The 72,089-nt window shown below is 35.8% G+C and overlaps 1 long non-coding RNA gene across 1 annotated transcript; it reads right to left on the reverse strand.

Annotated features, from left to right (window-relative positions):
- Positions 1-18,358: 18,358 nt before the first annotated feature.
- On the reverse strand, positions 18,359-46,911 carry LOC144579646 (uncharacterized). Its single transcript, XR_013527781.1, has 3 exons — positions 46,715-46,911; positions 42,529-42,605; positions 18,359-20,050 (listed from the first exon to the last, which is right to left on the reverse strand). It is a non-coding gene; the product is annotated as an uncharacterized LOC144579646 (long non-coding RNA).
- Between the last annotated feature and the right edge of the window lie 25,178 nt (positions 46,912-72,089).

A 72,089-nucleotide genomic window follows, 5' to 3' on the forward strand; every position in this document is an offset into this window, starting at 1 on the left:
TCAAAACAAACAAATAAACTGACTTTAATACTGAAAGAAATTTCAAAGATATGCTCTTCTCTTTATGTGTAGTCTCCACTCCATTCCCTCTCTTCTTATTCTTAGACTGTGAATAGTTGAAATCTCACAATGAGCTGTAAGCATCTCTGAGTTTCAGGATGGGGAAAACAGTATGCAACGATATTTATTAAGGTATCACACTATGTCTTAACATGAATAATCAACAAATTATAGTAATAAATAGATACCCATAGCTCTCATCAACCTCTAAAATCATGTTTTATATTATCTACCTTACTGAACATTTTTTATGGATTAATCATGTTATACTAGGTATTGAACTCTCAAAAATATGCTCTTGCTCAATAAATATGAACTAAGAAAATTTCTATGTTGATTTAAAAACCAACCTCTGAAACAGCACCGTGATATACCTTTCTAAAAGAACAAAATAAAACCTAAAATGAGGCAATCATGCCGGATGAGTAACATAATTTGAAGCATGGAAAACGCTAATAAAGGTGAAATTATGCCTAGAATCTGACAAATATCCCCTTATCTGCAGCATCAACCCGACTCAGTAGGAGAAATAATTTTTTAGAAGGCTTCACATCTGAGATTGAATGTTTCCATCCAGCTTCCATTAACATAGGCCTCTTAAGTATTTGAAATCTTAAAATGATAACGCTACAAAGAGCTTCTGAGTTTATCTAGAGGAATGTTCACTTTATAGATGAACAAAAATATTAAGTTCCAGAAGAGAGTATGTCTTTGAAAAGGCCATATAGTGATTTGTAGGAGAACTGGAAGTGATACCTCTTTAGAAGACTTCCAAATTATTGTACAGCAATTACTCGGTCAAGACAAATGGAAATGGCGTTGTTCTGGGTCCTACAGTTACCCATTCTTTCTTACTTACTTTGCTACTTACTATTCACGTAAGTGAAGTACCTTGAGCCCTAAGCCCAGGAGGTTTAGATTCTTCTATAACTTTTCAATTTAGTTGAAGCTTTACCTTATTTATTACAGCAGGAGCTAAAAAGGGAACTTCTTTTAGTAACAAAAACATCATGAAAATTATTGTTCAGTTTGGAATGCTAAAGAAAGTGGATACATTTTGTATCTATAAAAAGCTGTTTCCTATTGGTTTAACACAAAAAGTGAACTTTGCAGAAGTCTATAATTAAACTTATTTAGTTTTATATTAGGGGGCCAGAATTCTTGCTTTTAAAATGATTAATTTTTAAAGCAATGACTAAACTTACTTTGTTCAGTCCAACTTATTTTTATTCCTTTTTCCATGCCACTGACATCATATTCTTAAGTTACTGACTCAAACCTTGGGACTTTGCCATAATGTGGAGCAAAGGATAGGGAAGAGACCAACAGTAATCTAAATGTTAACACCTGAGTTCACAGAAAAATGCACGCCGCCAATAGCTAAGGAAATGTATTTCTTTAATTGATAAAACACCAGAACTATTCATTTTAGAAAGGTAAAGACAAATTCATGTGTGATTCTTTATTATCAACATCACAATGAAAAATTAGAAAATAGAGGAGGAAGTTAAAGACTTGGAGTGTGAAAATCAGGAATAAGATGATCAGTCTCGTGGGAGGGGGAGGTGGGGAGGGATAGCCTGGGGAGAAATGCCAAATGTGGGTGAAGGGGAGAAAGGAAGCAAAACACACTGCCATGTGTGTACCTATGCAACTGTCTTGCATGTTCTGCACATGTACCCCAAAACCTAAAAAGCAATAAAAAATTTAAAAAAAAAAGAAAAGAAAAATGAAACTAGTATTTATTAGTCATCTAATAAATGCTAAGTGTTTTGGTGTAAAAAAAAATGATCAGTCTCTTCCCTTCAGGATGACTTAATTAAGTCATTAGACTTTCCTGAACTTTAGTGTACTCAATCAAAAAATAGACATAACGATATTTTCCTTACCTACTCCACCATGGACATGTACATGATTATTAATGTTACTATGATTATTAATGTTGATAAAAAATTTGAAAATGTCTACAATTTAATGTGATATGTTGTTAAGAATGTACTTAGAATTCAATAGACTGAACATATGAATGATATAAACCCATATCTAACTATTACAGATCAAGTAATTCTAAATATCTCAATTCTGTAATCTGAATATCTGTTTTAACTCATTGAGAAATTTGAGATTATGATCAAGTAGTATACACTGTTTGATCGGATAAAAAATATTTCTTTCAGAAATTGATATAGGTGCTTTACAAAAAAAGATCTATCTTAAAAAGAAAGGGTATAAAGAAAATATTATTTTTATCATTTTCTCTTTGGCTTCTACTACCAATTTTTAAAATGTGTACCCAAGGTGGAAAAACGGTTCTGGGCTCTAATAAAAAAATCAGACAAAGGGAAAAGGCATTGTGAAAGAGACATGCAATTTACTCTCCTTTGCAATGAGTTGCACCAGTACTATGCCAGACAGTATTCTCAGTTTGAGAGAAGAGAGAGGCCCTGTGACTGACTCCTATAGCATCCTTTTCCACAGCTGGATCACTAGGAGCCACGTGCAGGTAATGATGTCATCCTGGGATTGGAACTTTTTTCTGTGGGCATACTACAGGCTTGTGATTTCATAACAAATGAGGGAGGGAGATGAGAAAGGTTGATTCTGTTCATTTTGACACTAATAGTTAAACAATGTCAAGACACAACAGATAGAGAGTGAGTGTCATGTGTATCTAGAAGATTCTGCTCTGTCTGCAAAAGTACCCATTGTTACTGTGAATATGAATCTTCAAAAAACATTTCTCCTCCAATTTTCTCTTGTTATGATAGTCAGATTTATAGTAAGTATAGAATCTCAGGCCCTTTACAGAAATTATGTTACTGTAAGTCAGAGACTGCCCTGGAATCCATACATTTTTCCAAATAGAGTGTGGCTTGGAAACTGCTTGTCTAAGATGAGCTGAATCGCTTATAAACCTTCAATGAGTACGGGTCTGAGGGACGTATGCTTATTGTTAACATACAAGAAAATATAAACAAGAACATATAACAGAGTGATAATTAAATTCAAGCATTATCAATAAAAGTTATAGAATGCATTCTCAGCAAACTGACTTAAGAACAGAAAGCCAAACTCTGTATGTTCTCACTCATAGGTGGGTGTTGAATAATGAGAACACGTGGACTCAGGAAGAGGAGCATGACACCCTGGGGGCAGTTGAGGGGGGTAGGGGAGAAGAGATGGCAGGGGGTGGGAGGGAGGGGAGGGTGGGGAGGGATAACATGGGGAGAAATGCCAGATATAGTAGGCACCTAAAATAAATAAATGTTTTTAAAAGTTATAGAATGTCATATGAATGAATGCTAAGAAGTTTCAAAATTAAACACTTTTAGATACTCAATTTAAATCAACTATATTATGGAGAATTCATAATTATTTTTGCCTTTGTAGCCTTTTGTACTTAGAGCTTCACTTAGAGCTAAATGAGGAATTCAGTACTCATACTTCAGCCTGTAGCAGAACAAGAATTTTAGTTTGTTACTTTTCCCTGAGATCTTTAATAGGTAATCCTGTGCTATTATAAAATTCAACTTCAATTTGGAAGTTGACATCAAAATTTTAAGAGGCCATTCTATCTTTTTCATTTATAAATGCACTTATCAAGCATGTATTGAGTACCTACTATGTACTAGTCACTAGACAAATGAACATTATCGTAAATATAGGTATTTGAAATATAGGCACTGAAGTTCTCACTGAGGTCTAAGTGAAACTGTAAATACAAATGGGTGCAAGGGTAATAAATAAGGATGACACTCATTTTCTCATGTAAGACGATACAGAATCAGCTCACCTTAATGGAAAAATAAGCGATTACTTTAAAAGGAAATGATATTTTAATTACTTGACACAGCACAATTAATTAAAAGTGAGGAAATGAGAGAATAGAATAAAAGGGAATTTCAAAATAAAAAAATCACTTACTTAAAAATATTAACAGATTAAGGGCAAACTATACCTGAAACAAGTCTTTAAATTACAAAATCCAGAATTTGAATTACAGGTTAGATAAAACTGATGAATGGATGCAGGCTTCACACACATTTTCATTAATTTATAATTAACTGTGTTGTTTTGAAAGCGACTAACGGGCAGATTAGGCTTGGATGTGAATGAATAAAAAAGAACAGATTATTGACTAGAGAAAGGTTAGCAAGCAAAGTAAATTAGGCGGAACGTGGCATCGTCGTAGATGAAGATCCAAAGAAAAATGCTACATTCTTATTCTGAGGCTTAAAAATCCATATGAAAACATTTCTTAAGAAAACCTAAAGCGAATCACAGGCAGTCTATCATCAATTCAGAATGCAGATTAAGTTTGTTTATTTAACCCCGAGGCTTTGTTTCGTCATTTATTAAATTGCAATAACACATTCTACAATTCCAAAAAATCTAAATAATCTAAATAGAAAGGTTTCTCATTAGTTTGGCACAAAAACTCACTTGGCAGCAAAACTGGATCTCTAGCAATAAGAAGCAATACATGCTTTTTTTATCCCATTTATCCCAGTAATATTCCTAGAAATGTTTTTGCAGCAGAAATACTGAAGTATTTATTATTCCTGAATCGTTGTCTATATATAATGGAACTTCAGTAAGAATCACAAAAAGATTGTCTTAGAACTTGATAGGTTGACTATAAATTATGAATGTAAACATTTATAATTCATACAAATTATAAATTTATATGAAAGCAAAAGACAAAATACTTTTGGAGACAAAGACACATTAGAGCATAGTAATGACAATGTTGGACTCAATGAGCCAGACTGAACGGTTTACAGTCCTAGCTACATGACTTACTGTATTACTCTGGAAATGTCACTTAACCTCTCTGTGACAGTTTCTTCTTCTGTAAAATTAGAAAGATAAAAGTACCTACTGTAAAATTGTTTACAGCATTCAATGAGTCAGTATTTGAAAAGAGCTTAGAATAATACCTGGGGCAAAATAGGTTCCTATGTGCTAATTAAAATAAGGTGAGAAAAAGTTCCCTACATAGCACATTTTGAGACAATAGAATATTTTTGTAGGGAGAGGACAAAATCAACTATAGGAACAGAATGCAAAGGCAAGAAAATACTCATGCTTAGACAGAATGTTGACATGTAACGAAGGCAACTTGACCAATCACTGAAAAAAGGAAAAAAATATTTAAGGTCATTATTTAAAAAATAAGAATGAGATTGTACCTCACATGATATGTAAAAATAAGATTTCTATGGATTAAGAACTTTAAAAAGAAAACTTAAGAACTTTGAAAAGTAAACATAAGAACTTTCAAAAGCAAAAGCTACTTTTAGAAGAAAATATAAATACATGTCTTTCAGACCTTGAGTCAGAGAAGAATATTTTGTAAAAGATGTTAAAAGCACAACTTAAAAAAAAATTTAAAAATCAGATGATGTAAAAATTAAGAACATTTTTCCCATAAGCACTTTAAAGAGAGTGAAGAGTATGTGAGAAATTATTTGCAATTCTTCCAGCCAGCAAAACACCGGAATCAAGTATACATACAAAGAGCCTATACATTAAAATTACATTGAAAATTAACAATAAAACTGTACAAAAATATGAAGACATATAACAAAGATATATGTATATATAACTAATAAGCTTATGAAAAATAAGTCAACTTCATTTAGTAATTGTGAAAATACCATTAAAGAACACAATGAAATACCATCTCCACTACTCACCGATACATTTAAGAAGTATTCTGATAAAAATAAGTTTTGGATAGGAAATGAATCTTTTACTCGTTGCTTATAAAAGTGGAAGATGATGCAATCACCTCTGGAAATAATTTGGCATTGTTTTCTAAAGTAGAACATTCCCAGATACATAATATTCTTAGATATAAGTCCAAGAGAAATTCTTGTACATGTATACTGGAAGGCAAAACAAAAAAAGTCCACTGGGCACCGTTACTGTTCATAATAGCAAGAAACTGGAAACAACAAAAACGTCTATTAAACAGTAGAAAAATAAATATATTGTGGAATTTTCATAGAATGGAATATCATACACTAATAAAAATAATCTATAATTAAATATTACATTATAGATGAATCTTATAAACATAATATGTGGTGAATAATGTAAGTCTTAGAAGACCACATAAAATATGTTACCCTTAAAAAGATTCATAAATAAGAAAAGTCAAGCAGTATATTTTATATGTACCCATATGTGTCATAAAACTGTTAAAACATGTACCAACAACAAAAAATTCATATAATGGTCACAGTTCTCTTTTTCCATTTTATTTATCAAACATAGTAGTTCTCTTAACCCTGCTTCAGGTCTCTCCTTGTTTTTCTCCTGTAGTAATAACTTCAGTTGTTACTTTTATGAAGATATTATCAACAAGAACATCTTGGATTTGTTGACTTTTATGAATTGTGAAATCTTTCACCAGTGTTTTTTTTAACCGCAGGAACAACCCTGACAGAAAAGATATCTATTCTGAACATATCCAGAATCTACAACAAACTTAAACAAATCAGAAAAAAAAATCCCATCAAAAAGTGGGCTAAGGACATGAGTAGACAATTTTCAAAAGAAGATACACAAATGGCCAAGACACATATGAAAAAATACTCAACATCACTAGTGATCAGGGAAATGCAAATCAAAACCACAGTGCGATACCACCTTACCCTTGCAAGAATGTCAGTAATCAAAAAAATAGTAGATGTTGGCATGGATGCAGTGGACAGGGAACACTTCTACACTGCTGGTGAGAAGATAAACTAGCACAACACTGTGGAAAACAGTGTGGAGATTCCTTTAAGGATGAAAAGTAGAACTTGTTCTTTCTTCTTTTTGATAATAGCCAATCTAACAGGTGTGAGCTAATATGTTATTGTGGTTTTAATTTGCATTCTCTGATGATTAGAAATGTTGAACCTCTTTATATATATCTATTGGTCATTTGTGTGTCTTTTGAGAATGGCTGTTCAAGCCCTTTGTGTACATTTTATAGGGTCATTTTCTTGTGACTAAGTAGTTTGAGTTTTTTGCATATTTTCAATATTAGTCCCTGATCCAAAGAATTATTTGTAAATATTTTCTCCCAATCTGTAGACTGTCTTTTCACTCTATTAATTGTTACCTTTGCTGTACAGAAGCATTTTAGTTTGACGAAATTCCACTTGGTATTGTCAACTAGTAGCCATATAGGAAAACAGTATGGGAGTTCTTTGAAAAGCTAAACGTGGAATTAACAGATGATCCAGCAATCCGACGATTGGGTATATACCCAAAAGAGTTGAAATAAGTATGCCAAGGAGATATCTACACTCCCATGTTGACTGCAGCGTTATTCACTGGGACAAAGATAGGAAAAAACTGAAATGTCCATCAATGGATGAATTGATTTTTAAAATGTTGTATAGACACAGTAGAATACTACTCAGCTTTTAAATACAGCACTCTAACATTTGCAAAAATGTTGATGAACTTAGAGGACATAATTTTAAGTGAAGTAAGCCAGAGAGAGACACAGAGAGACAAATACTGTTTACCGTGAGGGAAATAAGTCATTATACAAAAAAGACACTTGCAATGTGCATGTTTATAGCAGCACAATTTGTAATTGCAAAAATGGGGAACCAATCCAAACGCCCATGAACCAACAAGTGGATAAATAAACTGTGGTATTTATATACATATATATATAAATAAACCATGGTGTGTGTGTATATATATATGTGTGTGTGTGTATATATGTATATATATGTATGTATACATATATATGATGTGTGTATATACGTATATATACATATATATGATGTGTGTATATGTATGTATGTATGTGTGTATGTATTTATTTATTTATTTACACCCCACATGTTTATTTATATGTATATATATGATGGAATACTACTTGGCCATAAAAAAGATTAAATTAATGACATTCTCAGCTACCTGGATGAGATTGGAGACTATTATCCTAAGTGAAGTAACTCAGGAATGGAAACCCAAAGATTGTATGTTCTCATTCATAAGTGGGAGCTAGGCTAAGAGGATGCAAATGCATAAGAATGACACAATAGATTTTGGGGACTAGGGGGGAAAGAGAAATTTTGGGGACAAATAGGGTCCGTGTATATGCTCAGGTGGTGGGTGCACCAGAATCTCACAGATCACCACTGAAGAACTTACTCGTAACCAAACAGCACCTGTTCCCCAATAACCTATGGAAATAAAAAATTAAAAAACAAAACAAAAAACAGTGAATAAAATGCTATTCAGAGTTTGTGGCAAACCTAAGGTCATACATCTTAGGAGAAGATCCAGGATTTAAAATCAAACCTTTTAACTCTAATTTTTGTACTCTTCTCTGCTCTTTTTTAAGGTCTAAATCATAACTCAAACGCCTGAATGTTCGAGTGGGTACTTTTACCTCAGCATTTTAAGAAAAGCATATATTATTTTTCTGCTCCTAAAATCAGTGCATTCTTCTCTCTTCTTTCATTAAATAATGTGAACAATATTTTCATTTGAAACCATAAATTATCTTTAATTTCTCTTCTACACTGCCAGCTATCAAGTCCTATAGAATCAATGTAACTTCATCACATACGGCTTCTATGTACCCCACACTGCAAAGGACCTGGACGTTCTGAACACCCTCACTTTTTTCCTTCCCTTCCTGCTCTCTAGAATGCTTGCTTTTCATTCTTTCTTCCTTGCCCAAACCCCTGAAAATCTATCGTGCACACCTCTTCATTCAGGAAGCTACTTATTGCTCCTCCAATTTTATTTTTTCTCTCTCTCTGTCTCTGCCAGTCTCTCTCTTTCTCTTTCTTTATATCTAGATTGTTCTTTCTGTGTATTTATCTTAAGCCACTTGCCTATTTGCTTTGTAATTTGTGAACCTATCTTCTTATTTATCACCATTACCAGATTGTAAAGTTTGTGTTGGCAGATACTGTATGTCACTTATTTATTACTGCATATCAAAATCATGGAGTAGGTAATAAATAAATGTGCAATGACTTAGATACAAATGTGAAGGAAACCTATAGGCTTAATGTAGCCATACAGCAGAACATTGGAGCAATGTTCTATTGATTTAGATTTTAGAGTTGACATGAGCTACAAAGAAGTATAGTGATCATTTTTAACTATGATAACTATTCTTATTGTAGTTTTAAGTCAATTTATTTCTCCTTAAGTTTTTTTTTATTTTTAGATAGGATCTCACTCTGTCACTCAGATTGACGTGCAGTGGCATGATCATGGCTCACTGCATCCTTATCCTCCTGGGCTCAAGCAGTCCCTCCCACCTCAGCCTCCTCAGTAGCTGCGACTACAGGTGAACACCACCAGGACCAGATAATTTTTGTATTTTTTTTTAAGTGCTGAGATTACAGGTGTGAGTCACTGCCCCTGGCTCTCTTAACTTTTTTAAAGAGAAGTTTTGTTATTATTATTTTTAAGAGAGAGTCTCATTCTTGTTGCCTAGTCTGGAGTGCAGTGGTGTGATCTCAGCTCACCGCAAACTCTGCCTCCTGGGTTCAAGCGATTTTCATGTCTGAGCCTCCCAAGTATCTAAGATTACAGTCCTATGCCACCATGCCTGGCTAATTTTTGTATTTCTAGTGAAGAAGGGGATTTGCCATGTTGCCCAAACTAGTCCCGAACTCGTGGCCTCAAGTGATCTGCCCCCTTGGCCTCCCAAAGTGCTGGGATTAAAGGTATGAGCCATAACTCACAGCCAAGTTTTTTAAAAGAAAGTTTTAATGGGCCCAGAATATTGGATAATTTCAATGGATTCCTAGAAAAATAGTTTTTGTAAATGTAAAGCCCTTTCAACTTTCAGGACCAAGTAAAAAGCCTGGGGTTTAAATGTGCCATGAATCCTAAATTATTTTTTCAAAGCAGCTGTTCGTCTACTTTGGAGAAGTTAAAGCTGTGCCTTTTCCACTAACACAGGTGAGGTATGCAAATAATGGAAACGCATCTCCAAATGAGACGGAATAAGAAGCCCCTGCACTCAACTTTGAGCCCAGCAATGACAGCAAATTACACTGAGCATGTGTTAATTTATACCCTTGGGTTCTGGGCAAGAGAAGATTTTAAGATAGTACTAAAGTATATGACTAAGAACACAGTGTAAATTCATGTTTTTAGATGCAAATCATATACAAATGCCAAAACTCAATGTTTCTCCATTTATTATCATGAAAGCTAGTGATTTTTTCTGATCTCTTCCTAAGATTGCAGATACCAATCCTGACCAGCCTGTTTTTGAAAATTTAAATAATGGAAAGTTGGTCAAAAACACTAAAGAGAGGTTTTGGCTCTTGAATTCCCTAATACATATTTATTTCTCCTCTTTATTTCTTACAAATTATTGTCCTCATTTATTTCATTGCTTCTTACCACTTTTTCCTGGAGACCCCTATGAAAATGCTTGATTGTGTGTGTGTGTTTTTTTCTCTACCACCTCTCAAAATAAAACATTATGATCTGGTTTACTCAGAAACTCATGAGACTGGGTACTAACGATTGCACTTATCGTAAGTACACTTGCCTTCCTGGTGAATAAAAAGTGTCTATACCAGTTTATGACTGGTAAACGGATGGTCTTTGGAGTCTGTCTGCACTCAACTATCAGCTCTGACACTCCCAGTTACAATTTCCCAGTTACACTTTCCCAGAGGCAAAATAAATTTCCCATGTGAGTTGCGCAGCTCTGGGAAATTTACTCTGCCTCTCTAGATAAAATACTTTATTAAAAATATGACAATAATAATGATCTTCAATTCAATACTTATTGTAAGAATTATGTGAAATATACGTGTCTCAGTTTCATCATGTCACATAGCATTAAAATAGAAAACTGTCAATACTATTAATAAGCAGGCAATTCACTTTTTTTTTTTTGACTGTCTTGTTCTGTCACCTAGGCTGGAGTGTAGTGACACGATCTGGGCTCACTGCAACCTCTCCCTCCCAGGTTCAAGCAATTCTCCTGCATCAGCCTCCCGAGAAGCTGGGATTAGAGGCACACACCACCACACCCAGCTAATTTTTTGTATTTTTAGTAGAGACAGGGTTTCACCATGTTGGCGAGGCTGGTCTTGAACTTCTGGTCTCCAGTGATCTACCCCCCTCAGCCTCCCAAAGTGTTGGAATTACAGGCGTGAGCCATCGCATCTGGCCGCAATTAACTTGTATAAAGCCAGGATAAATGTAGTTTTTAATCTGGTTGTGTAATCAGATTACTTTGGGACTTCTCAATAACACATATGCAGCACAGGTAAAGATTGGCTGTAAGACTTTTTGCTGTAATCAGTCCTGAATACAGATGCTGAAAGTTTGCCACGCCCAAAAGAGTTAGCCTTATTCTATGAGTTTCAATGAAGTATTCCATAAAAGAGATTCCTAATCCCTGTTATAGCTCCTGTCCCCTTAATATTCCAGCAGTGATGGTCAGTTCAAGGTTTCAAAACAATTATAGTGCAAAAAGTTCAATTGTATAGGTAAGCAGAAACCACTATGAGAACCTTTTTAAAACTTTTTGCACTATAATTGTTTTGAAATATTGCTTTAAATACTACTGGAAAGAAGAGAGAAAGGAAAGAATGCAATGAGGATGGCATGAACACATAGCTCAGAAATAGCTCACAGTTTCCCGGAATCTTTTGCAGGTGTTTGGAACTCTCCTTCACTCAAAACACAATATTTATCCTCTTAAATTAAAACACAGATGTTTGAGGATTCTTGGATTTCTACTAGGACTTTCATATATTCCAAAAGTAATTATAGGCTTTACTAATAACTTGTAAAAACTACTGCATGTTCAATCCTTGTTAGATATTGATAACTCTTGACTAATGAAACACTAGAATATGGATATATATCTTTAAAAAATTTTTAATTTCTATTTATTTTTAGTTTTTGTGGGCACTTAGTAGGTGTATACATTTATGGGTTACATGAGATATTTTAATACAAGTGGAATGTGAAATAAGCACATCATGGAATATTTGTCCCCTCAAGCATTTATCTTTTGAGTTACAAACAATCCAATTACAGTCTTAGTTATTTTAAAATGTAGAGTTAAATTGTGTATTGATTACAGTCACCCCACTGTGCTATCAAATAGAAGGTCCTATTTATTCTATTTTTTTTTTTTTGTATCTGTTAACCATCCTTACCTCTTCCTCGTCTGCTTACTACCCTTCCCAGACTCTCGTAACTATTCTACTCCCTATGTCCAGGAGTTCAATTGTTTTGATTTTCAGTTATTTGATGAGATAAATAGTAGATAATCATTTCAAATATGCTGAATTAAGTGATTTAAAACCAAATTGACAATAGCCAAGAAATCCATATAAAAATGAAAATAGTTGTACACAGCAAATTTTCAGAAGAAACCTATCAATTATAGGAGTCTGTTGAAAGAGGAGAGATACATAATCAAACTATGGTTTAGATGAAATTAGCTGACTTTATTTTATGGCATGACTCCTGAAATTTCTGGATTTGTTTCTTAAAAGTTGATTTAAAAAAAATCAATTTATATTTCTTGCCAGAAAACACTGCCTGTGGTGTTGAGCGCAGCAGTGAAATAATAAGGTATTGTTTCCACTCCAAGGAAGTGTTAAAATGTGTCTTTCTTTTAACGTCATTTTCTGTTAGAGAGACCTATTTTAACAACAGACGAATAAAAGCAAAGTAGAAAACAATAATAGAAAGTATATAAGAAATCTTTATTTCAATTTACTTTGTTTTCACAGTGAAATAAATGTTACTCAAGGTGTTCCACAGACAAATTGATTGCCAGATTAATTTGGTATCTGTCAGGTTATTTCACTGTACTGTTATCTTTCTATTTGTAACAAGCACAATTTTCTGGGGAGGATTCTTTGAGACTACACAAATATTTTGTTTCTTCTTAGTTTATGCCAGGAATATTAGCCTATATCAGTAGATTCTGCCTGCTGCAGTTATTACTATGGATTATTATTGATACCTAACTTTTTGTCTTAACACTTACTGTGTGATATGACAGGCTAAGAACTTTATGTACATTATCCCATTTAATCATTACAAAAACATGTTGAAATCAATATAGTTATGATGGCCATTTTTTAAATGAGCGATTTTACTTAGAGAGGATAAATTTTCCAGATTTGCACAGAAAATTAGTGCAGAGCTGATACTTGAGTGACTAATGTGACTCCAGAGACTGTAATCTATAGACATCAAAAGAGCTTATACCATTTCTATAAGACTTTTTTGGCCAAAAATATTCATAGCCTGATTTTAATTATGAGAAAACATTCGAAAAACCCAACTAGAGAGACACTGTAGAAAATAACTGATGAGTACTCTTCAAAAATGTCAAAGTCATGAAACAAAAGGAGAGAACAAAATCACACATGGGAGGAGTGACAAAAAGAGTGACACTAGATGTTATATAGCATCCAAGATATGATTCTTGAGCAGAAAAGAAAAACACATGGAAAAACATACTAATTAAAAATAGTGAAAACAACCCATAAAATTTGAATAAACTCTGCAGTGTAGTTGATAATATTGTGCCAATATTAATTTTCTGGCTTTCATAATTGTGTTATGGTTATATATGATGGTTACATTAGGAAAAGTTGACTGATGGGTATACAGGAACTCTCTGTACTATTTTTGCAACATTTTAGTAAGCATAAACTTAATTTAAAATAAAAAGTTAAAGCAAAAACCAATTTAATAACTCCCCCCCCCCCGAGAGGGAGTTTCGCTCTTGTTACCCAGGCTGGAGTGCAATGGCACAATCTCGGCTCACCGCAACCTCCGCCTCCTGGGTTCAGGCGATTCTCCTGCCTCAGCCTCCTGAGTAGCTGGGATTACAGGCACGCGCCAGCATGCCCAGCTCATTTTTTGTATTTTTAGTAGAGACGGGGTTTCACCTTGTTGACCAGGATGGTCTCGATCTCTTGACCTCGTGATCCACCCGCCTCAGCCTCCCAACGTGCTGGGATTACAGCTGTGAGCCACCGCGCCCGGCCAATAACTTTTAAGATGATTAGTGGTAAAGTTTTTACTGGAACTGATGTATCTGTTTTTCTATTCCCCTATAGCATATTACATTGGGATCAAACTGTATATTCTCTGGTTTAGTAAACAAAGCAATTTGTTCGTACTTGCTAGTATTAATTTTGTATTATTTTGAAATATTGACAAACTTTTTAAGTAAATGCTTTAATCTTGATATTTTAAAGATGCAAAGTAATCCTAAGTAGGAAAAAAATCTCACAACAAGTAATGGATTGAATTTAATCAATCAATTGATTGTTCTTTAGATATGCTACCAGTCAAATCTACCTAATCAACAATAAAACCACATACAAATTTACATTAATGGTTTTCAATAAAAACAAGCCTTTGACTATATGCTCTCAAAAGAACAAGGCCCTTTGGTATAAAAATATAATTTTTTTAAATGTCACATTCAATCCATTATGACCTAGCAATCCTAAGTTGCAACAACTAGATGGGAGAAATTGTAGGAAAATGTCCAATTCCATTAAATCTATATAAATCCATGGATTAAGATGAAAGTATACATAGAAGAAAGGCTTTTTAAAAGAAAAGTCTATATGATACATAGCCTGAGGCTTAGAAACTTCTACATTGAGGTTTCGATGACATCCAGGAAATAAAATCCTTCCTAAGAAAGAGTCAGATGAATTAACAGCAACAAAAAGTCCATTAGGACAAGAATTTGGGCTCAAGTAAGTTCAAAACTAATCTAGGCAATAAATATTTTTGAAATCTCTTATGAGCAAGGAATTCGTTTTTACCTTAATATTGTCAATGATTCATTTCTGCAATCTTGCACAATTAATTACCTTTGGCCCCTAATGCCAAAGATAAACTCTTCTATTAATATTAGTGCATTATTACTTCTATCATTTTTATTACTTTACATTCTAGGTCTTTGATAAATTATTGATATGTAGAAATTTTTAACTTATTGGAAGGAAGGTATAAGCACTTTTTAAGTCACTATTCTAAGTAGAAAGAAGCCTTTTGGTCTGTAGGAAAAAGGAAGAAAGATAACATATGCACTACTTTTGAGCTATGAGAAATAACCTTTACTAGGTAAGAGGGAAATCTGAAAATACTCTTCAGCATAACAAATTGAAGGGTAGGATTTCTTCATAGTCCTTGTAGAAATATATATATATATATATATTTCTTTTTTTTTTTTCCTTACTAAAAGGCTGATTTCACCCAGGATCTCTAGTGTTGTCATGTTTTTCTCCCTAAGGGTGAATCTGGTCATGTCAGAGTAAGGCAGAAACAAAACAGGAATCTCTTGTGAAATTATGTTTTAAACCACATTAATTTTCCACCATGAAGGCACTACTTGAGTAACAGCCAGAGCAGAGTATACTTATGACTTCTGAAATAAAATGGATTATCAAATCCAAGGAATATACAGTTTATATTTCAGTTCAGCAGATGACACTTACCGATCTCGGACAGAGAAACTGACCCCATATAACTTCATAAAAACAAAATACTCTGAGTTCGCTTAGAGTTAAATGCTCGTCAACCTCACCAGTAGTCTATTTTCCTCTGTTGCAGTAATACGTATCCTGTCCTACATTGTCACAATTGTCACAGGAGATCTGGCATTCAACAAGGATCTCTTAACAAAACCCCTTTAGTGGGAAAGCTGCATGTCAGCATGCACGAACTTGTGAGAAAAATGACCGTTCCCAACATTCAGTGAGAACTACCATAGCTCAGGTTGCTTGATACGTGAGTGAGATTTCCGGGTCTTGAGTGCCGACCCACATTTCTGCATCAAAATGGAAATTGAAGTCGAAGACCTACAGGGAAATCACTCAAATAATTCACAAGGTGAAGTTTTCAAAATAATTTATTTTCTGGTTATAAACTTATGGCCATTTGCCTCATAATAAAAAGGAGCTCTCTCCTTAACAGTGGACCCACCCATTCATTCATTTTGTATTTTCATCTTTCTTAACACATTTTCAGTATGATTTATCAATTTCTTAATCCATATCAGCAAAAAGGAAAAATATCACCATGTAAATTCCCAGTTGTAAAATCAGAGTCAGTAACCCAAATATCATGCCCTGGCATGATCCTGGACAGCAGAATGCAGCGTATTTGACCTTGTAAGAAATTCAGAATCTTATGCCCCACTTCATACCTATTGAGTCTGCATTCTAATAAGATCCCTAGGTGATGTGTTGTACATTAAAACTTTAAAAGTAGTATCTTCCTTTATTAGGTTGAAATAAGATGTCTCCCTTTTACTTTGCAATTGGTACATGATTGTCCTTTGATTCTAATTGAAAATTATTTATTTATAAGACATATGCATATGTATATGTTCACCTGTCCTACTGAGTTTTATAATTTAAGACAATACCAGGAAGACTTGTATAAAAATTTAGGCTCCAACTAGATGTGTACAAATCTTACTTTAATCTTGCAATATGTAAATATGTAAAAATTTATCAGAGATTTACTTTTGTCTGAAATAAGCCTGTCTATTGACAGGTTACATAGTCTCTTCTGTACAGATTGTAACATAAGTAAAATTACATCCTTTACTTTATGCCATCACTATAATTAGCTAAAAATTGAGCAAAAGAAAATGCGGACTGTAAACAACTCACTGTATTCCTTCTGGGCAGGAACCATGACTCATAGCATGAGCTAATACAAGGGGTATAATAATAAATAAGACATGGATTCTAAGTAAATATTTTTTGAATAAATTATTATACTCAAGTATAACTCTTACTTCCTTAGATCACAAGGTGATGAGATGCCTTTTCCTGTAATTCCGCATTTAGTGCATTATTATAAACTCTTGGGCCTATCTTTCACTGGTAGGATTCTGGTTGTTCATGATTTCTCCTGAAAGGTGGTTACCTTTGACCTCTTCCACCGTATGTAGCACTCTATATTCACATGGTCACATGGTAGTATTTCTCATTTTTTTCTTTTTTTTCTCACATGATAGTATTTCAAGATGCAGTTGCCACTGTCTTTGTTACCTTTCACCTCTTCCATCATAGGTAGCATTCCATATTCCATCATATGTAGCACTCTATATTCACATGGTAGTATTTCAAGATGCAGTTGCCACTGTCTTTGCATATTTCAGTTCTACAGATGACAGTTATTGATCCTGGACAGAGAAGCTAACCCCCCATAATTTCAATCAAAAATGAACAAGATATAGTTACTGGGGTTAGGCATGGTTTCATCTCTTTTTACACTAACCCAAGTATTGCTCATATTGAAGAGGCAAAGACTGCTCTTCTCAGCAGGTTTATGCCCTTCGATTAGTCTCCTAAATGAACCACAGTATTTTGGTCTTCTAAATGTCCCTCAAAGAATTCAAGAATTTAAAACACTCAGCAAAAACATTTAGACAACAAATACATATTTAATATCTATCAGTCATATCTAGAATTGTGTTTAGGTCACTTTTGGAACATGATATGAACAAGAAAAGAGTTTCTGCTTTCAGGGAGAAAAACAACAAGCATATAAAGTGACAAGCTGCTGGAAGATGGCCATTAAAAATCAGAAGGAAACACATAAACAAAGAGATACGATGAAAGAAACAGAGTGGGAGGCTATTTCAGGCTGGGGTGATGATTAAAAGTTCCTTGAGATGGTGGTGATGTTTGAAGTCAGACTTGAAGGTTCAGCTAGTGAAATAGTGAAATAGTTCAGCTAGTGAAAATGTCCATTTGAGATTGGAAACATAGCCATGATACAGATCATGCATAAATCTTAAAGGCCAAAGAATATGTTCTAAAGCAGCACATGGACAAATTGTTTAAAGGGGAAAGGGATATAGCCTAATTTATGTTTTAGATTCTGTTTCCTGCAGAACAATCAGAGTGGTTATTTTAGAAGGAGGCAAGAAAACTCGTGAAGAGGATACTGTAGTGCTACAGGTAAGATATGGTGAGGTTTGGATAATACCAGTGGGAATGGGAATGGGAAAACACAGACAGAATTTTATATGTATGGTAGATACGGAAATTGGGAAATTTAATTTAGGGGAGGACAGAAAGGAAGGGAGAAATAAGCAATGACACCCAGGTTTTTAACTTGAGTAACTATATGATTTGTTTTGTAACTTAATCAATGAGCTCACAGTAAAAATGGATGAATGAATAAATAAATGAATATAATTATTAAAGAAAATGTTAATGTTTATACCTGAGAATGAGCGTCTATGAATAATGCCTTCACATCACAGAGCCCCACTCAATATTATTTTTCTTAAATTCTACCAAGATGAACCCAAAGCACCTGATTCTTTCCTACTTCTGAAAGTTACCTCAATTCCACAGCCACACTACCATCTGAGGCATATACCAAGAGGTTGGCAATGTCCTTATCATCTTCCTTCATTTATTAATTCCAATATCCTAGCATTTTTCTCCAAGTAGTCACAACTAGTTCTGATAGTCCCTGAAGGTAGATATACTGAGACATTTTCTGGGATACTTATTTCACAAGATACTACCTGAAAAGTTACTTTAAAATGTATGAGAAATATCTCCCAAACTCAAAACAGCAATACATTTTTGGTTCTACGAGCACACACAGAGGTACAATGCTGTCAATCCCTTCCATCTCTCATGCTGAGTGCCCCATATATCCTGAAGAGTATTGATTTCAGAAAAAAGGAAATGCTGTGTGCTTATGACCTGTGGTCTGTAAATAGAATACAAAGGGTTAGTCTTTCTTGTGGAGAACTTGTAGGAGAAGTGTGGTGGAAAAGCAGTGTGAGATTATGTGAAGTATGGCTTTTGAAACACCAAAAAAAAAAAGTTACAATGCTTTTCTCTAAGTACAGGTGTATTTGGCTATCTTTTACTCTTATGATATTTCAGCCTAGGAATAATTCCATCTATTTTTGCCTATTTGATATTAAAGATTGTTTTCTCAATTATGCTGACAGTTCTTAAAGTTGAGCCCATACAGACAACCATATATATAATTAACTAATGATAACTTACTGCACAGGACAATTTAATTGCTCTTTGATTAGGACATAGATAAATCAGTCACAGAGTTGTCAGAGATTGGAATCAATAACTTAATTTAAACAAAACCAAAATATACTACCTGATACTTATGGTTTCTGGTATACATGTGACCTTCCTAACTCTCTTTTACAATTGATTGATTGCTTTATGGTTATTATTTCCTGAAGGAATAATAAGATCCTGGCAGGTTTCTGCCTCAGAGGGAAGAAGCCTATCTAGGGATTTATCACACAGACTGGGCCTTGATTTATTGCCGCGTTTCTTTTGGTCTATGACTCTTAAAAAAAAAAAGTTTCAGATCTCTTGAAACAGGTTCTAGATCTACTGAAGATTCATCATGGCTAAGAATTATATTTCCCAACTTTATGTTTTAAAACTGCAACTATCATAGAATGTTATTTAATAGGTTATCATTAATAATTTTTATTCTAAGTGACAGATATGAGATACATGTCTTATCGGAAGCACATTTGCATGGGGACTGAGGTATCTGTTAGGCTGGTAGAAAATATACTGTAAGAGAAGAGAGCCACTATGACCACTATGGAATCTTAGTTTTTACTAAAGCCATGGTCACTCAGAATTGTTGCCAAGCCCAAATATCTATGAGCTTTTGTTTTACCCTTAAATGCTCGAAGAAAAGTTTCACTAAAAAAATGCTCGATGGCAATATAAAGGCCTGAGTGACACTGTTTGGGTATCCATTTGGAGAAGTAAAGTAATAAAATGAAGAGGAACATTTCTTAGTCGCAGTTCAAACATACCTGATCTTTAACACCTGGAAGGTTTCAAGAGTGTGTCAATCTCTGACACATGGAGTTTCCAAGTCTCAATTTTCTGGCAGCAGTAATGCCTGGAAAAGGAGGTCCCGGGAATGTTCAACAGGAACACCAGCAAGGGAGGCTCTGTTGGGAACAGAAATACCCAGGCCAAATGGATTCAGACCAAATTCTTTCTAGTGATAATGATAGGAGAGTGATGAAGTGAGATGAATGAACTTTGACCTGTGTTTCAATTCTATTTTATCCACTTATTACATATACTTGTACATGTATGAATATACACACAAAAGGACACGTAACTTGGATGAATTAACTTTTTGCAGCTCAATTTTCTCAGTCCATGAAATGGGAACTAGACTGTATACTCCATATATTTGTTAAATAAATCAAATTATATAATGAACAATTAAAAAAAAAAGCAAGGATAGCACCTCGACAGTTAAATAAGTTAAAAAAAAATTAGTTCTCTTTCTCTCCTTCCATTCTTCTCTGTGAAAACTTAGAACCAGAGACAAGAAACATAAGGCAAGAGAATTTAAACTTTAAAAATGAACAAGAGAACAAGCTCTGCATGAAAAACATGGGATGAGAGATGATCAGGAAATAGAGATGAGCACACACTATGCTTTCCATACATAGATTGGGGGCAAAAAGGGTTAGAGAAGAGGTTAGCTGCCCATGGAGGAAAACAATTTAAATAAGAAAAAATTGCTAAACTTAGAAAGGCAAGAAAATAGATGTTATGAGAAATTACAATGCACTAAGAAATCTTGCTTATTATTTAGTTAAGGACATTTAGAAACAATGCATAGGATATTGTCAAGGGAGTTAAGTCACTTGACAATTATGTTTTCTTCTCTTTTTTGAGTAAGTCTTCCCTTATTCTAACATGCTTAAGACGTTCACTGAAGTTAGACATTGCATTAGACACTGTCTGTGAAAGAAGAAAATCAGAAGATTATCTAAATGAATAAATATGAACATTTATGGTAATTGAGGCCAATCCAAGAAATGATAAGTTATGTGTTCCTATAAGATTTATAGTGAAGAGTTCTAATCCACATTTGAGAATCCACATAGAAATATGCACACACAGAGACACACGATTTACACACACAATTCCTGGATTATCACAGAGGCATGAATTGATGTAGTACATTGAATTAATGGCAAATTTCTCCAAATGGCAGAAATAGACATTAGCATTTACATGAAATTATTATAATTCTTCAAATTACAGATAAGGTTAATTCAGACACTTTATTCCTCCTTGATTGTGGCTTAACCAAAGAAGTATCAGTATAGATGTGTAAAAACACATTTTTTGAAAGGTCATCGATGATTTATAGGTAAATGTAAGTGGTTTTCTCCTTTTGACTCAACTCATATGGTGTAAAATTTCTTTTAATCTTTACCTGAACCTCCATTTTTATATATATTACCTATTTGAACTTGAAAAAACTACCAATAATGTAAAGCTAAAGATAAGTAATGGGCCAATATAAGTCAAGATCTACTTTCCTTTTCATTAATAATTACACATTGAATACTTAATTATATTTATGATCAATCACATACATCTATGTGCAATGATTAAGCTAAAAACCTGGTTAAAAATGAACACTGATGTAATTAGAGTACTTCCCATTAGACCAGTCATCTAAGAATATGCAAATATATGGAGGGATTATAATAGAGAGGGACTTAACGGATAAATTTGACTTCTTTATAGCTGTCAGTGGTGAAGATGCATATTATTTCTCTCTTTAAACCCATTTCTTAGCAGATCATGGAACACAATAGTGCTCTGCAGTGGGTATTGGGCCAGTATTGGGCCATTTTTAAGGAAGACAATAATCTTCCTTAAAAAATCTTGAAGAAAATTAGAAAAAGAAAGAACACACAAGTGGTCATCTTTCAGTTTTTCCCTTAATGCAAACGCTGTTTTGAAACCCAGAAACATATTTATTTTTCTTAAACTGAGGAAGATTATTTCCACTATTACTTTAAAGTACCCAATAACATGGCATCTTTACAGAAACAAGGCAAAACTAATTTTCATTTAATTCATTTCAGAGGAAATAGTGCTATATTTGTTTCTGAAACGTATTTGAATGTCTATCTGTAGCATCACTTCCTGAGCGATACTAAAATAGAATCGTTTTCTGTTGGTTAATGCAGTTATTTCTGGGGTCAGAAGAGTTAAATTCTATGCTGTTGATAGTGTAAATCAATGAAGCAGCATAGGGTCTGTCTCAGGTTATGTTATTTTGGTACTTCTGCCAACTTAACCAACCCTGGGAAAACAGAGAGAGAGAAGGACTTTTTTTGAAGAGGCACGTCCTGTTGAGCAACACTGCCTCCTCAATGTTGTTTTTCTGCCTTCTTTGTTCTGTTCACCCTGAACAATTATTGCCAAGCACCCCAGTGTTCACTCACTGTTGAAGTTGCTACTGTTGAAAAGAATGCAGAGTCAGAAATTTAAGAGAGTTTCCTGATGTTTATGGCTGAATTCCAACATTGCTGTGGCTTCTCTGTGGCTGCAGTTCCCAATGAGGATATTTACTACCAGAACAGCAAATGCATTTAATTCATTTAGGAAGATTTTGAAAGGGATTTTAACTGGAGTGAATGAGAAAAAACAACATATCTAGCAATAAACTTAGTGCATAACTGGAGTAGGGATAATAGTAAAACCAAAAACATCGCTTTATTCACTGAGGTCGACTACTTCTCTTCCTGTCAGGTATGTCCTTGCTTTCCACCTTGTTGAGAAAATTCAAGAGATGCTATGCCCACTGCAGCATCTACCCTCCTGCCAGCATCTGTACATACAAACTCTGGCTTTCTTCCTGTTATCAACTGTGCCTATTATTCTAGATAAACTTTCCACTTAGATATTCTCTCATACTCAAAACTGTTTACCATGGATTCCTCTGTCTTTATTTTATTTATTTATTTATTTATTTTTAAATTACATTTTAGGCTTTGTGGTACATGTGAAGAACATGCAAGATAGTTGCATAGGTACACATGTGGCAGTGTGATTTGCTGCCTTCCTCCCCTTCACCTATATCTGGCATTTCTCCCCATGCTATCTCTCCCCAATTCCCCACCACCTGCTGCCCCTCCCCTATTTCCCCCCGACAGACCCCAGTGTGTAGTGCTCCCCTCTCTGTGTCCATGTGTTCTCATGTTCAACACCCACCTATGAGTGAGAACATGCAGTGTTTGATTTTCTGTTCTTGTGTCAGTTTGCTGAGAATGTTGGTTTCCAGGTTCATCCATGTCCCTACAAAGGACACAAACTCATCGTTTTTGATGGCTGTGTAATATTCCATGGTGTATATGTGCCACATTTTCCCTGTCCAGTCAATCATCAATGGGCATTTGGGTTGGTTCCAGGTTTTGCTATTGTAAACTGTACCGCAATGAACATTCGTGTGCATGTGTCCTTATAATAGAACTATTTATAATCCTTTGGATATATACTCAGTAATGGGATTGCTGGGTCAAATGGAATTTCTATTTCTAGGTCCTTGAGGAATCGCCACACTGTCTTCCACAATGGTTGAACTAATTTACACTCCCACCAGCAGTGTAAAAGTGTTCCTATTTCTCCACATCCTCTCCAGCATCTGTTGTCTCCAGATATTTTAATGATCGCCATTCTAACTGGCATGAGACGGTATCTCAATGTAGATTTGATTTGCATTTGTCTAATGACCAGTGATGATGACCATCTTTTCATGTGTTAGTTGGCCTCATGTATGTCTTCTTTTGTAAAGTGTCTGTTCATGTCCTTTGCCCATTTTTGAATGGGCTTTTTTGTTTGTTTTCTTGTAAATCTGTTTGAGTTCTTTGTAAATTCTGGATGTCAGCCCTTTGTCAGATGGGTAAACTGCAAAAATTGTTTCCCATTCTGTTGGTTGCCGATTCACTCTAATGACTGTTTCTTTTGCCATGCAGAAGCTGTGGAGTTTGACTAAGACCCATTTGTCTATTTTGGCTTTTGTTGACAATGCTATTGGTGTTTTCATCATGAAGTCCTTGCCTTTGCCTATGTCCTGAATGGTTTTGCCTAGATTTTCTACTAGGGTTTTTATGGTGTTAGGTCTTATGTTTAAGTCCTTAATCCATCTGGAGTCAATTTTAATGCGAGGTGTCAGGAAGGGGTCCAGTTTCTGCTTTCTGCACATGGCTAGCCAGTTTTCCCAACACCATTTATTAAACAGGGAATCCTTTCCCCATTGCTTGTTTTTGTCAGGTTTGTCCAAGATTGTATCGTTGTAGATATGCTGTGTTGCCTCTGAGGCCTCTGTTCTGTTCCATTGCTCTATATCTCTGTTTTGGTACCAGTACCATGCTGTTTTGATTACTGTAGCCTTGTAGTATAGTTTTAAGTCCAGTAGTGTGATGCCTCCCGCTTTGTTCTTTTTGCTTAGAATTGACTTGGCTAGGCAGGCTCTCTTTTGGTTCCATATGATGTTTAAGGTGGTTTTCTCCAGTTCTGTGAAGAAGGTCATTGGTAGCTTGATAGGGATAGCATTAAATCTGTAAATTACTTTGGGCAGTATGACCATTTTCATGATATTGATTCTTCCTAAACATGAACATGGAATGTTTCTCTGTCTCTTTGTGTCCTCTCTTATTTTGTTGAGCAGTGGTTTGTAGTTCTCCTTGAATAGGTCCTTTATGCTCCTTGTTAGTTGTATTCCTAGGTATTTTATTCTCTTTGTAGCAATTGTGAATGGCAGTTTGTTCTTGATGTGGCTCTCTTTAAGTCTGTTATTGGTGTATAGGAAGGCTTGTGATTTTTGCACATTGATTTTATATCCTGAGACTTTGCTGAAGTTGCTTATCAGTTTCAGGAGATATTAGACTGAGACGATGGGGCCTTCTAGATATACTATCATGTCGTCTGCAAATAGAGACAATTTGGCTTCCTCCTTTCCTATTTGAATACCCTTTATTTCTTTTTCTTGCCTGATTGTTCTGGCTAGAACTTCCAGTACTGTATTGAATAGGAGTGGTGAGAGAGGGCATCCTTGTCTAGTGCCAGATTTCAAATGGAATGCATCCAGTTTTTGCCCATTCAGTATGATATTGGCTATTGGTTTGTCATAAATAGCTTTTATTATTTTGAGATACATTCCATCAATACCTAGTTTATTGAGGGTTTTTAACATAAAGGCTGTTGAATTTTGTCAAATGCCTTCTCTGCATCAATTGAGATAATCATGTGGTTTTTGTCTTTGGTTCTGTTTATGTGGTGAATTACATTTATAGACTTGCGTATGTTGAACCAGCCTTGCATCCCCAGGATGGATCCTACTTGATCATGGTGGATGAGCTTTTTGATGTGCTGTTGCAATCAGCTTGCCAGTATTTTATTGAAGATTTTTGCATCTATGTTCATCATGGGTATTGGCCTGGAGTTTTCTTTTCTTGTTGAGTCTCTGCCAGGTTTTGGTATCAGGATGATGTTGGTCTTATAAAGTGATTTGGGAAGGATTCCCTCTTTTTGGATTATTTGGAATAGTTTCCAAAGGAATGGTACCAGCTCCTGTTTGTATGTCTGGTAGAATTCAGCTGTGAACCCCTCTGGACCTGGGCTTTTTTTGTGTGGTAGGCTCTTAATTGGTGCCTCAACTTCAGCCCTTGTTATTGGTCTATTCAGGGTTTCAACCTCTTCCTTGTTTAGGCTTGGGAGGAGGCAAGTGCCCAGGAATTTATCCATTTCTTCCAGGTTTACTAGTTTATGTGCATAGAGTTGTTTGTAATAATCTCTGATGATGGTTTGAATTTCTGTGGAATCTGTGGTGATTTCCCCTTTATCGTTTTTTATTGCATCTATTTTGTTATTCTTTCATTTATTTTTTATTAACTGGCTAGTTGTCTGTCTATTATGTCGATCTTTTTGAAAAAGCAGCTCCTGGATTTATTGATTCTTTGAAGGGTTATTTGTGTCTCTTTCTCCTTCGATTCTGCTCTGATCTTAGTTATTTCTTGTCTTCTGCTAGGTTTTGAGTTTTTTTGATCTTGCTCCTCTAGCTCTTTCAATTTTGATGATAGGGTGTTGATTTTAGATCTCTCTGTGATTCTCATGTGGGCACTTACTACTATGTATTTTCCTCTAGAGACTGCTTTAAATGTGTCCCAGAGATTCTGGTATGTTGTGTCTTCTCGTTGGTTTCGAAGAACATTTTATTTCTGCCTTCATTTCATTGTTTATCCAGTCAACATTCATGAGCCAGTTGTTCAGTTTCCATGAAGCTGTGCGGTTCTGAGTTAGTTTCTAAATTCTGAGTTCTAACTTGATTGCACTATGGTCTGAGAGACTGTTTGTTATGATTTCAGTTGTTTTGCATTTGCTGAGGAGTGCTTTACTTCCAATTATGTGGTCAATTTTAGAGTAGTTGTGATGTGGTGCTGAGAAGAATGTATATTCTGTGGATTTGGGGTGGAGAGTTCTGTAAATGTCTATTAGGTTTGCTTGTTCCAGGTCTGAGTTCAAATCCTTGCTAATTTTTTGTCTCGTTGATCTTTCTAATATTGACAGTGGAGTGTTAAAGTCTCCCACTATTATTGTGTGGGAGTCTAAGTTTCTTTGTAAGTCATTAAGAACTTGCCTTATGTATTTGAGTGCTCCTGTATTGGGTGCATATATATTTAGGATTGCCAGCTCTTCTTGTTGCATTGATTCTTTTACCATTATATCCTTTTAGGATGTAATGTCCTTCTTTGTCTCTTTTGATCTTTGTTGCTTTAAAGTCTATTTTATCAGAGATGAGAATTGCAACTCCTGCTTTTTTTTGCTCTCCATCTGCTTGGTAAATCTTCCTCCATCCCTTTATTTTGAGCCTTTGTGTATCCTTGCATGTGAGATGGGTTTCCTGGTTACAGCACGCCAATGGGTTTTGGCTTTTTATCCAATTTGTCAGTCTGTGTCTTTTGATTGGGGCATTTGGTTCATTTACATTTAGGGTTAATATTGTTATGTGTGAATTTGATACTGCCATTTTGATGCTAGCTGGCTATTTTGCCCATGAGTTGATGCAGATTCTTCATTGTGTTCATGCTCTTTACCATTTGGTATATTTTTGGAGTGGCTGGTACTGGTTGTTACTATCTATGTATAGTGGCTCTTTCAGGAGCTCTTGTAAAGCAGTCCTGGTGGTAATGAAATCTCTGAGTACTTGCTTGTTCACAAAGGATTTTATTTTTCCTTCATGTATGAAGCTCAGTTTGGCTGGATATGAAACTCTGGGTTGAAAGTTCTTTTCTTTAAGGATGTTGAATATTGGCCCTCACTCTCTTCTGGCTTGTAGGGTTTCTGTCAACAGATCTGCTGTGAGTCTGATGGGCTTCTCTTTGTGGGTGACCCGACCTTTCTCTCTGGCTGCCCTTAGCATTTTCTCCTTCATTTCAACCCTGCTGAATCTGACGATTATGTGCCTTGGGGTTGCTATTCTTGTGGAATATCTTTGTGGTGTTCTCTGTATTTCCTGAACTTGAATATTGGCCTGCCTTGCTAGGTTGGGGAAGTTTTCCTGGATAATATCTTAAGAGTATTTTCCAGCTTGGATTCATTGTGTTCATAACATTCAGGTACACCTATCCATCGTAGATTATGTCTTTTCACATAGTCCTATATTTCTTGGAGACTTTGTTCATTCCCTTTTTTCTCTAATCTTGCCTTCTCATTTTATTTCATTGAGTTGATTTTCGAATTCTGATATCCTTTCTTCTGCTTGGTTAGTACAGCTGTTGAAACTTGTGCATGCTTCGCGAAGTTCTGATGTTGTGTTTTTCAGCTCCATCCATTCACTTATATTCCTCTCTAAGTTGTCCATTCTTGTTAGCATTTGGCCCAATCTTTTTTCAAGGGTCTTAGTTTCTTTGCATTGGGTTAGAACATGTCCTTTTAACTCACAGTAGTTTCTCATTGCCCACCTTCTGAAGCCTGATTCTGTCATTTCATCACACTAATTCTCCATCCAGCCTTGTTCCCTTGCTGGTGAGGAGTTGTGATCCTTGTAGGAAGAGAGGTGTTCTTGTTTCGGGTGTTTTCAACTTTTTTGTGCCGGTTTCTTCCCATCTTCTTTGATTTATCCACCTGTCATCTGTGTAGTTGCTGACTTTCAGATTGGGTCTCTGAGTGGACATCCAATTTCTTGATTATTAAGTTATTTCTGTTTCTTAGTTTTCCTTCTAACAGTCTGGCCACTCTGCTGTAGGACTGCTGAGGTCCACTCCAGGCCCTGCTTGCCTGGGGATCACCTGCAGTAGCTGCAGAACAGTAAGGGTTACTACTGGTTTCTTCTGCTGCTATGTTTGTCCCAGAAGGATACCCACCAAATGTCAGTCTGATCTCTCCTTTATGAGGTGACTCTTTGGATATACAGGGGTCAGGAAGCTGCTTGAGGAGACAGTCTGTCCTTTATAGAAGGTCAAGTGCTGAGCTGTGAGCTTCATTGTTCATTCAGAGCTGCTGGGCAGGTACATTTAAGTCTGCTACAGGAGAACTCATAAACCCCTTTTTTCCCCCAGGTGTTCTGTCCCGGGGAGTTAGGGCTTTATTTATGAGTTTCTGTTGTGCTGCTGCCTTTTTTTCAGGGGTGCCCTGCCCCCTAAGGAGACATCCTCATCACTGTCTGCCTGCAGAGGCTTTGCTGAGCTGCTGTGGGCCCCACCCAGCTGCCGTGTGAATTTCCCTGCAGTCCTGTTTATATGGGTGCAGTTAGAATGGCCTCGGCAATGGTGGCCCACCTCTGTAATGGCAGACTCTCTCTGTAACGGCTGGTTGCCTTGGCAATGGCAGGCTGCCTCTGCAATGGAGGACTACCTCTGTAGTGGTGGAGTGCCTCGGTAATGGTGGATGCCCCTCCCCCACAGAGCTTGACCATCCCAGGTTCAGCTGTGCTTGCTGTGAAACTCTCAACACAGAGCATTTCCAATTGCTGTTCTTTTTGTGGGGGTGGGACCAGCCGAGCCTGATCACCTGGCTTTCTGCCTCAGAACCTTTTTTTTTTTTGGTTGAACAGTCGACTCTCTCCCAGGTGTTCCAGTCTCCTGTTGAATAGGTGCCGGGATCTGTGTGATTTCCCATGCAGGGACCTACTGCACCAGCTGAAACAGCGATGCTGAGATTCATGGCACTTTTTTGCCTGGGGATCTCCTGGCCTGGCTCCCTGTTTCAGTTCCCTTTTTAATCAGATATATGGGCGATTCTTCTTTCTCAGAGCTCCAATCACCAGCTAAAAGGGCACCCCGACCAGTGTATTTTGTATGGAGAACCACCATGCCAGGGCATTGGCAAAACAGCTGCCCCGGCCATAACAGCCACACTGCGACCCATGGGGCTCCTCCACCTGGGAATCTCCTGGTCTGTATGCAATAAAAATCCATCTGGAAATGTAGCATCCACTAACTCTCTGCGCTTTCACTGGGAGGTGCAATCCTGAGCTGCTCCTGATCAGCCATCTTGGATCTACTCTCCTCCTGTCTTATTCAAAGATATCACTCCAACAGTTTTCCTCAATCTCTCTTATATTAGTCTCTCCTTTTTCTTGGATTGTGTTCATCACCATTCTAACATGCCCATATTTATGTCTTAACAGTTGTCTTGGTCTCAAGCCCATTGTAGCTACTACCCTCATTTCATTGTTTAACCTTATAGCAAAACCATCAAAAAGTAATCAGTACTATCACCAATTCCTTTCTTACCAGAGTTTCTTAAATTCACTACAATAAAGATAACATTCCCACAACTCCACTAAATGTAACTAAACACCTCCATGTTGCTAAATCTGATAGTTAATGCTCAGTCATAATCTTACTTAAATTTTTAATAACACTTATTCCCCCCCTGGTAGTTCACACTCTCGTGGTTTTCTACTACTAACTTATTCTTTCTTTATGCTATCTTTTACTGATCCCTTACCTTATGTCTAACATTTAAACTTCAGAGTGTCCCAGAATTCAGTCCCTGGCCTTTTTCATTTCTCGGTTTGTAGTTAGCTATTCAGCCCCACAACTTTAAATAATGACCATGTGCTTATGATTCCATGTCTTGGAAGCTCATTTTGTTTTAGCTCTGAATAATATCCCATTGTCTAGAAGTACTATAGTTTATCCATTCATGTACTGAAAGGCATGTTCGTTGCTTCTATAGTTTGAAATCGTGAATAAAATTGCTATAAACATCTGTGTGCAGGTTTTCATGGGAATATAAATTTAATTTTATTTATTTATTTTACTTTAGATTCTTGGGTACATGTGCAAGTCATGCAGGGTTGTTGCATAGGTGCATACTATATCTGGCATTTCTCCCCATGTTATCCCTCCCCACCCTTCCCACCCCCGCTGTCCATCCCTAGTCCCCCTCCCCACCAACTGCCCCCAGTGTGTGCTGATCCTCTCCCTGAGTCCATGTGTTCTCATCGTTCAACACATGCCTATGAGTGAGAACATGTGGTGTTTGGTTGTCTGTTCTTGTCTCAGTTTGCTGAGAATGAGGGGATATAAATTTTAAAATTCTTTGGATAAACAAACACCAAGGAGTACATTTGCTGGATCTTATGTCAAGAGTATGTTTCATTTTATAAAAAATGCTGAACTGTCTTCCAAATGTCTGTACCACTTTTGTATTTCCACCAGCAATGAATGATAATTTTTCCTGCTCCACATTTTCGTTAGAATTTGGTATTATCAGTGTTCTGGATTTGGACCATTCTAATTGGTATGTAGTGGTATCTAAGTGTTGTTTTAATTTCCATTTCCCCATGACAAAAGATATGGAGCATCTTTGCATATACTTATTTGCCATCTGTGTATCTTCTTTGCTGAACTGTTTGTTAAGATGTTTGGACCATGTTTCAATCTTGTTGTCCATTTTCTTAATGTTGAGTTGTAAGAGTTCTTTGTATGTTTTAAATGAGCTCTTTATCAGATAGGTCTTTTGCAATGCAACCATTGTCTCCCAGTCTGTGACTTTTTTTAATTCCCTTGACAGTGTCTTTTGCAGATCAGAATTTTTTTTAACTTTATTACAGTTCAGTTTATGAAATTTTCCTTTAGTGTTATATCTGAAAAGTCATTCCCAAACCCATGACCATCTAGATTTTCTCTTATGCTATCTTCTAGGAGTTTTGTGGTTTCACATTTTACGTTAGAAGTATGGTCTGTTTTGGGTTAATTTTTGTGTAAGATCTGTGTGTAGATTCATTTTTGTTGCATGTGGATGTCCAGTTCTTCCAAGACCATTTGTTTAAAAGACTATTTTTGTTCTAGAGGTTCTGCTTCACTAGTTCTGCTTCTTTGTTAAAGATCAGTTGTCTTATTTACATTGTCTGTTTCTGGGCTCTCTATTCTGTTTTATTGATTTATTCATCTGTTCTTTCATTATTGCAGCTTTGCAGTAATCTTGAAGTTAGATAATGTCAATCTTCCAATTGAGAATGTTGCCTATTCTGGGTCTTTTCCTTTCTGTATGAAATTAAAAATCAATTTGTTAATGTCTAAAAAATAACTTGCCATGATTTTCATTGGAATTGGATTGACTCCATAGAACAAATTAGGAAGAAATGATATCTTGACAATACTGAATTTTCTCATACATAAACATGAAATGTCTCTTCATTTATTTAGTAATTTCTTGATTTTTAAGATCAGAGTTTTGTAATGTTTCTCATATAGAGCTTGTATATATTGTTAGAATCATATGTAAGTACTACAATTTTTAGTGTGCTAATGTAAATGGTATTGTTTTTTTAATTTCACATTTTACTTCTTAATTGCTGATATATAGGAAAGCAATTGAATTTTGTATATTAACCTCATACGCTGCAACTACTGTAATCATTTATTTGTTCCAGGAGATTTTTTGATGTTGTTGTTAATTCTTTGGATTTTCTACATAGACAATTGTGTCAACTATGAATAAGGATATTTATATGTTTTCCTTCCCAGTCAGTATAACTTTTATTTCCTTTTCGTTTCTTATTGTATTAGGTAGGACTGTATTAGGTGCTTTCTGCTTTAGAAGTTTATTAATCATTAAGCCAATTTCTTTAATACATTTAGACCTATTCAGATTGTGTGTTTTTTGTTGTATATTTTTGGTAGATTGTTTCTTTCAAGGAATCGGTATATTTTATCAAAGTTATCAAGTTTGTGGACATAGTGTTATCTATAGTATTCCATTATTACTCTTTTAGTGACTATGAGACTTAAAGAGATATTTCTCTTTTACTTCTAATATTAGTAATATATACCTGCTCTCTTTTATTCTTGGCCTAGCTGCAAACTTTTAAATTTTATTGATCTCTTCAAAGAATAAGATTTTAGTTTCTTGATTTTGTGTTTTTTAAATTTCATTCATTTATGCTCTATGTTTTTTTCTGTCCCTCTAAGTTTGATCTACTCTTGGTTTCATAAGATAAATACTTATATTACGGATTCCATAGCTTTTATCTTTTCTAATATATGCATTCAATTCTAAAAGTTTCTCCATAGGAAATGCCACTGCTGCATCCCACAAATTTTGATAAGCTGTGTTTTCATTTTTATTTAGTTCAAATATTTTCTTTTTTAAAATTATTATTATACTTTAAATTCTGGGATACATGTGCAGAATATACATGTTTGTTACACAGGTATACATGTGTCGTGTTGGTTTGCTGCACCCATCAACCTGTTGTCTAGGTTTTAAGCCCCGTATGTATTAGGTATTTATCCTAATGCTATCCCTCCCCTGGCCCTCCATCACCAGACAGGCCCCAGTGGGTGATGTACCCCTCCCTGTGTCCTTGTGTTCTTGTTGTTCAATTCTCACTTATTAGTGAGAACTTACAAGGGATGTGAAGAACCTCTTTAAGGAGAACTCTACTGCTCAAGGATAAGAGAGGACACAAACAAATGGAAAAATATTCCATGCTTATTATCAATATCATGAAAATGGCCATATCACCCAAAGTAATTCATAGATTAAATGCTATTCTCATCAAGCTACCCTTGACTTTATTCTCAGAACTAGAAAAAACTACTTTAAATTTTACATAGAACCAAAAATGAGCCTGTATAGCCAAGACAATCCCAAGCAAAAAGAACAAAGCTGGAAGCATCACACTGCCTGAATTAAAACTATACTACAAGACTATAGTAACCAAAACAACATGATACTGGTACCAAAACAGATTTATAGGCCAATGGAATAGAACAGAGCCCTCAGAAATAACACCATACATTTACAACCATCTGATTTTCAACAAAGGAATCTAGTTTCAACTTTCTGCATACGGCTAGCCAGTTTTCCCAACAGCATTTATTAAATAGGGATCCTTTCCCCATTGCTTGTTTTTTGTCAGGTTTGTTAAAAATCAGATGGTTGTAGATGTGTGGTATTATTCCTTTAACATTTATTTTCTGCAATTTAACTATGATACACCTACTTATACTTTGTATGTGTGCGCATTTATTCTGCTTAGTGTTTTCTGAGCTTTCTAAATCTGTTTGTTATCTGACATTAATTTGGAAAAATTCTTATTCATTATTGTTTCAAATATTTCTGTTCGTTTTCATCTTTCTTCTCCTAGTATCCTCATTGTAGACATTTTTAATTTCTGTTACAGTGTTTTTAATCACTGGCATTTCCTTTTGGTTCTTTATTAGGTTTTCTATAGTTCTGTTCTCTTTCTTGCCCATCTGTTCTTGCCTGCTGTCTACTTTATTCATTAGAGCCCGTAGCATATTAATCATAGTTGTTTTAAATTTCTGGTCTGATATTTCCAACATCTCTACCATACCTGAGTCTAGTTTGATAATTGCTCTGTCTCTTCAAATAATGTAATAATGTTTGTTGTTGTTCTTTTGCCTTTTTGTATTCCCTCTAAAATTATTTTTAATAGCTAAACATAATGTACTAGATGAAAAGAACTGCAATAAATGGGACTGGAATAATTTGGTGGCAACGTGTAGGGGGAGGGAATATGTTCTTTATTTCTATGATTAGGCCTCAGTCTTTTTTTATTTTATAGGAAGGGAGGAAGGGAGGAAGGCAGGAAGGGAGGAAAGGAGGAAGGGAGGGAGGAAGGAAGGGAGGGAGGGAGGAAAGGAGGAAGGGAGGGAGGAAAGAAGGGAGGGAGGGGGGAGGGAGGGAGGGAGGGGGGAGGTAGGGAGGGAGGGAGGAGGGAGGGAGGGAGAGAAGGGAAGGAAGGTAATCAGTCAATGAGAGAGATATTGCCGACCTGGATCTAGAGGTCTACAAGTTGATTTATTTTTTTCTTTTTTTGAGAGAAGGAAAGAAAAAAAAAGGAGTGAAGGAGAGGAAGAAAGAGGAAGAAGAAGAAGAGGGAGAGAGAATGGAAATGTTACTTTATTCTTAACAAAATGCGTATTAATAATGGCCAATCAAAATTTCATTTAAATCTATGAGTAGGTATGATGTGGTATTGACAAGAATGTATATTTTGTGTATTTAAAGTGGAGAGCTCGATAAATATTTATTAAGTTTACTTGTTCCAGATCTGAGTTAGAGTCCTGGATATCCTTATTAATTTTCTGTCTCATTGAGTCTAAGTCTCTATGTATCTGGGTGTTAGGATCATTAGCTCTTGTTGTTGCATTGATCCTTTTACCACTGTATCTTTGTTGCTTTAAAATCTATTTTATCCGCTATGAGAATTGCAACTCCTGCTTTTTATTTGTTTGCTTATTTTTGCTCTCCATTTGGTTGGTAAATCTTTCTCTATCCTTTTGTTTTGAGTCTTTGTGTATCCTTGCATGTGAAGTGGGTCTGGATGTAGCATACCGTTGGGTTTTGGCTGTTTTGATTGGGGGATTTAGTCGATTTAAATTTAGGATTACTGCCATTTGATGTTAACTGGCTGTTTTATCCATTCGTTGATGTAAATACTTCTTTGTGTTGATGCTCTTTACTTTTTGGTATGTTTTTAGAAAGGCTAATACTGGTTGTTTTTTTCTATGTATAATGCTTCTTTCAGAAGCTCTTGTAAAGCAGGCCTGGTGGTAATAAAATCTCTGAGTACTTGCTTGTTCATAAAAGATTTTATTTTTCCTTTGGTTGTGAAGCTTAGTTTGGCAGGATATGAAATTCTGGGCTGAAAGTTCTGTTCTTTATGGATGTTGAATATCGGCCCCCACTCTCTTCTGGCTTGTAGAGTTTCTGCTGAGAGATCTGCTGTAAGTCTGATAGGCTTGCCTTTGTGGGTAACCTGACCTGTCTCTCTGGCAGCCCTTAGTATTTTCTCCTTTGTTTCAACCCTTGTGAATCTAATGATTATGTGCCTTGGGGTTGCTCTTCTTGAGGAATATCTTTGTGGTGTTCTCTGTCTTACCTGGGGTTGAATACTGTCCTGCTTTGCTAGTTTAGGAAAATTTTCCTGAATAATATTCTGAAGAATATTTTCCAGCTTGGATTCATTCTCTCTGTTGCATTCAGGTACACCTATCAAACGTAGATTTGGTCTTTTCACATAGTCCCACATTTCTTGGAGACTTTGCTCATTCCTTTTTATCCTTTTATCTCTAATCTTGTCTTCTTGTTTTCTTTCATTAAGTTGGACTTTGACCTCTGATATCCTTTCTTCTGCTTGAACAATTCGAGTGTTTAAACCTGTGCATACTTCTCGGAGTTCCCATATTGTATTCTTCAGTTCCATTAATTCACTTATATTCCTCTCTAAGTTATCTATTCTCATTAGGATTTTGTCAAACCTTTTTTCAAAGTTCTTAGTTTCTTTACATTGGGCTGCAACATGTTTTTTTAACTCACAGAAGTTTCTTATTATCCATCTTCTGAAGCCTGATTCTGTTAATGGGATGCGCTCCTTCTCCATCAAGCCTTGTTCCCTTGTTGATGAGGAACTGTGATCCTCTTTAGAGGGAGAGGCGTTCTGATTTTGAGTATTCTCAGCCTTTTTACACTGGTTTCTTCCCATTATTGTAAATTTATACACCTGTCATCTTTTTAATTACCAACTTTCAAATTAGGTCTCTGAGTGGACGTCCGAGTTGTTAATTCCCAGAGCCGAAATATGAGCAACCCGCTGTGCCGGCCAAAACAGCGGCGTTAAGACTGATGGTGCTTTTCTGCCTGGGAATCTCCAGTCTGGCTTCCTTCTTGAGTCCGTAATAGGCGACTCTGCCTTCCTGGAGCTCCAAACCTCGGTCAGAAGGGGAACCAGTTCCATTTACTCTGTATCAAGAGCTGCCGCGCCGAGTTGCTGATAAAACTGCTCTGCCAGCCACAAGAGTCATGCTGGCGACCTGTGCACTCCTCCACTGGGAATCTTCTGCTTTGTGAGTGACAAAAATTTGTCTGAAAGTGTGGCGTCCTCTCGTTTTCTGCACTTTCACTGGGAGCTTCAATCCCGGGATGTTAGCAATCAGCCATCTTGGATCATTCTCAGTCTTTTTTTATTTCATTTTTTTGAGACAGAGTCTCATTCTCTTGCCCAGGCTGGAGTACAATGATGCCATCTCGACTCATTGCAACTTCTATCTCCCAGATTCAAGTGAATTTTCCACCTCAGCCTCCCAAGTAGCTGGGATTACGGGCACTCACCATCATACCTATTTATTTATTTATTTTGTATTTTTAGTAGAGACAGGATTTCACCATTTTAGCTAAGTTGGTCTTGAACTCCTGACTTCAGGTGATGCACCGACCTTGGCCTCCCAAAGTGCTGGGATTATAGGCATGAGCCACCATGCCCAGCCAAGCCTCAGTCTTTTAATGACCCTGTGCCTCTGGACTGTGAGCTTCACAAGTGGTTCTCAATTTCCCATCCTCACCCCATAAGTGGGACAGAATATCTAGAGTGGGCTGGATTTAAGTAGTTTCCTATTACATGTGGAAAGTTAGACGGGGCTAGAGAAAAGAAATTGGGTATATTCTTTTCTCCACATGGAAGGCTAGAGTTACCTGGAGTTGAATATTTTTCTTCCCCAGGTTAGTTAGACCCTCATGAAACCTCAGTAGGTTCAGGTTTTCCTACTCCAGCATGGGTTCCCACAGAGGTTTCTACTTCCATAACATGTTATTTTCTGTATTTGCCTGTCCATCCCTTGAATTTTAGGGGCAATGCCTTGCCATGTATCCTCACTTCTATTATAGATCTAAAGAGTTGTTGATCTTTTTGTTTGTTAAGCATTTTGCTTGTTGTCAGAAGGGAGTGGTGACTTCTAAACTCCATGCATGTTAGACAAGAATCCTGAAGTCCACAAGTTATTTTTTTTCCTTGAGAAGGAATCTTTTTGAATTTCTTTTAGGATTCCAGAGTGCATCACATGATTAAGAGGGTCAAACACGACTTTGATAAATCATTTATTTATTTATTTATTTACTTTAATTTTTAAAATTTATTTATTTAACTTCAGGTGCATACTATATCTGGCATTTTCCCCCATGTTATCCCTCCCCGCCCTCTTCTCCCTCCCCATCCCCCACTGTCTCTCCCCTACTCCCCCAACTGCCCCCAGTGGGTGATGCTCCTCTCCCTGAGTCCACATGTTCTCATTGTTCCATACCCACCTATGAGTGAGAATATATGGTGTTTGGCTTTCTGTTCTTGTGTCAGTTTGCTAAGAATGATGGTTTCCAGATTCATCTAATTTAATAACTAATTGTGATATTTTCAAATGAGTACTGTGGTTTGGTATAAATTTTGAGTCACAGTTTCAGAAATAGATCTTAGCTTATCAACTTTCTAGTTACAGGATCTTGGGCAAGTCTTTGAATCTTTCTACATTTGATATACTCTTCTGTTAAATGAGGTATTAAGTAATAAACCATTTACATTCTTTGTTATATTTATCCTTTTAAACAATAATATGGTTTGTATCTTAGGCCTATTACATAAAATTAGGTTGTTAAAGTTAGTATTATTGCTTCTGTCATTGCTCAAGTTATTTCTTCTCATTCTCCCTGGCTCCCTATTGCCTTAAGTCCTGCTTGAATAAAAGTACTTAGTAGATAAACTAGAGGAAATTTGGAGGTGGGGGGACTAGTGGGAATGAAGGAGAGCAAGGACCCATGACAGTCCATCAGGTTACAAAATGGAGAACACTATTCTAGAGTGTAGTGATTCCCTGATTGTTTAATAAGCACAGGTTTAGATATAGCAGTAGTCAACTGGAATTTACACAGCCAAAATTTGTTTCTAAACTGACACAGATTACAGAGTTATTTTTCTATGACCTTTTTCCTATTTGATAAAATACTGCAAACTTTTCTAGCTTCTCTGAAGGCAGAGTTTTTATAGATGTATAAACTTGATTTTTAATACTGATTCCAAATTAGTATGATGAACATTACAAATTAGAAATATTTGTACTGTTATTCAGAAATAACCAGAAAACTTTGTTATATAGAAATAAACAGAAAACTTGTATTAAACTTCTGGTTATTTAGAAATAACCAGAAAACTTGTATTAAACTTCTGGTTATTTAGAAATAACCAGAAAACTTGTATTATCACTTGTTTCATACTTTAGCACTTAGTTATAACACTATTATTTTACCTGAGTCTTGATTCTAGAATACCATCATATTCTTCAGGTGCATTTATTTCTTGATGATGAAGAAAATGAAAATGGTAGCTTTCTTTTCTCAAAGCAGAAATTCACAATTGTCTTATAGGAAAGGTAATTAACCATGAAAACCACATTCATGATCATATCGAATTGCAACATATATTTTATTTTAAAATTAAAACTACTTAGAAACTACCTGTATTAAATACACCTCTTTCACACAAAATCTGACTATAGGACCCAACCCAGGACTAACATCAAAGAATGAGATTAACTTTCAAATCCTGAAATATCCTTGCTAAACAGTCTTAAAACTTTAATTCTTTCTTCAACTCCAAAGGCACAGTATATAAATCTTAACATTCTTACTCAAAACCTGAGGAACATGTACAATTTTATTCTACACTTTGTTATGTATCCATTCCATTGTGTTGGAAACTGCTTCTGACACAAAAATTTGTATATAAACAGAGAAGCTAATATATATATACTTTAAATATACTTAGTTTATGTTAAATCACATTAAACTAAATATACTTAGTTTATAACTGGAATTTAGTCTGTGTAAATTCCAGCTGCCTATTGCTATATCTAAACCTATGCTTATTAAACAATCAGGGAATCGCTCATTTGCAAATATCATCACAATTAGTTATGCTGGTATATATGTACTCACTGCTAACCTAATCTTTGCAACAGAACACTTCTGGGCTCATAATTTTATTGCCTGCTTCTGTATTGTCTGTCTTGTCATTTCTAAAACATATTAAAAAATCTTGACCATCTTGTTACTTAAGTTAACAAAGCACATTAAAATTATCTTTATAATTAGAATTTTCTTTCCTTCTGCAAATGAGAGAGAGAGAGATTCTGAATATTCCTAAGCTTTCAAAGTCAAAATCGTTTTATGTCATTTCTGAAAAAACTATTATTCCCCAAGCTGGTGGTGTTTTCATTGAGAGAAATTACTTTCCCTTGCACAGCTGAGTCCAAATGCTTTTCATCTGAAAATGAATGGCCCATTCATTTGAATGTTTTATTATGTCAGTGTCCTATAATTATGCTTTGATTAAACAATGGCACAAGGTATATACCAAGTGAGGATGTTAACAAGACTCAATATACAAGTGAATTACAAGATGTAGCATGTGAAATGGTATCTAGAGAAGAGAATGCACAAGGCAATAATATTTCAGAAAAGTAAATTTTTTAAAAAAAATTTTGTTATTTTCTAAGATAAATGAGTACAAACTAAGATCTGGGTATGTTAATTCAATGTTTTTTAGTCCAAGGCTGCCAATCTACCTGACAAACTTTTTTATAATGTCAAAATGATGGTACTTTCAGGTTGTTCTTCTGTTGCTTTTGATGAGTGTCTGGGCTGCTACTGCTCAAAATTTTTACTGTGTTTATGTGGTGTGAGTCACCGAGGGTTCGCTTTCACTGAATATTCAGCTTCTAATTTCTTCAGTCCTCCCTGTTAGCATTTCAATATCAATTAATTAATTAAAAATGAGAAACATTTGTGCTATTGTCCCCAAAGTACTTCCCTATTCTGTTTCAGCGACGTGTAAAAATTCTTTTAGATGGTCAGGGAGGAAGAATATAGTTATCTTTTCAAATATATTGGACACAATGCCTACTAAGCATTTTAGCTTTCATTAAAAGGAATGAAACTGAAGAGTATGCTCCACATTTCTTCAGAAACAATAAAGGTGCTGGAAGAGTTTCTACTTTTTCAGTCTGAGCTGGCATAATCCCTTCTCTCACCTCACCCACTGCCCCAGGAACAGAATGGTTTCTCCATCAGTTGTCGGTCCATGGACCTTACTGCTTAGTCCCTCCACTGTGTCCACTTTGGGTGTCTGTGTGAGCACCTTTGGAATCAAGTAATGTCAGGATTTCTGATACCATAATATTTCTGAGACACAGTGTAGCTCTTTGTTGTACTTTTTGACACTTAAACATGTTTGAAAATCAACCCCATCCATCTAGTTACAGACTTTTCAGCTGCATGTTTTCAGAAAAGTTGTTCCTCTGTTATAAAATTGTCAGCCAAAAGCTTTTCCTTTAGAGTTATCTCATTAAAATCTCATCGTTGGGAGGAAAAGGAGCTCCACACTGAGAAGCCTAATGTGCAAAATTTTGAATGTCAAGAAAACACACACTAGCATTTGTTCTATAGGAGGAGTGGAGAAAATAAACTACAATTCATTGATCACATAATAAGTGCAATGCCTCTGCTATTTGCTCTAAGTATAATATTCTTTCATTCATAACATTGCTGGGAGGTAGTTATTATCTCCATTTGGCAGTCAATAAAACTGAAGCTCACAAGGTTTAATTATTTGGCCAAGCTCACGCAGCCAGTACCTTTCAAAAGCTGTCTCCTAATGTAAATGTTTCTGACTTCACAAAACCACACTGTCATTGTCTCATTGTCACTAATTATATTATCAGATCTTCATTCTGACCCTGAAAATTTTACCTGAATTATTTAATCTTTCTGATTCTTTGGTATTTTTTTCTGTAAAAGGAAAATAATAGTCTCTATTCACTTCAGTGAACTTGAGTGAAGATGAAACAGAATAACATGTATAAACAGCTTTGTAAATTATAATTTTCTATAATGGCTAATGAGATCTTAGTAGTATTAACTATGATATTTTGAATCATAATTATAATTACCCCTCAAATTACTGGGCAGGGAAAGTAAGGGAGCTCATAAATAAATCCAAATCACATTCAATGCAAATGTGGTCAAACATGGTACAAAAGCTATTAAATGACATATTTGCTTAAAATTGCACCTTATATTTAGAAACACCTTTATAGAAACAAGTTCTGTGTATATTATCAAGAAAAGAAAATTTCAAGAAATAATATCAAGAAATTTTTTTTAATTTCTAAATTTTCCTAAACTTTCAAAATCCAACAGTTAAGGAGCACCACAAATAACATGTTTCTTGATAAACAATGACCAAAATTACTCTTATCTTGCTAAAGTAGACCATTTGTTCCTCACGTTTTTGAATGGAACTTGGGTTAACTCCATTTATGTCTTTCTCTCTCATCCATTCTTGCCCTGATTCCTCTACCAAAACCTCAAACATCTGTGACAGATGTAATTTAAAACTATAAGTTCTGTACCACTTCTACCGTTCATCCTACTCAAATCCTGGAATGGCTATAGAGAGAAGGACATTAGCTTCGTTCCTGAGAACTGCAAATCTCATTAAAACTATGTAGTATCTAAGCCATTATCCTCAGCAAACTAACACAGGAACAGAAAACCAAACATGGCAATTTCTCACTTATAAGTGGAAGCTCAATGATAAGAACACATAGGCACATGGTGGGACAATACACACTGTGGAGGGTGGGTGCAGGAGACAGGAGAGCATCAGGAGAAATACCTGATGGATGCTAGGTTAGGCTTACTACCTAGGTGACTGATTTATTCATGCAGCAAACCACCATGGCACACGTTTACCTATGTAAGAAACTTGAACATCCTGCTCATGTAACCTGGAATTTAAAAGTTGAAAAAAGAAAAAAAGAAAAAAAAAACCAGTATATAGTATCTAATCTAGAGTACCTTGTCCTCTTTAACTTGTGAACATATTTGCAATTGTTGAATAGAAGACAACTTTGGGTACAGAGACATGCTGTGGAGTGAACTTCATTGTTTTTGTTATATTCTGCCTTTTAACTCTATCTACATATCATAGGTGAAGCTACAGTTCAAGAACCTTTTGTGTGTAGGGGGGCAATTATCTGCCTCCAATGATCTCTTTTTAAATTTTTTGAAAATTATTTTAAAGAAATTTTTTGGTACATAATAGGTGTATATATTTATGAGGTACAGGAGATGTTTTGATACAGGCATGCAATGTGAAATAAGCACACATCATGGAGAATGGAGTATCTGTCTTCTCAAGCATTACTCTTTTGAGTTAAAATAGTCCAATTAAAAAAAAATCCAGTTACATCCCTTAAGGCATTTTGAAATATACAATTATGTTATTATTGACTATAGTTACCTTATTATGTTATCAAATTGTGTGTCTCTTCTCTTACATGGTCTTTCTCTTTTTCTTTCTTTCTTCGTACACACACTCTGTCAATAGAGAAATAGAAATAGATAAATACAGATTTATGCAGCTATATATAGATATGATAAACACATACATACACATTTCTCCCATCCCAACTCTAATAACAGTAAGTGTGTTGGTTTACAATGATAACTTTTCACTTTCTTGAGCCTAGTTTCAAAATAATTTTCTTTCAATCTCATATGGCACAAGACAGTTAAACAGAGAAAAGGAGAAATGGGTAAAAAGGAGCATGAGGAACAGACACTCACAGTGAAAGTTAGAAAGAGGTGAAGCCTTATGGAGCATTGGAGATACAGAGATTATAAGTTAAAATCTTTTACATTCTTAGCCCCCATACCTGACACATCACACCACTCCTCTAAAAGAAGAGCAAAGCATTATACACATGAACTAATATAACTATATTTTGACCTAGCTAAAAACTGCACCTGCACCCTTCAGTAACTGACTGGGTTGCCCTCTCTAGTGCCTTGATATTTCTCTTTTATTAGGCTTTACTATCATATAGGTAACTGTCGTCTCTTATATTTGGTATTTAAGGCAGATTTGTTGACAGTCTATACGTTTTATAAAATAAAGTTATGCATTCTTGGAAACATAAAATTCTAGACATGACATGTTTGTAAAGTAAAGCAAAGTAAGACTTTCATTGAAACAGATTTATGAGTCAGGAAGGACTTGGTCACACAACTTGGTGAGACACATTTTAAAAGCCTATAATAAAGAAAGAAGGTCAAGAGATGTACAGCTGCTTCAAGTGCTAGGTGGAGAGGGGGAATCGCTACATGGCTACATGCTGTGTATATTGCAGAAACATATTATGTAGAGAACATATATAATAAAGTCAATAACATGAATGTGATCTTAAGTCATTACGAATCACTACTCGGGGAAAGAACCTCATCTTCAAAATATCCCAATCAAAAGTTACCTTTTTTGTTTTTTTAACTAATCATAACACATGTGTTTCAGGATGCAGATACAGAAGTGAATTTCATAGGTTAATGTCTCATTTTGCTATTTTAATTTTTTCGGAACTTGTGATGGTTAATATTGAGTGTCAACTTTACTGGATTGAAGGATGCAATATTGATCCTGGGTGTGTCTGTGAGGTTGTTGCCAAAAGAGATGAACATTTGAGTCAGTGGGCTGGGGAAGGACGATCCACCCTTAATCTGATGGGCGTCATCTAATCAGCCACCAGAGAATATAAAACAAGCAGAAAACATGAAGAGGAGAGATGGACCTAGTCTCCTAGCCTATAGACCGATATCCTTGATGAACACAGATGCTAAAATCCTTAACAAAATACTGGCTAACTGAAATCAACAACATATCAAAAAGATAATTCACCATCATCAAGAGGGTTTCATACAAGGGACTCTAGGATGGCTTTTAACATACTCAATTCAATAAATGTGATATACCACATAAACAATTAAAAATGAAAATCATATGATCATCTCAATAGGTGTAGAAAAAGCATTGGACAAAAAGCAGCAACCCATTATGATGAAAACTCTCAGCAAAATCAGCATAGAAGGCACATACCTCTATGTAATAAAAGTCATCTATGACAAACCCACACCCAACATAATACTGAATGGGGAAAAGTTGAAATAATTCCCTACAGAACTGGAACAAGACAAGGATGCCCACTCTAAGCACTCCTCTTCAACACAGTACTGGAAGCCCTAGCAATTTGACAAAAGAAAGAAAGAAAGAGCATCCAAATCAGTATGGAGGAAGTCACACGGTCACTGTTTGCTGATGATATTATTGTTTACCTAAAAAACCCTGAAGCCTCTTCAAGAAAGCTTCTAGAATTGATAAAATAATTTAGCAGGGCCAGGCACAGTGGCTCAAGCTTGTAATCCCAGCACTTTGGGAGGCCGAGGCGGGTGAATCACGAGATCAAGAGATTGAGACCATCCTGGTCAACATGGCGAAACCCCGTGTCTACTAAAAATACAAAATAAATAAATAAATAAATAAATTAGCTGGGCATGGTGGCGCGTGCCTGTAATCCCAGCTACTCTGGAGGCTGAGGGAGGAGAATTGCGTGAACCCAGGAGGCAGAGGTTGCGGTGAGCCAAGATTATGCCATTGCACTCCAGCCAGGGTAACAAGAGCAAACTCCGTCTCAAAAAAAAAAAAAAGAATTCAGCAGTGTTTTTGGATTCAAGATTAATGTACACAAATCAGTAGCTCTTCTATACATCAACAGTGACTGGAGAGAGGATCAAATCAAGAACTCAACCCTTTTACAATAGCTGCAAAAAAAAAAAAAAATACTTAGGAATATACCTAACCAAGAAGGTAAAAGACCTCTACAGGGAAAACTACCAAACATTGCTGCTAAAAATCTAGATAACACAAACAAAGTGAAAAGGACACCCTTTTCAACAAAAGTAATGAATAGGCGGCATTTGCAGTGACCTGGATGAGACTGAAGACTATTATTCTAAGTGAAGTAACTCAGGAAGGGAAAATCAAACAAATAAGCCAACTCAAATAAATAAACTCAAATAGAAACAAATAAATGGGTAGAATCAATATCATGGAAATGACCATACTGCCAAAACAATCCATAAATTCAGTGCAATCCCTGTCAAAGTACTATCATCATTCTTCACAGAATTAGGAAAACCAATTCTAAAATTCATATAAAACCAAAAAATAGCCTGCATAGTTAAAGCAAGACTAAGCAAAAAGAACAAATCTGGAGGCATCACACTACCTGATTTCAAACTATACTATGAGGCCATAGTCACCAAAACAGCATGGTACTGGTATAAAAATAGGTATATAGACAAATGGAATAGAATAGAGAACCCAGAAATAAACCCAAATACTTACAGCCAACTGATCTTCAACAAAGCAAACAAAAATATAAAATGGGGGAAAGGACACCCTTTTCAACAAATAGTGCTGGGATAATAGCTAGCCACATGCAGGAGAATGAAACTGAATCCTCATCTCTCACCTTATACAAAAATCAACTCAAGATTGATTAAGGACTGAAATCTAAGACCTGAAACTGTAAAAATTTTAGAAGATGATATTGGTAAATCCTTGTAGTTACTGGGGATTTATGACCAAGAACCAAGAAGCATTTTGTTTTCATAATTTATTTGCATGTTTATCATCGCCACTAAGTTACAAGTTCTTGAGAACAAAGACTTGTTTTATTCATTTGAAACTCCCATGTCTAATAGTGTATGTAATCGTTCAGGATCACAAGAAACATTTGTGGAATGAACTTTTATGTTCAAAACTTGGCTCTCAGATAGAGATTCCATTTCACAGTTATTTCGTACCTACTGCAGATTTAGGTAGGCCTTTAATATTTCTGAGGATTCTAGATAATTGCTTTATTTTCATGTCAGCAACTTTTCTAAGAAACACCTCCCAAGATGGAGGTGACTCTAGTGGTCCAACATCATTTCCATTAAAGACTTATTCCCATTAGGGTCACTATACTTCCTGCCACTACAAGATTACACTGGGTACCAGAAACCAAAATAATCAAATTAGTGTTTGAAAACATTTTTTTTAAAAAAAATCCCAAACATCTATAAAAATTGAGGCTCTCTGTGGAGCTATATTTATTTATGAGAGAAAATACTGAGCTGCTACAACCAGTCAGGCTAGCAGAATACAGGAAGGTATGTATTTCAATCTTCTTTGTCTCTACAACATTTATAACTTCTACAAAGCAGAGAACAGCTGTTACACTGGCGCTCTGCAGTATATTTTGGGCAAGTAGGGCAGCAGGGTGACTAACGTGCACTGTAATGGCATTATAAGTGACTCACTGGAGTGCAATTATCAGTACAGTTGCCACATGCCTGGTTTATGATTAGGTTAATCGGTTCCTTAGCTGATCTCATTCTGCGTCTTCTTCTGGTAAATTTAAACCCTTTATTCTCTTGTCTGTGAGACGTAGCCATAGACTTTATTTGTGGTTTTCCCCAGGTTAAATTTCATGTCACTGTCTCTGTAAGTTGCTATTTTCCTTGGGTCATATTTAAGCCTGCAGTCCAGTCTGCAAACTAAACCACTGTGCAAAATTTAAACAATGCAGAATTCTCAAGGCACCACGCACCTTAGCAACCAGGAGTCTCTCAAGGGAGCAGGCTATTTTGCTTTATTACTTTTCTTACTCTTGTTGTTTATTGTCCTTGAGACACACTGGAAGGAAATGGTGTTAATTCATCACATTAGAATGGGCATCACATCGGTAATGTATGGCACCCCTCAATTTGAAAATGGTGGGAAGAGAAAGAACAGTTTTGGGATCACCCCATGAGGTATGGCCTAACATTAAAAAGGCCATCAAGACAATGTTCAAATTCTATTTCTTCAATCTTCCTATTTCTATTTAGAAACAAACTAGTTTTCTTCTTCTTTCAGCACAGTTCTCATTATTTCACTCCCTTACTCAAAAATCTTTAATAAATTTCTATTTTACTACAGCCAATCTTAGTTTAATTATGATGGTAATCATGGCAGACAGACACTAGGGTGTCCCTCATTTTATCTCTACCAGTGGGTGCTCATGCATGTATTATTCCCTTCTCTCAAATGTGAGCAGCATCTGTAACTTGCTCCAAAACAATTGTTTATGTCAAAGATGATGACCTGTTACTTTCATGATTATGTAATGTTTTGCTAGCATAATTACTCTAGAGACTCTTTCTGGTATCTAATGAAGTAAGTGACCTTAGTAGGGACACCTACATAGCAAGGACTTGTGGTGGGTCTCTAGGAGATGAGGGTGGGCACTAGGAGCTCAGGGTGGCTTCTAGCCAACAGCAAAAGCAACTGATGTTGTCTTAAGAGCTGTAAGAAACAGAATACTACCAACAACTCTGTGAGTGGGACACTGAGTTCCTCCTCAGTGGAGCCTCCGGATAAGAATCCAACTGACTAAAACCTTGATCATTGCTGTTGAGACCCTAGACAGAGAAGTCATCCAAGCTGTGCCCAGGCTCCTGACTCAAGAAATTGCGAGACTATAAATGTGTATTGTCTTAAGCACTAACGCTGGGATAATTTATTGCACAGCCCTAGAGAATAAATACGATAATCAATGGCTTCTATAATTTAGTAAACATTTTTAGCTTCTTCCTACATTCACGTATATATTGTAAATTTCTGTGACACAGACTATTCTCTAAATAGTCATACTTCTTATCTTCAAAATGTGAATTGTAAGTAACACACCGGTGTACAATTATCTTCGCTGTAATGGAGGATAATGAAAGGTTAACAAGATTTTTTTGAGTATTAAATTATATAACACATGGAAGCACCTATTATAATTTTTGAAACATTCTAGACATTCAGTAAATACTAATTTCCCTTCCTTTTCACTTTTCCTCCTTTTATAGTCTTTTTTATCCCTCCTCTCTATGCCTTTGATCATGCTGATCCTTCTTTCCAGAATGCCCTTCACTCTAATATCCATGAATACCCTCTCTAATTGAAAGTCCAGCTCAGGGTTAACTTCTCTACAAAATATTTATCCACATGAATCTTAATTTCACGGTATCTGTTTTTTAAGTGTTTATGGAATATGATCTTTCTGTTCTCCTCTGTCGTCTAAGCTCATCAATGCAGTTAAGACATTGGGAACAGGTCTTGGAGATGTGTGAAACTTCTGTCACATGATACTTCTGTTTCCTCCAAATGCCCAACCTCCACTGTGCAGCTCCTGCTTTTCTCTATAATCCTTTTGGGTTTTTTGTTCTGTTTTGTTATTGCGTCATAACAATGCAGTATGGTTGGATGAAGAAGCCTGGGGATTACTTGATTTTTTAAAAAATGAAACATGAAGAAATAAAGAATACCAGGCAGATTTGTTGACTGCTGAGGGAAAGGGTGAAGAATATTTTTTGTTTATATCCAATCACACTATTCTTACCAAAATACACTCACAAAGCCTATGATAGCTCTTCTCATGACTGTGCTTTACCTACATTGCTTTCTTTCACGTGATTTACATGACTGTCTTCATCTATAAAATGGGCAATGTCAAGCTCGTTTAGTTTATTCTTTCTGGAAGAAAAATAAGGCAAAAATATCATTCATGGAATCAAAATATCTCATTTAATAAAAGTAGAAATACCAGTTTCTTGACCCTTATCAAGCCTTTTTGTTGTCCCCTGTGGCTGTTGACTTTAGAACTTGATAAGATTTTGACATTTAAAATGATCATATTAAACATTTTCCTCTTTGTCCCTCAGATGTACCCAGCTGTTAGTTTTCCATGAGATTTCTGTAATGTAGCTAGCAAAGTAGTAGTTACATTAAGAGACATTACCTTTGGAGAGAAAAAAGCACTCTTTTCATTTTAACTAATTAACTTTTAGAAAATCAATTTTTAGGTGTTTTTTCATGTGGTATAATCTGCTGCATATTGGCCAAGTGCACTTTATTTCATAAATTTGCACATACGCATGCACTAAACTGAATGGCTGTCTCAGTGACAGGTGTGAAGATGTCACACTGTCTGTTCAGTTGTTCCCAGGGGCTTTTTGTAATATTGCCATAATTCTATAGCCTGTAATCTTGTTATTTATCTCCTTTTCTTTTTGGAAACATATAAATAACTCAATCACAGTATTTGAAATAAATGTTATCCTGACTTTTGACTGCTGCAGCTATGGCTTGTCTAGCTGCATTTATATCTTAGAATATGAACACACTTGAAATATTAAATAAAAATTTTAAAAACAAGGTTCAGTCTTGTTCAAACAAAGAAATGTAAGATGTAGTCTAGTAAAATATCTAATACTATTCTATTCTTCAGTTTATGGGTTGAAACCAATTAATAAGATAAACTTACAAGTTTCCTTATCTATTTCAGCTCATTCGGGGGAGGCATGCTTTTATTCTGAGTTAATCTAGAGAACATTTGGCACATTTATTTACAATTAAATACAATTAGAGGTATTACCTTCTGTGTAAAAAGCGTATGTAATATACTACTCTCTATGTTATTTAACAACAGATTTTGACCAACAGAAAATTTCTTCTGAAGAATGAAATATTAACAAAGATGTCCTTCTAAGTTTTAAAGTAGCTTGTATTTCTCAAAAGGATCTGCCTGTCTCCACACTGTGTCCTGTATCTGCCACCATTAACTACAATGCCATATCCACAACATCGTCCCACTCAATACATTAAAGAAAATAAGCTTTACTATCAGAAAAACATTCATAGGGCTACTCTGTTACAAATTCTAAGAGTAAGAGAGAAATCCACATCTATGGGGCTACATTAATAAAGCTATTTTAGGATAATGGAAAGCTGGAAATACTTCCCTGCCTTTGATGTCTGATCTTTTTTCAGACTGTCTTCAAATATTTGAGCTACTGAAATAAGGAATATTGTTTATTTTATATGTCCCCAAAGAAGAAACGTAGGGTGAATTGAGAAACGGAGATAAATTTTAATGCATTAGCAGATTTCCTATAGGGTGGATATTGTCAATAAGCATGGACAAGCAGAGTTTAGGAGAAATGTCAGAGAGGAGACTCGAGTACGAGGTGAAATGTTATACCAGGTAACGTTAATAGCTCCTTTAGAGCTTAAGCTCCTGTCTTTAAAATTACTAAAGAACCAAGCCTTCAGATTTCAAACTAATCTGGTTACTCAATGGTTCCAGAGTAACCTTACTGCTTTTATCAGTCACGTACATTGTACTTTTAGATTTTTCATTGCAATATTATTTTATATCATTAACAAATACCATGGTAGATTACAATGTCTATAAAAAGAATTAGTTATACCCAACATAAGGAGAGAGTACTATGCCTCATGATCCACAACTTATTAGATATGTTTTTAAATAGAAGCCAGTCACTATCCTTGTTCTAAAGAAATAAGCATATAACCCACATTATGTGGTTACATGATTTTTAATTTTAGCCTGAAGGATGTATGATTTTTAATTTTAGCCTGAAGAATTGCTTCTTTCCTCTAATGAATGTGTCTTTTTCTTACTGTAAGCTTTATTTTTTCCATATGCTTTCTGAACAGGCACATTATGATTTAAATGACCTATTCAAATCTTGTAAATAGAGAAGAATTTTTAATTACAGATAAATCAGTTAAGGTTCTCCGAAGAAACAACATATAGGAGATATATGTCTATATACAGATATACTTATTTAAGGAATTGGCTCATGTGATTATAGAGGCTGGTGAACCCAACATTTGCAGGGTGGTCTGGCACTTCCTGATGTAAGGAAGAGCTGATGTGTTTCAAGTCCAAAATGTCATCTGCTGGAGAATTTCTTCTTGCTAGAAGGAGATCAGTTTTTGGTTCCGTTCAGGCCTTCAATGAATTGGATTGAATTATACTTGTCAGCATTATGGAGGGCAATCTTTCTTACTCAAATTCCATGATTCAAATGTTCATCTCATCCAAAAAACAAACTTACAGAAAAATCTCAACCATGGCCCAGGAAGACTGACATATAGAATTATGTAAAAAATGTGTCCACTGTGGTCTCCCACTCTGTGTTTCTTTGTCCTGGAAAATGATCCCTCAGAATTTCTTTTCTCTACTTTCCTCAGACTGTTACTTATAAGATTAGCATAATATAGACTATATTCCCAGTTTTGTTTTATAAAAGTTTCCAGTGACTTGATACTGTTTTCTTAAGATAACTTTACCCATTGTAACTGATGGATAAAAAGTTGTATACCTCTATCAGAAACCAACTAAAAAAAAAAAAACCAGCTTATTTTTTAATCTTATCTAGGCAGTTACATTTTTTAGACCTGTGCTATTCAAAGTATCACCTGTGGATCAGTATGTTTGGGTAGCACTGGGTTAGACCTCTCATGCTGACACTTACAGTAAAGATTTTAAACCTTATATCTTATATTTTCTTGCCTAATTATTTCTACATTTTACTTTGGTTGCATGAAATTTCTGAAATCCCATTTTATACATAAACATTTACAATCGGTAGTTTTCTTTTCTTTTTAAAAAACATTTATACACAATAGGTGTACCTAGTTTTAAAGTATATTTGATAAATTAATAATTCATATAATTTATAAAGATCAAATTAGCATACTTGGCGTTAAATATCTGTGTTTTCTTAATGCTAAAAATATTCAAATTATTTCCTTCTAGCTAGTTTGAAATGTAAACTACAGTTTAAATAATCCTGTGCTACGACTGACCTAACACAAGATCTGTCTCAATGTGGTATTTACTTTGTTCTCAATTTTCTAGTCCTTTGAGGTATATCTTTAGGTCGTGTATTTGAAGTCTTTCTACCTTTCTGATACAGGTGTTTATTGCCATAAACTTGCTCTTAGCACTGCTTTTGCTGTATCCTATAAAATTTGGTATGTGGTATTTCCGTTTTTATTTGTTCCAAGAAATTGTTTAACTGTCTTAATTTTTTCATTCCCTGTTGTTTGTTCAGGAGAGTGCTGTTTAATTCTGTGTGTTCATGGAGTCCGAATTTCCTCCTGTTACTGATTCCCAGTGTTATTCAATTGTAGTCAAAAAGTTACTCGGTATAATTTCTACTTTTTAAAATGTATTCAAACTTATTTTATGGCCTAAGATATGATCTACTTTGTAGAATGTTCCATGTGCTGATGAAAAGAGTGTGCATTCTGCAGCAGCTGGGTGAAATGGTCTGTAAATGTCAGTTAAGCCTATTAGGTCTAGCATATAGCTGAACTTTAATTTTTCTTTGTTAATTTTCTGTCTAGGTGATCTGTTCATTACTAAGTGTGTGGAGTTAAAAGTACCCTGCCATTATTCTATTGCAGTCTGACACTTTATTTTGCTCTATTAATGTTTGCTTTATATACTTGAAACTCCTGTGTTGGATTCATAGATATTTATAATTGTTACATCCTTCTGCTGAATTGACCCCTTTATCATTATCAAGTGACCTTCTTTTTACAGTCTATAGTCTATTTTTACAGTCTAGAGTCTATTTTTAAAGCCTTTGATTTGTAGTCTTTTTTTTTAATCTAAAATAAGTATAGCTACTTCTGCTTCTTTTTGGTTTCTCGTTGCATATAATACCTTTTCTTATCCCTTCAATATCAATCTACATGTGTTTTTATAGCGGAAGTAAATATCTGTAGGCAGTAAATAGTTGGCTCTTGTTTTTTATTTGTTCAGCTGTTCTATGCTTTTTCATTGGAGAATTGAGTCCATTTACATTTAATGTTACTACTCATAAGTAATGACTTACTTTGGGAGGTGGAGGCGGGTGGATCACAAGGTCAAGAGATCGAGACCATCCTGGTCAACATGGTGAAACCCCGTCTCTACTAAAAATACAAAAAAAAAAAAAAAATTAGCTGGGCATGGTGGCATGTGCCTGTAATCCCAGCTACTTGGGAGGCTGAGGCAGGAGAATTGCCTGAACCCAGGAGGCGGAGGTTATGGTGAGCCGAGATCGCACCATTGCACTCCAGCCTGGGTAACAAGAGTGAAACTCCATCTCAAAAAAAAAAAAAAAGAAATAAAAAAAGTAATGACTTACTAATGTCATTTGTTGTTTGTTTTCTGGTTCTTTTGCAACTCCTTTTTTTCTTTCTTTTTATCTTACTTTATGGTTAAGTAATTTTCTCTGGTAGTATGTTTTATTTTCCTCTGGTAATTGCTTTTTATTTTTAGTGAATCTGTTATAGGTTTTTCATGGTGGCTACTATTAGGCTTATAATAAAACCCTTATAGATATAACACATTATTTTAAAGAAGTGACGACTTGTCTTGGATCACAAAGAACAGAAAAAAATAAAACTAAGGAAAAAAATAGAATTTACCCTATAACTTTATCCCCTCACATTTTGACTTTTAGTTTTCTCAATTTACATATTTTTGTATCACCTATCTCTTAAATGCTTGCTGTAGCTATTATTACTTTGATAGGTTTGTCTTTTGAGTTTCATACTAGAGATAAGAGAGTTACTAGTGGATTTCACACCACAATTACAGTATTAGAGTATTATGGATTTGTCTATGTACTTAATTTTACCAGTAGTTTTTATACCTTCAATATCTTGTAGGTTTTATGCACATTGTTGTTCCTTTTCATCAGATTGAAGAACTCCCTTTAACATTGATAAAATGCATCTAGTGGTGGTTAATTCTCTCAGCTTTTGTTTGCCTAGAAAAGACTTTACGTTTCCTTCATATGTCAAGGATAACTTTGCTAGATACGGCCTTCGTGGGTGGTTTTTTTCCCCAAGCACTTAGGAAGTTTTGTGCCTCTCCCTCCTGGCTTATATGGTTTCCACTGAGAAGCCTGTTGCCAGAATTGGAGCTCCTTTATATATTATTTGCTTTTTTTCCTCTTATTGCTTTAGGGTTCCAGAGTTTGATGATTGTATGCATTGTGGTAGTCTTCTTTTGTGTCACATCTGTTTGGAATTCTCTGGCCTTCCTGTTCCTGGATATTTATGAACATTATTTTAGACATTTATATTGATTTTATTTTCTTAGCTGTATACTCCATTAATATATTTCCTTCAATAGTTAATAATCTCTTCAATATACACTGACAAAAATAAGCAGAGAGTTTTTTTTTGTATTCATTGTATTTGAATTAAAATTTCCTTGTCGATTGTGCATGATTTGGTAGGCTTGACACATTTTCAAAGCAAAAAACACATTAGATTTTGGAAAAATTTAAATACCGACAAAATTGAATGCAGATACAAATAAACATTTTTATAATATTGACATACCATAACTCAGTAAAAATTCTGGGCAGATGGTCCAAAAGAAGAGATTTATGAGGGCAAGAAGCATGAAAAAATGCTCATCATCACTGGTCATCAGAGAAATGCAAATCGAAACCACAGTGAGAAACCATCTCAACCCAGTTAGAATGGTGATCATTAAAAAATCAGGAGACAACAGATGCTGGAGAGGATGTGGAGAAATAGGAACACTTTTACACTGTTGGTGGGAGTGTAAGTTAGTTCAACCATTGTGGAAGACAGTGTGGCGATTCCTCAAGGACCTAGACATAGAAATTCCATTTGACCCAGCAATCCCATTACTGGGTATATATCCAAAGGTTTATAAATCTTTCTGTTATAAAGACACATGCACACGTATGTTCATTGCAGCACTGTTTACAATAGCAAAGACCTGGAACCTACCCAAATGCCCATTGATGATAGGCTGGACAAGGAAAATGTAGCACAAATACACCATGGAATACTATGCAGCCATAAAAATGATGAGTTTGTGTCCTTTGGAGGGACATGGATGAATCTGCAAACCGTCATTCTTAGCAAATTGACACAAGAGCACAAAAACAAACACCTAATGTTCTCACTCACAGGCAGGTGTTGAACAGTGAGAACTCATGGACACAGGGAGGGGAGCATCACACACTGGGGTCTGTTGTGGTGCAGTAGGGGATGGACAGCAGGGGGTAGGGAGGTTGGGGAGGGATAATAGGGGAGAAATGCCAGGTGATGGGGGGGATGGAGGCAGCAAACCACATTGCCATATATGTACCTATGCAACAATCATGCATGTTTTGCAATGTACCCCAGAACCTAAAGTGCAATTAAAAAAAAAAGCCAAAAAAGAAAATTCTGGGCAAATGGTTTTGATTTTATACAGTGCTTTCAGTGTGGTAAACAGCAGTGAATAAATTGGTTGGTAATACTATCAGAGGAATTGTTTTTCTAACTTGATTAATTATCCAGTTCAATGTCATTTTTTCCTTTTAAATTGGCTACTGTTTAGCTGGCAGTTCCATTCTAATTTGGAGTTAGTTTTATATCTCATTAACACATAAAAATTCATTTATAAGAAAGAAAAATTTCAAAAGTTTACCATGAATTCACAAATTGTATAATAACATTCTCCTAAATATAAGTCAGGCAGGAAGCATAATGAGCTTCCCGTAAGTGCTATAGCTCATATTTATATTACAATATATTATCATTATTTATATTATATAATATTACCATAGAACTTTTAACTTTGCTTATTTTGAGTTGATAACATACAGTCTATCTTGTTTTCAAATTATTTGACATAGATTTCTGACACTCAAGAACACTAAAAAAAACTTATTTTGTCTCATCCATAAATATTCAAACTATAAATTTTGCTTTACAAAGTAAAGAAGTAGGGAGAGAAAAGTTCCAAGAAAATGTGTGATCTTCTTATTTCAATAGTTTTTTATTTCAATAGTGTTTGGGGTATAGGCGATTTTTGGTCAAATGAATAAGTTCTTTAGTAGTGATTGAGATTTCATTGCACCCAACACCTGAGCAGTGTACACCGTACTCAGTATGTAGTCCTTATCCCTCATCTCCTTTCCAAACTTCTGCACGTCCCTGAGTCCCCGAAGTCTATTAAATTATCCTAATGCCTTTGCATTCTCATAGCTTAGCTCCCACTTATAAGTGAGAATCTGTGATATTTGGTTTTTCACTCCTGAGTTACTTCACTTAGAATAATGGTCTCCAGCTCCTTCCAGGTTGCTGAAAATATGTTATTTCATTTCTTTTTATGGATGTACAGAGTTCTATTCCATAGCATGTAGATTACCACGTTTTATTTTTATTTTTGTGAGGAAAGCAGTGTTTATTGAGTGACCCCAACATGTCAGGCACTGTATGATTACAACTCAATCATTTCATCAGTTTTAAGAATTCTTACTCTGTCTCCTTTCCATTTTAAAGATTTTTTGAAATGAGATCCCAATATTCAAGCTTACAGACCTGTTAAGAGGTTAGTTTGTGGTAGGGAATTTGAAAATGACAAATTTTCAAATTTATAAAAAGAATGTAGCAATTACCCATAACCACATTCAAGACAACCACATAATTATTTAATATAACTCACAATAAATGTTTTCCTATGTAAAACTCTTTTGGATTTAAGGCTGCTTTATGGTCTTTCACAGAGCTTTAGCTCCAGAATGGGTTCCTTGTTCTGAGATTTGAAGACCCAGGAACTAATGCCACTGCCTCCATCTTTTTTTTTCTTTTTTTTTAAGTTTAGAAGTACATGTGCAGGATGTAGAGGTTTATTACATATGTAAATGTGTGCCTTGGTGGTTTGCTGCACAGACCAACCCATCACCTAGGTATTAAGCCCAGCATCCATTAACTATTCTTCCTGATGCTCTCTTTCCTCCTTGACTCCAAAGCTTCAACAGACCCCAGTGTATATTGTTCCCCACCATGAGTCTGTGTGTTCTCATCATTTAGCTCTCACGTGTGGTATTTGGTTTTCTGTTCCTGCTTTAGTTTGTTGAGGATAATGGCCTTTAGCTCCCTCTGTGTCCCTGCAAAAGACATGATCTCATTCCTTTTTATGACTGCATGATGTTTATGTACCATATTTTACTTTATCAATGATGACCATTTAGGTTGATTCCTTGTCATTGTTATTGTGAATAATTCTGCAATAAGCATATGTGTGCATGTATCTTTATAACAGAATAATTTATATTCCTTTGGGTAGATACCCAGTAATGCGATTACTGGGTCAAGTGGTATTTCTGCCTCTAGGCATTTGAGGAATTGCCACATGGTCTTCCACAATGGTTGAAATAATTTGCACTCCCAGTATAAAAGCTTTCCTTTTTTTCCATAACCTCATCAATATTTGTTGTTGTTGTTGTTGTTTTTTCACTTTTTAATAATCAGCATGATTCTGGCTGGTGTAAGATAGTATTTCAATGTGGTTTTGATTTGCATTTCTCTAATGATCAGTAATGTTGAGCTTTTATTCATATGTTTGATTGGGCACATGTATGTCTTTTTTAAAAAAAGTGTCTGTTCGTGTCCTTTGCCCACTTTTTATTGGGGTTGTTTGTTTTCTTGTACATTTGTTTAAGCTTCTTGTAGATGCTGAATATTAGACGTTTGTCAGGTGGATAGATTCCAAAATTTTCTCCCATTCTGTAGGTTGTCTGTTCACTCTGATGATAGTTTCTTTTGCTGTGCAGAAGCTTTTTAAATTAGATTTCATTTGTCAATTTTTGCTTTTGTTGCAATTGCTTTTGGCATTTTGTCTGTGCCTGTGTCTGGAATGGTATTGCCTAGATTTTCTTCTAGAGTTTTTAGAATTTGGGATTTTACATTTAAGACTCTAATCTATCTTGAGTTGATTTTTGTATATGGTGGTAAGGAAAGGGTCCAGTTTCAATTTCCTGCATATGGCTAGCCGGTTCTCCCTGCACCACTTATTGAATGGGAAATTCTTTCCCAGTTGCTTGTTTTGGTCAGGTTTGTCAAAGATCACGTGGTTGTAGGTGTGTGATCTTATTTCTGGGTTCTGAATTCTGTTCCACTGGTCTATGTGTCTATTCTTGTATAACCTCAATATCTGAACTTGTTATTTGTCTACTCAGGGATTCAGTTTCTTCCTGGTTCAGTCTTGGAGGCTGTGTGTGTCCAGGAATTCATGCCTTTCTTCTAGATTTTCTAGTTTATGTGCACAGAGATGTTTATAGTATTCGCTGATGCTTGTTGGCATTTCTGTGGAGTCAGTAGTGATATTCCCTTATTTCTGATCATATGTATTTGAATCATCTCTGTTTACTTTTTTAGTCTAGCTAGTAATCAATTTTATTAATTTTTTCAAATAATGAGCTCCTGAATTCATTGATTTTCTGAAGGGTTTTTCATGTCTCTGTCTCCTTCAGTTCAGCTCTAATCTTGGTTATTTCTTGTCTTCTGCTGGCTTTTTGTTTGTTTGTTTTGTTTTGTTTTGTCTTGGTTCTCTAGTTGTTTTATTTGTGATGTTAAGTTGTTAACTTGAGATCTTTCTAGTTTTCTGATATGGGCATTTACTGCTATAAATTTTCCTCTTAACACTGTTTTAGCTGCATCACAGAGATGCTGGTACATTGTATTTTTGCTCCCATTAGTTTCAAAGAACTTCTTGATTTCCACCTTACTTACAGTATTTATCCAAGAGTCATTCAGGAGCAGATTGTTCAGTTTCCATGTAGTTGTGTGTATACGACATTTCCTTTTCTACTCTTTGGTAGTTCAGCACTTAGGTTGGTCCCATCTTTTTGCAATTTTGAGTTGTGCTGCTATAAACATGCGTCTTTTTCATTTAATGACTTCTTTGCCTTTGGGTAGATGCCCTGTAGTGGGATTGCTAGGTTGAATGATAGTTCTATTTTTAGTGTTTCTCTTTTTTTAAGGAATCTCCATACCGTTGGTTATGTTTTCTTCTCCTAAAATATCTCATTCAATTTTTCATATCATTCAAACCATTAGTTTAAATCCAATGAGTTTCTCAAAAAATAAAGAAACTCGAAGCTGTTAAAGGCTTGCAGTAAAGGCAAGACCAAAGCTATGTCTTCAGCAACATCATCATCACTAGGAAGTCTCAGTTCTCAGCTCACTGGCTGATCCCAATATGTTCTTGTGTCACTTTCTAGCAACAAAATTTATTTTAAAATGTAATAGAAATAATATTTTTGTCAATGAAGTATGGGTTACCCTTCCACTTCTCATTTATATATGATTGACTTAATATGCCAACATCTAGCATGTACAGTGGTTTCTGTTGTCATCTCCATGTATGACACTCCATGTGGTTATTCTGTTGAACAACATGAATTGTCATGCATAGTGGCTCCTCCTCAACCTTCCTCAGGTATGGAGGGAGAAATTCTCTAATATTTATAATATGTCTGGCAATTCATAGATAATATATTAAACTCTTCCACTGTTTTTCACACAGTCTTCCCAACAATACAACAGTCTTATTGCTGCTTTGTGAAGCCTAAAACTAAGACCCAGACAACTGTGTTTAATAACACTGTAAACGTATTACAAAAATTCACACTTTATAAAAGCTAAAACCTGGTGACAACTAGCATGTTGGTATTTGGGGACCCATCTGGGTGATTCCAAAGCTTGCAACTCTGCCAGTAATCTTGGTGCTTTCCTACAGAGAATGTTGAATGTTGTCATCAAGAGATGCAATGAAACAAAAAATAAGCCTTCTTTTGTGTAATGATCTTTGACTTCTAAACGTTGGCTAAATCTAAAAGCCATAAATAACTCTTCATGTGTGAACCATATCTGAGAAAACATATTAGATTGTCTTAAAAGGAAAGAAAAAAACACATTATGAAAGTCAGCCACATCCAGAAGCAAAAGTCTCATGAGGATTTTGCCACGTTCTTTTGCCAGACATTTTTAACCTCATTATTTAGACTAATAATGTATTTCCTCCTTGCTTCTAGTATCAGAATCACCAACATTATGCTCTAAAATTTGATTTTTTTCTAACATAGAACAAAAATATTTGAGAGGCTTAGAATTCAACTATTATCATATTGGTTCGTTAAGTACAGGAAAAGTTCAGGAGAAAAAGAAAGTAAGAAATTTAAGAAAAAGGAAGTAAGAAATTTTTATAATAATAATTCACCTCCTTGGAACTAAACAGTTTCAAGAAATTCTGTTTTAAAAATACATAAACAATAGCATTGTTGAGGGTTGCCTCGTGAATGTTAACGCCTCTGAACCTCTAAGTAGAGACTTTATCTGCCTGGGTGGCCTTTAGATTCCTAGAAAAAGAAAGTGTAAAATGGCAAGAGGGAGACAGAGTTAGATCAAACCACACATTTGGTACACGATGCTTGCAAAATAAAACCGCACACACACTAAATCCAGGTAGATAATGTGAACATGGTGTGGTGTAGCACAGCCATTTGCAACGACTTCTGCCTTGTGTCCATTAGATGTCTTTATATTTTCATGACTAATAGCAACCACTAAGCTGCTATTGAGTATACTTAATTTACTTAATTTAAGTATACTTAATGAAAAATACTTAAGTATTTTTACTTAATTAGTGGGACACACTATAATCTTAAGGCTTCAAGTGACAGACATTAGCTCATTCTTCACCACCCAGATTTCACTTACCCAGAGGTAGAATATCAGCTGATCAATGTTATTTGCTTGGAGTCGGGAGGGGTTTGGGGGGTACTGGTGATTCATACTTTCATTGCTGTGTGTCTGATTCTTGATTGCCTTGATCTTGCCAGATTATGTTGATAAATTGCAAATTTTCTTTTATCACTGATGCTGAACACCAAAGATCATAAGAGTGATGCTACTCATATATAGAAATACTCTTCCTTACTTCTATTGTGTAAGAACAATATTGACTTCTTTGCCTACTGTCCACTGATATGAATAAGTGACCAGATACTGGTTGAAGCTTTAGATTCACTGAAACTCTTGATGGTATCATGTCACAAACTATCACTTGTATACCTGGAAAGACCAATTATCTAACATTCCTAGAGTTGTAGGGAAGAGAAGCTTGGATTATAAAGTAGGTTACAGAAAGTGATGGGGAGAAGGGCTAATCTAACTTTCACTTCTTGTTTTGTAGGCTTAGCATATTTTATTTTATTTTTATTTTTTTGATATGGAGTTTCCCTTTGTCACCCAGGGTAGAATACAATGGTATAATCTTGGCCGCTGCAACCTCTACCTCCCGGGTTCAAGTGCTTCTCCTGCCTCAGACTCCAAAGAAGCTGGGATTACAGGTGTGCACCACCATGCCTTGCTAATTTTTGTATTTTTAGTTGAAATGGGGTTCCACCATGTTGGCCGGGCTGGTCTAGAACTCTTGATCTGAAGAGATCTATCTGCTTCAGCCCCCCAAAATGCTGGGAGGACAGTTGTGAGCCACCATGCCCAGCCAGCATATTTTACTTATTAAAGCAAAAGTTTCATCTTGTTTAACAATATCTCAAATCTGTAGGTAATGACCCTTATCCTACACTATAGCTAAGCCTTTATCAGGCCATGCCGAGGTTCTATCAATCTATCGTTTTCCAGATGATGTAATGTATGTTCGCTTTGAACAATGTCTCAAGTGTCGATTGTTACAACTCCTTTATTACAAAATGAGCTCCATGGTGGATGGTTATGTTACATGGAATCCTATGTTGGTAATTCAGACACTACATAAGCTCTTAGATAGTGGTGCTGGCAAAGGCATAATGGACTAAAGAGCAGACTAATATTTGGAATACTAGCCCATTTCAATAAGAACAAACCTATGGTTCCTTCCAGGATGGAGGAGGCTTAATATAACTGACTTGCCAGGTGAGGAACAGCACTGTATTGTGGGTTTAGTAAGTGCACTAACAGGTAGGATACTTAGCTTGACTGGTCTCAGCGAAAGGGCCATGGATAGTCTCTATTTCTAGCACCATAGCTGGGCTGTTCATGAGCCTATTGAGAGAGCATGGAGTATGGGTGGGTGTGAAGGCAGAGGCTAGCTAATATATTCACTGTCAAGTGATTCTCTCCAACCGGTGGCTGAGATCCTCTTCTACCATGGCTTCTCTGATAGTCACTGACATGACACACAACTTTTGTGCCTATTTCTAGAGGTTAATACTCATGTTTCTGCCTCAGATTTTGTCTTTAATCTTCCAATATTGTTTCTTTGAGGTCTCATTTCAACAACTCAGAATATTTGCCATGACCCAGGACTATTACATACACACATGCGCACACGTATATATTTATGAAGAGATAGAATTTTACTTGAGTCTACTTATTGTAGATGTAATGAACAAAAACACTGATCTACTTCCAGAGAAAAATTTTCCTCATTGCTATCCTGAAACTATCTATCTATAGCAGGTGAAATTGAGTGAAACAGAAGTATGATTTTATTCACACAAGCATATTTAGAGAAGATATATTTATGAATCAGGACAGAGTTTTATTCTTCTCTGTTCATTAATTGAAGATAGCTTCCCCACCACCTTATGAAGCTTTAAGTGTGAGCTGAAAGAGAGGTTATAATGCAACAAAGACAGCAAAATGAATGGTTTGGGCCAAGTATTTAGGTTATATACTTTTTTTTTTTTGAGACGGAGTTTCGCTCTTGTTACCCAGGCTGGAGCGCAATGGCGCGATCTCGGCTCACCACAACCTCCGCCTCCTGGGTTCAGGCAATTCTCCTGCCTCAGCCTCCCGAGTAGCTGGGATTACAGGCACGCGCCACCATGCCCAGCTAATTTTTTGTATTTTTAGTAGAGACGGGGTTTCACCATGTTGAGCAGGATGGTCTTGATCTCTTGATCTCGTGATCCACCCGCCTCGGCCTCCCAAAGTGCTGGGATTACAGGTGTGAGCCACCGCGCCCGGCCTAGGTTATATACTTTCATCTTCTAGACTTGCATAGGGGCCATATCAAATGTATCCTTACCAGCATATGAAAAATGGGTGCTGCTTCTGCCTAACAATGTGACTTGGAAGACCTAATAATATCAACTTGCAGTCGACAGCTCCCGTTGTATAGTTACTGATGTCTGAGTCTGACACAGGCTGTAACAGGCTGCGGGATCCCAGGAACCCAACAGGAGCTGCTTTTCAAGCAGCCATAAAAGAAAAAGAAATTACACCCATACTGGAGAGCACAGTCTGAAAATTTCTTACTGGGATCTGGCAGAGACTCCACAGGGCATCTTTGTCTATGATGAGTACCTCTGGTTTAACCAGATCTACTGGATTATGTGCCCTGAGTAGTAAGACAGTTTATACTATAGCCTACATCTGATGCAGTGCCCACGCTTGCTCTGGGTTCCACCTGAAACTGGAATCCTTTCAGGTCACACAGTAAAAGGGTTAGAGTGCTAGTTTTAAGTGTGTTTTATCTTGTCTGTGAAATCCAAACCAGTAGACCAAGAGCTGTGCTGTTTTAGTGGTATGGGATATAGGATATAGTAACATATTCTATTCATGGAGAGGACATCCTCCAGATCATCAGAGTTTTAAAACTTCACTGATATGTCAGGCCCTGAATATTTGAAGGGTTTGTCCCCAACCTTCTGGCATGTAATGTGTCTTTGCAGGTGATATGGTTTGGCTCTGTGTCCACACACAAATCTCATTTTGAATTGTAATCCCTAGGTGTCAGGAGAGCAACTTGGTGGGGGGTATTATGGGGGCAGTTTCCCCCATGCTGTTTTCATGATAGTGAGTGAGTTCTCAGAATATCTGATGGTTTAAAATTGTGGCTCATCCCCCTTTCCTCTTTCTCTCTCCTGCTGCCATGTAAGATGTGCCTTGCTTCCCCTTTGTCATCCATAATGATTCTAAGTTTCCTGAGGCCTTCCCAGTCATGCAGAACTGTAAGCAAATTAAACCTCTTTTCTTTCTAAATTACTTAATCTCAGGTAGTTCTCAATAGCAGTGTGAAATGAACTAACAAAGTAGAGCATCCAGACTACTTGCCACCCATTGCTCTCTAGGTCCAATGGGCATATCCTCTCATTTGCAATGCCATGGATGAACCTGAAGAACATTATGTTAAGTAAAATAATCTAGGCACAGAAAGACAAATACTGCCTATCTCACTCATTTAAAAAAAAATAAGGAATTGGAGGGCCAGGTTCTGTGGCCCACGACTGTGATCTCAGCACTTTGGGAGGCTGAGGCGGGTGGATCATGAGGTCAGGAGATCGAGACCATCCTGGTCAATATGGTGAAACCCTGTCTCTACTAAAAGTACAAAAATTAGCTGGGCATGGTGGCATGCACCTGTAGTCCCAACTATTCAGGAGACTGAGGCAGGAGAATTGCTTGAACCTGAGAGGCGGAGGTTGCAGTGAGCTGAGATTGTGCCACTGCACTCCAGCCTGGGTGACAGTCTCAAAAAAAAAAAAAAAGAAAGAAAGAAAAAGAAAAAAAAGAATTGGTATTTTTAGACAATTGATCCCATAGAAATAGAGAATAGTAGAATGATGGTTCCCAGAGGTTGGGAATGATTGGGGAGTTGACAAGATGATTGTCAGAGTACAGAAAATTACAGTTAGATAAAAGGAATAAATTCAAATTATATTGCACAATATGATAACTATTGTAGTTAATGATGGTATATTTTATTCTTGAAAAATAATAAGAAAGAATGTTAAGTGTTCTCACCACAAATCAATAATTTTCATTTTCTTCAACTGTGTCTGCTCTGCTGATTCATACATCTATGAAGTTTGAGTACCAGTGACTGTATTTTTATCATAGCATTTTTAGAATTTTCATTTTTTCTTTTTCATAATATTTTTGTAGATCTTAGGACTTTTGTATTACTTCTTTGCTTATCATTTTAGACAACTTTATTGTACTTTCTCTTGTAGACTGTTGATCTGTTTTACCAAATTTTTGCCATTTTTAATTATGCTATTTCTGTATTATGTGATCCTTTTTATGATACAGTTTTCTCTGTTTTGTAATGTTTTATGTCTTGAACACGTATCTAGTGAGGCTTTATTTAATTTCTCATGGCTGTGAGACACTCTTTTGTGTTTTTAATTGGTTACCCAGATCCCAGATTAGGACACACAATCTTCTTTGTCAATTCCTTGTGATGTAGAGAATTTTCTCTGTAAGTCTTTCATACATAAAGCTTATGAAGGAGGTATCATTTTCAAATCCCAGTCTACAAAAGTCCCGGTCCTCACCCTGTGCCATGGTCTGAGTATTTTACTCAAACTCTTAGGTTACTAAGATTGAATCCTTTCCTGCTCCTCCATCCACAATAGCCCAATGATTGAGTTCCATTTTAACTTCTCTGGTTTTCATTTGTCTCTGCATTTCTGTAACCTAGAGATTCCTTTTTGTTGTTGTTGAGAGCTGAATTTTGCATCTTGAAGAATGTCTATTATCTACATGTTATTAATGCGTATTAATTCTTATTTCCACATGTTTTTAAAGAAAGAGTTTAAAAAGAATTTGATGTTCCATATTTCATGAAATGTTTATAGATGATTGAAAATTTTACATGTATGAAAACAGAAGAGTTATAATATATAAAAAAGTTACAACTTTCCTGTTTTTGTACATGCAAAATTTGTACATGTAAAATATATTTTATTATATAAACATTTGTATATGTTTATATTACATTATATATAATATAATGTATATAACATTTGCACATATAAAATATAATATATAAATCCTTTTACCCCATATCCAATGTTGACACTATCAGTTTGTCTATATCCTACTCATTCTTGACCACATTATTTTGAACACATTTCAGACATGAAATAATCTCATTCACAAATAGTTCTGTATATAAAGAAATAAAGAAATTTTTCTTTGGTAACTAACACAATATTCATATCACATTTAAAACCATTCCTAATACCTTATCTTCAAATATCTAATTTGTGCATATATGTATGAAACAAATATATTACAGCAGTATAAAGAAACTGAGTGATCTGTGCTTTGCAGTTTTATACAGTGTAGTTTAACTTATACCTCTGATGTCTCTATTTTCTGTAAGTTGCATCTACAGCCTTGATCTCATTTGTGTTCAATTTTTTTTCACAGTACTTCTTAGGTAATGCAATATTCTTCCATCAGGAGACATATGATATCTGGTTGTTTCTATTTCAGTGATATTAGCAGCTGTTTATATTTAATGACTTGAGCCATTCATTCAATGGCAACACTCTAAATTTAACATTATTTCTCAACTTAATAGCCGAGCTATTTCTATAAAGAGCAACTTTTCCCTTCTCCAGTGACAGAATGAATATAGGAAAGCAAGATTAAATTTATCCCTTAGCTGGTAATTTGCAGAATAATACATTTTTCCCTAGGAATTAACTAAATAATATTTGACAAACTTGTGGTTTTAATCATATATGATATATTGCATATATCATGGTTATTGTTGCTATTAACATCAACGAGAATGTCTTCACCAGGAAAAACAGAAATAGAATATCATGTAATTATCCACTTGTTTTATTCTATATTACAGAATAACAATCTCAAGTAAAAATACCATTAATAACCTACCATCTAAAATATAACTACTGAAGAAAAGTTTTAAAATTCTTTTGTCCTGGCCAGGCACAGTGACTCATGCCTGTGATTCCAGCATTTTGGGAAGCTGAGGCAGGTAAATCACGTGAGGCCAGGAGTTTGAGACCAGCCTGACCAACATGGTAAAACCCCATCTCTAAATATTAAAAACTACAAAAATTATTGTATGAAAGAATTCAAAAATTATCTGGGCATGGTGGCATGCACCTGTAGTCCCAGCTACTTGGGTGGCTGAGGCAGAAGAATTGCTTGAACTCAGTAGATGAAGGTTTTAGTGAGTGAGCCAAGATTGGGCCACTACACTCCAGCCTGGGTGATAAAGCTAGACGATGTCAAAAAAAGAAGGGAAGAGATAAAGAGAGAAAGGGAGGAAGAGAGGAAGGAAGGAAGGGGGGAGAGAGAGAGAGAGACAGAGAAAGAAAACAGAAAGAAAGGAAGGAAGGAAAAGAAAAAGAAAGAAAGAAAGAAGGGAAAAGCCTCATGCAGTGGCTCATGCCTATAATAATCCCAGGACTTTGGGAGGCCAAGATGTGACTGCCTGAGGTCAGGAGTTTGAGACCAGCCTGGCTAACATGGTGAAACTCTGTCTCTATTAAAACTACAAAAATTAGCCTGGCATGGTGGTGCACACCTGTAGTCCAAGCTACTTGGGAGGTGAGGCAGGAGAATCTCTTGAACCTGGGAGATGGAGGTTGCAGTGAGCCAAGATCATGCCACTGCACTCCAGCTTGGGTGATAGAGCAAGACTCTGTCTCAAAATAAATAAATTAATTAAATAAAATTCTTTTCTCCTTATGTTATAATTCACTACAGATATGTAAGTTATTAATTCACTTAGAATAAATCTTTTCTATATTGATATATCATCAACTACATGCACATTTGAATTGTTTGTTTTATTTTCAATTTTTAGAGATTTCTTTCTTTTTAAAATGAAATTTTATGTTCATAAAAATGTTAGAAGTTTCAAAATCAAATTTCTAAATCAATATATCTTCAAAGAAGTTCTATACATGCCTCCTGTATTGCCATCTTTATAAATAGCCATCTTTAAAATGTTATGTATACATATATTTATGTCTTCTTATATTTTTAAAAAAAGACAGTGTACCATTTATACTTTCCTTAAGCTTTTTTCATTTCAGTAATATAACTTGGATATTATATGACCTAATAACAAATATTTCTTATCTATTATAATTGAATAACATACCACCATGTGAATTATGTTTATTTAACCACTGTTCAACCAATGCCTTAGGAATAAAGGGTTTGAGCAGATAATTTAAAGTGTACATTGTTACACACATAGTAGAGTATAATGTTTATTTCATATCCTGGATGCCAAATATCTGTTAATGTAGTCTTAGTATTTGAGATTAAAATTCACAAGAATAAAATTATCTCATACAGTAAATATCACTGGATGTGGCATAATCTTATTTATCTCATTCTGATTACTTAAAAGACATGTAGAAATTTGTATGCATTATTTATATTTCAGTTTTTTTAAGTTAAGCCCATTTTTTAGGATGAAAAAAGCTTTCAAAATTTTTATATTTGTTTCTTTTCTTTTTTTTAATTTTTTATTGGATTTTAGGTTTTGGGGTACATGAGCAGAGCATGTAAGACAGTTGCGTAGGAACACACATGGCAGTGTGCTTTTCTTTCCTTCTCCCCTTCACCCACATTTGGCATTTCTCCCCAGGCTATCCCTCCCCACCTCCCCCTCCCACTGGCCCTCCCCTTTTCCCCCCAATAGACTCCAGTGTTTAGTACTCCCCTTTCTGTGTCCATGTGTTCTCATTTTTCATCACCCACCTATGAGTGAGAATATGCGGTGTTTCATTTTCTGTTCTTGTGTCAGTTTGCTGAGGATGACGTTCTCCAGATTCATCCATGTCCCTACAAACGACACAAACTCATCATTTCTGATGCTGCATAATATTCCATGGTGTATATGTGCCACATTTTTCCAATCCAGTCTATTATCAATGGGCATTTGGGTTGATTCCAGGTCTTTGCTATTGTAAACAGTGCTGCAATGAACATTCGTGTACATGTGTCCTTATAGTAGAACGATTTATAGTCTTTTGGATATATACCCAGTAATGGGATTGCTGGGTCAAATGGAATTTCTATTTCTAAGGCCTTGAGGAATCGCCACACTGTCTTCCACAATGGTTGAACTAATTTACACTCCCACCAACAGTGTAAAAGTGTTCCTTTTTCTCCACATCCTCTCCAGCATCTGTTGTCTCCAGATTTTTTAATGATCGCCATTCTAACAGGCGTGAGATGGTATCTCAATGTGGTTTTGATTTGCATCTCTCTGATGACCAGTGATGATGAGCATTTTTTCATATGATTGTTGGCCTCATATATGTCTTCTTTCATAAAGTGTCTGTTCATATCCTTTGCCCACTTTTGAATGGGCTTGTTTGTTTTTTTCCTGTAAATCTGCTTGAGTTCTTTATAAATTCTGGATATCAGCCCTTTGTCAGATGGGTAGACTGCGAAAATTTTTTCCCATTCTGTTGGTTGCCGATCCACTCTAGTGACTGTTTCTTTTGCCGTGCAGAAGCTGTGGAGTTTCATTAGGTCCCATTTGTCTATTTTGGCTTTTGTTGCCAATGCTTTTGGTGTTTTGTTCATGAAGTCCTTGCCTACTCCTATGTCCTGGATGGTTTTGCCTAGATTTCCTTCTAGGGTTTTTATGGTGCCAGGTCTTATGTTTAAGTCTTTAATCCATCTGGAGTTAATTTTAGTGTAAGGTGTCAGGAAGGAGTCCAGTTTCTGCTTTCTGCACATGGCTAGCCAGTTTTCCCAACACCATTTGTTAAACAGGGAATCCTTTCCCCATTGCTTGTTTCTGTCAGGTTTGTCAAAGATTGTATAGTTGTAGATATGTTGTGTTGCCTCTGGTGCCTCTGTTTTGTTCCATTGGTCTATATCTCTGTTTTGGTACCAGTACCATGCTGTTTTGATGACTGTAGCCTTGTAGTATAGTTTGAAATCCGGTAGTGTGATGCCCCCCGCTGTGTTCTTTTTGCTTAGAATTGACTTGGCTATGCGGGCTCTCTTTTGGTTCCATATGAAGTTCATGGTGTTTTTTTCCAGTTCTGTGAAGAAAGTCAATGGTAGCTTGATGGGGATAGCGTTGATTCTGTAAATTACTTTGGGCAGTATAGCCATTTTCACGATATTAATTCTTCCTAACCATGAACATGGAATGTTTCTCCGTTTGTGTCCTCTCTGATTTCGTTGAGCAGTGGTTTGTAGTTCTCCTTGAAGAGGTCCCTTACGTTCCTTGTGAGTTGTATTCCAAGGTATTTTATTCTTTTTGTAGCAATTGTGAATGGCAGTTCGTTCTTGATTTGGCTTTCTTTAAGTCTGTTATTGGTGTAGACGAATGCTTGTGATTTTTGCACATTGATTTTATATCCTGAGACTTTGCTGAAGTTGTTTATCAGTTTCAGGAGTTTTTGGGCTGAGGCAATGGAGTCTTCTAGGTATACTATCATGTCGTCTCCAAATAGAGACAATTTGGCTTCCACCTTTCCTATTTGAATACCCTTTATTTCTTTTTCTTGCCTGATTGCTGTGGCTAGAACTTCCAGAACTATATTGAATAGGAGTGGTGAGAGAGGGCATCCTTGTCTAGTGCCAGATTTCAAAGGGAATGCTTCCAGTTTTTGCCCATTCAGTATGATATTGGATGTTGGTTTGTCATAAATAGCTTTTATTACTTTGAGATACGTTCCATCGATACCGAGTTTATTGAGGGTTTTTAGCATAAAGGGCTGTTGAATTTTGTCAAATGCCTTCTCTGCGTCAATTGAGATAATCATGTGGTTTTTGTTTTTGGTTCTATTTATGTGGTGAATTACGTTGATAGACTTGCGTATGTTGAACCAGCCTTGCATCCCTGGGATGAATCCTACTTGATCATGGTGAATAAGTTTTTTGATTTGCTGTTGCATTCGGCTTGCCAATATTTTATTGAAGATTTTTGCATCTATGTTCATCATGGATATTGGCCTGAAGTTTTCTTTTCTCGTTGGGTCTCTGCCGGGTTTTGGTATCAGAATGATGTTGGTCTCGTAAAATGATTTGGGAAGTATTCCCTCTTTTTGGATTGTTTGAAATAGTTTTAGAAGGAATGGTACCAGCTCCTCCTTGTGTGTCTGGTAGAATTCGGCTGTGAACCCGTCTGGACCTGGGCTTTTTTTGTGTGGTAGGCTCTTAATTGCTGCCTCGACTTCTGACCTTGTTATTGGTCTATTCATAGTTTCAGCTTCCTCCTGGTTTAGGCTTGGGAGGACACAGGAGTCCAGGAATTTATCCATTTCTTCCAGGTTTACTAGTTTATGTGCATAGAGTTGTTTGTAATATTCTCTGATGATGGTTTGAATTTCTCTGGAATCTGTGGTGATTTCCCCTTTATCATTTTTTATTGCATCTATTTGGTTGTTCTCTCTTTTCTTTTTAATCAATCTGGCTAGTGGTCTGTCTATTTTGTTGATCGTTTCAAAAACCAGCTCTTGGATTTATTGATTTTTTGAAGGGTTTTTCGTGTCTCAATCTCCATCAATTCAGCTCTGATCTTAGTTATTTCTTGTCTTCTGCTGGGTTTTGAGTTTTTTTGATCTTGCTCCTCTAGCTCTTTCAATTTTGACGATAGAGTGTCAATTTTGGATCTCTCCATTCTCCTCATATGGGCACTTATTGCTATATACTTTCCTCTAGAGACTGCCTTAAATGTGTCCCAGAGGTTCTGGTATGTTGTGTCTTCGTTCTCATTGGTTTCGAAGAACTTCTTTATTTCTGACTTCATTTCATTGTTTACCCAGTCAACATTCAAGAGCCAGTTGTTCAGTTTCCATGAAGCTGTGCGGTTCTGGGTTGGTTTCTGTATTCTGAGTCCTAACTTGATTGCACTGTGGTCTGAGAGGCTGTTTGTTATGATTTCAGTTGTTTTGCATTTGTTGAGCAGTGCTTTACTTCCTATTATGTGGTCAATTTTTGAGTAGGTGTGATGTGGTGCTGAGAAGAATGTATATTCTGTGGATTTGGGGTGGAGAGTTCTGTAAATGTCTGTCAGGTTTGCTTGCTCCAGGTCTGAGTTCAAGCCCTGGATATGCTTGTTGATTTTCTGTCTGGTTGATCTGTCTAATATTGACGGTGGAGTGTTAAAGTCTCCCACTATTATTGTGTGGGAGTCTAAGTCTCATTGTAAGTCACTAAGAACTTGCCTTATGTATCTGGGTGCTCCTGCATTGGGTCCATATATGTTTAGGATCGTTAGCTCTTCTTGTTGTATCAATCCTTTTACCGTTATGTAATGGCCTTCTTTGTCTCTTTTGATCTTTGTTGCTTTAAAGTCTATTTTATCAGAGATGAGAATTGCAACTCCTGCTTTTTTTTGCTCTCCATTTGCTTGGTAAATCTTCCTCCATCCCTTTATTTTGAGCCTTTGTGTATCCTTACATGTGAGATGGGTTTCCTGGATACAGCACACTGATCGGTTTTGGATTTTTATCCAATTTGCCAGTCTGTGTCTTTTGATTGGTGCATTTAGTCCATTTACATTTAGGGTTAATATT

This window comes from Callithrix jacchus, chromosome 15, assembly GCF_049354715.1.
Source record: "Callithrix jacchus isolate 240 chromosome 15, calJac240_pri, whole genome shotgun sequence".
NCBI classification, from domain to species: domain Eukaryota; kingdom Metazoa; phylum Chordata; class Mammalia; order Primates; family Cebidae; genus Callithrix; species Callithrix jacchus.